We start from the raw sequence: 64,556 nt of genomic DNA, 5'->3' as shown, positions 1-64,556 counted from the left end.
AAATCCCTGAATACAAATGCCATGTCTACGATGTATATAAAGTAGAATTTAAAATGATAAAAGGTCCTTCAAAATTTTTGGGACTTATTTAATCTGTTTATACAAAATAATTTAATCTTTTATAGCTTTCTCTATTTTTAAAAATAATTAGATTATCACCTGCGGTATACCGCAAGACAAATTTATATATATATTTTTTTGTTAATGTACTATTTTAATACTAATTTTGCTAATATACTATTTGTGCTATGTGCACAGTCGTGCGCTCTAACTCTGATGAGAAGAAGAAGAATAAGCAGAATTAGGTTTCGTTGTTTTCATCGTCTTCATCTTCTTCGTTTTGGTGTTGTTGATGTTCGATTTGAGGTTTTAGCCGCTTGACGCTTTTTTCCTTTCTTAAAACTTTGGATAACAAGATTTACACCCACCAACATATATATACGCAGTTTTAACCTAGGATTTGGGCCCATTAACACTTATGAGCCAAGACCTTTTATTTTTATTTATTTTTCATGATAAATAGTTATTTTTTTTTTTCATTTTATCTATGTGAAAAAATTAACAATTGCAATAGTAAAATACATTGTTTATGATAAAATTATACCACTTTTAATAATACTAGATGAATACCCGCGCTATGTGCGGGCTTATGGCTTACCGTTTTTTAAACAATTTTGCTACTAATTTTTTTTGGTAGTGTTTATCTTTGATTTTATTTTTACTTGTGGAAATCTTGAAAAATATAATTTGACTTTGATTGTTTTAATACTTCACATACGTTTTCTCATTTTGCAATTGAACTATTAGATACATGCATGAACAACTTTGTTTTGAGAGATTTAAACATTTTACAATTTTTGTCTAAAACTTCAAAAAAAAATATTTTAAATGAAATCTTGATCTAAGGATGCATATTTTGTAACAAGAAGTTTTTTGGTTAAATAAATTTTACATTCATTCATACTTAAGCTTCTCAATTAAATACTATGAAACACTAACATTTTCTTTTATCAAGAATTACAGTTTGGCTAACTCTTTGATAGATATAATTAAGATAACCATTTGCCTTTCATGTTAGCTCTTCAATTTCTTGAATATAACTCTAGAATTTGGTTTTTCATAAGAATTTCATTCAGTTTTCTTTTTGACAACTTCTAAATGTTAGAATATGAAAACCAACAGTCAGGAATTTATTCAACTATCTCCCTCTTTGTCTCTGTATTTTTCTACACCAACATTCTACAGTTTTATTAACTATCTTTCATTTGATAGTGAACAAAATCCTAATCTTCTTTATATATAAATTTTATTTTTTTAGAGACAAACTTTCATGAATTTCTCTACAATATTAACTAATATCTCTATCATTGCTGCATCTTCAAACTATTGACAAAATTGTAATGCGTAAACCATATGCCCATACATTCATGGTTTACGCCAAGAGGAAGAAGTGACTCTTTGATTCACTCCCAATGCCCTTTTGACTTTTGGCGATGCATCTATTTTCTTTGGAAATGTTATAACCCTCTCTAAATTTCTTATGTACATATTGAAACTGTTTAATGATATAAAAAAGAATTAAAACATGAAAGATGTTTCATATTCCTTTTAAGTTTAGGTCTGTTTGCTTTTAATGAGGATATACATGTCGCACTCTCTCCACTGCTGACGTGTCACTCAAATGGAGAGAGTTGGTCATATTTCATAGTATAGATTTAATATCTTTTATAAAATATTAATTATATATATATATTAGTAATTACATATAACATTCTGCCATCACACAAAATGTATCCAATTGTACAATTTTTTTTTTACAATTTCATTTTACAAATTTTCATTATACTGTAACAAATAAAGCCAAATACGTGTGGAATCGTTAAGCAAATGTCTTTTGCCATAATTGTCTGAGAACTTAGGGCCTGACTGGTTCAAACGCTGCGGTTGCGGTTGCGGTTGCGGGAGATTGCGGAAGCGGGCGATTGCGATTTCAAGCGTTATTAAGCGTTTTGAACGACTGGTTTAGCGGTTTAAAATTGGTGCGTTTGCGGGAGGTTTACGACTGGTTGACCAGCGGGTGCAATAGCTGTTGGAACATAATAAATGTGATATATAATTATATAAATGTTTTAAAATATCAAAAACTTTATTAAACTTGATTTATAATTAAAATTCATTAAAAATACTAAAATAATTATTAAAATAAATAAATAAATTTCATAATGAAATACTTATTACTTTATGCATTTGGCTTTTTACCAAAACTTTAATCAAGTAATTTGATAAATGACTAAACATATGTTTTAGATCGTAGATCTTTTTTCTTAAATCTCACACACTCAATAAGTTCTGTGGGGTAGTATTTGCATCGGTAGTAATGATCAAACGAGAGTTGAGAAGAGTCACTCGTGATTTGTTTTTATTTTTCGCAAATAATCTTATTTTCTTAAAATTCTGATGAAACGTCATATTTATTTAGATTTTTTTGAACTTATGTGTGATGTGCCATTAAATTTACATCAAGTTTTCTGGATTATTGTTAATTGAAATATTATTTTCTTCCAATTGTTTATTTTTTTAATATTTTCAATCGTATCCGTACTTCATTTTCTCTCATCCTTAATGAATAAAATAGTTAGGTAAAAAATATATAAAAAATATATTTCATTATCATTGATCTGTTTCAAGTTTTTTCTCAAAAAAAAAAAAGAAATTTTGAAACGCAAACGCCCGCAACCGCAAACGCTTGCGGGAACCAGCTTTTGGAATTCAGCTGTTGGGAGTGATTAGGAGCGACTGGGAGCGATTGGGAGCGATTTGTGTGATTGGTCCCAAACGCTAGCAACCGCCCACAAACGCAAACGCAGCGTTTGCGGGAGCTAGCGGGAGAACCAGTCAAGCTCTTAATATGAGAGCCATAATTTGCCTTAAACTATTGAATTTTTAATTGATTTAATCTACTAAACTCAAATCGTTTGACCCATTTAATGAATTGATTATAGCTGTTTCATTTGCATCATCATTTGGATCAGAATTTAGTTTTTATTTTTATTAAACCAAAAAAACCGAACCATATCCAAACTAAAATACATGTGGTTTCTATATGGTTTCAGTTTTATAAAACCAAAAAGACAGTAAACCGAAAAAGCCGAACCAAAACTAAACAAAAAAACTGAACATCCATCCTTACTAAAGCTGTTTGGATATGAATATATAATGACATTCAATGCTACTAGTCTCCTAAAAAAATTTAATTGTCAAAACACTCTACAAAAATACTAGTATAGATATACAAAAATTTGGATATATATTTTAATTTAACCGTACTTTTTAGTTTATATACACAACACGAATATATCAGTTTTAGCCATTGAAAGTGCCAAGCTGTTTTACACTATTACCAATTGAGTAATTGACAATGTATAATATATTATGTGAGATATAATGTTCTACAACACTTCAAATTACTTGACTTTCCTTGAATTATTACAACTTCCAAATATAGTATTCCAAAGTATAAGAGTTTTTGGGTAAAAGCATAAAAATTAAGAAACAATAAAGTATTGTATTACTTAACAAAACTCAACCAATAGAGAAAATACAATACAATTTAAATAGTCAAAAATTATTAAATTAATATTAAAAATACATGGAAACTTGAAAAAATCTTATAAAATGGAACAAAAAAAAGCCTAAAATATCATATATATATATATTGGAAGAGAGAGAGCAGTTAATTTGTGTTAGTAACTTAGTATCATCATGTCACTATCTAAACTGAAACTATCAAATGTGCCATGAACAATATTTTTTCTTTCCAAATGTGCCAAAATAGATTCATCCTTTCCAAATGTGTCATACCCATGGCATGAACGCAAATAAGAAAGATGGAATTAGCCCTGTGGGACAATATTTTTGGCCTTCAGTGGACAACTTTAACCTTTCATAGACAATTTTAATCTCTTTGGTGGACAACGTTAACCTTTGTGAACAATTTTAATCTCTTCGGTGGACAACTTTAACTTTCGTGGACAATTTGAACTCCTGGTAGACAATTTCGGCTTTTTTTTTTAATTCTGGTGGACAACAATCTATGCCACAAATGCCAAATATGGCATTTTTGAAAAACCGAAAACAATATAGCACATTTGAAAACATTTTCCAGAAATATAACATATTTGGCAAAAATCCCTTCTAAATTTTACCAAGGCATATTATCAGCCCCGTCTCAAACTTTTCGAATTGTTTACAACAATACACATTGTATACCATATAAAAAGGGTCAATGTTTTATCAATTATGGATCCCTTTAGATGAAAAAATGAAAAATAAAATAATTTTAACCATTAGTGGGTTTTTTATGGACTGTGGAACAAAGAAAAATTTATCTCTTATGGTATTTTTAAAAACATCGATCATAATTCTTAAGAAAAGAAAAAATTTTGAACCCCAAAATTTTGTGGTCCCCTAGTTCTTCGCCCCTCTCGCGATGCCTTTGAGCCGGGGCTCATATGTAACCAAAATTTTTACTACTTTTTCATATGTAAAACACAATATTAGTAACCAAAAACTACAATCAAATTGTTTATTATGCAATGACTTACTACAGACTTAGTATCCCATCTCCAAATTTAACTCGAATTACTAGGGTTTTTTGGTTACCGAAAATTCTTTGTTATCATCGAAACGCTGCGTTTTCGTCTTTTCTGGGAAAATTAGAAACAAACAAATAAAGTGATTAGGTATGCAATATTGGGTAAATTAAAGGGTTCATTTTGTAATTATTCTTACCATTTTTTCCGACTCTCTCCTAAAAGGCTAAAACCCAAACCGCCTTTTTGACTGCAACAAAAACCTTAAAAAGGCGCTTAGCTTAAACCCTTAAACCTGTGACTGCGCCGCGTTCTCTTCGTCCCTCATCCTCCCAATCTCTCTCCACAGCTTCCGTTCTCTCAAAACGTAAGATTTGCTTCTAAAGGTACTTCCTTTCCAGCTCTTGTGTCGATTTCAAGTTCCCATCGTCTTCGGAGGATTTGAGTGTAGGCACGATTAAACCTAAATTTTCCCCTTTGTTTTGTGTTTGTGTCAAAATTAATCCCTGGGTTGCCTAGAAACCCTACTTTTAGTGTCTGTGGTTTCATCTATTAACAGGTATCGATGGCTATTGATGGGAGTTTCAACCTTAAACTTGCCTTGGAGACTTTTTCTGAACGTTGCCCCAAGGTGGCAGCTTTTCCATTTTTCAGTTCGGTTCTCAGCAAGGTAAAGTCTTGTAATTGTTAATCAAACGTTACCCCAAGGTGGGTTTCAGTTTGTTTTGAACAATTTTTTTTTTTTTTTTTGTCTTTATGGGTTTGTTTAGGGAGGAGAAGTGGTGGTTAACAAAGAGGTGATTCATGCTTTGTCGGATGTGTTTCTTCACCCGGAGTGTACAATTCCGTTGGTTCATTGCTTCCTTCCTATTATAAGAAGGGTTGTAGATAAAGTGGTGGCTACTCTTCATCTAGTGGGTGATCTAAAGTCAAGCACTGACTACTCAGACGATGTGTCATCAGTTTTGGATAATGCCATGAAGGAGGGTACTAGTGTGATCGAATTTTATGTTCGGCGTGGACAAAGGTTGGAGCTTCATGAGTGTGCTTGCTTGGCCTTCAGTCGTGCACTTCATTTGAATTCGTCTTTGCTAGGGTAAGATGACTATTTACTTTATCGCCTATGTTTTTGAAGCTAGAAAGAGTATATAAGATGAGATCAGTCATGTGAACCAGCGATAAAGCTGAGAAATGTGAAAAGAAGTTACTTTGGTTTAATAAAAACAGCTCGACACTAGTCTACTAACAGAAGATTTCTTAAATTTGTAGGTCTATTCTAAATTATTTTAAGGAAGCTCCACCACCATACCAGCGAATTCTTGTGAAAGAAACAATTTATCAGTTGCACATGGAGGTATGGTTGTTATATTTTGACGTTTACTGATGTCAGAGCAACATATGTGAAGTATATGACATTGTTGTTATTCTTATCTACTCCTAGTCTTTGGCCCAGTTACATTGATTATTTTTTTCCCTGAATCAGGCTACAGCTGCGTACTTGCTTTGTCTTCGTGTATCATATCGTTTTCTCGTCATTAGACCTGAGATTTTCTCTAAGTTGTGGGATTGGTCTTGTTACCTGGACTCCATGAAACGGCTCTCAGAATGTCCTAGACAAAAAAGGCATTTCTCGGAAAAGCATCGAGACGCTTTGTGGTGTGGGATTCAAATTCTTTCTCTTGTTTTAAGATGCAGTGACAGAGTAGCTGGATGTTTTGGTTTTGAAGTGGAAGAAGCACTTTCGTGCTTGCTACGGTAATCCAGTTTTAGCTATACTCAAGATTTTTAGTTCACTTTTCGTATGAAGTTTTGTTTCTAAGGATTTATTTTCTTTGATACATTCAGCTGGGAGGAATTTTTTCAGGATATAGAAATAGAAAAGGCTGGATTATACATTCAATTGCCTACATACACAGCTGTGAAGTCTTTGCAACAATTTAACACACTTGTACCTGGGATTCACAAACGACAATCAGCAGGTTCAGAAACAAATGAGCCATTGATGAAGATTCGGAGGCTGGACACCTGGTCTGTTCTCTTTATGTTTCTTTCGAAATAAATTTCAACACTTATGCCACTTGTACTTAATGTTAATTTTCTCTTATTCGGGTTGAATTCCACCTTTCTCTTCAATTCAGGGATGTCAAATCTTTCTCTGAACCATTTGAAATCCACTCTAGGGTGGAGAAATCTTTTGAAATGGTCTCATTGGCTGTTAGTCAAAAGCGACCTGTTCTTCTGTATGGTCCCTCGGGATCTGGAAAGTCTGCCCTCATTAGGAAGTTGGCTGATGAAAGTGGTAACCATGGTATGTTATAATTTTAATATCTACGTATATTGGTCTCAAATAATTTTTTAGTTGGCTAGGTTCAAGCAACTTTTTACGTTACTGGAAGGGAAAAATAACTATCTGGAGATGATGCTGTGCATACTATGTTTCCACTGTTAAAATTAAGGCCTTAAACTAAATTATTTCTCACTATATATTGTTTTTTTTGCCTCTTTTAATTTTGATAGTTGTGTTTATCCACATGGATGATCAACTTGATGGGAAAACGTTGGTTGGCACTTATGTGTGTACCGATCAACCTGGCGAATTCAAATGGCAGCCTGGGTCACTTACCCAGGTTTGTGTAATTAAATTCAGATGGCAGCCTATTTTTTTTATCCATCCTCCTACAATTGCGTCAATATTTTTTGTGTTTTCCATCTTGGCAGGCGATTATGAATGGTTTCTGGGTGGTTCTTGAAGACATAGACAAAGCTCCATCAGATGTTCCCCTCGTCTTGTCACCTTTGCTGGGAGGGTCAGGCACATTCTTGACCAGTCAAGGAGAGGTAAACACTCTTTTTGCTGCTCCATTACTTATCCTATATGGGGGAATATTGTAGGACCCACACCTTTTGAATAACTCCTGTTGTAGGTACTTGTATTGTTTCCTTGTGAGATTTATTCAAGTTTCAGAGCTTCTTAACTTTAAATCTGCTTGCAGGAGATACGGATAGCGGAGAGTTTCCAACTGTTTTCAACTATATCAACACCCGAATGTAGTGTGTCACACATCAGGGAAGGTATGTCTTGCAGACACTGATTGGTTTGACAGCCTAACTGTTTCATTTTCGTTGGCTTATTTTCGCAATAGAACGATTCAGCATTTCGAAGGGCATGATAACTATGATCTTGCTACATTTAATGTCATCTAAGGGTGACGTGGTTGCAACATAGGTTGAAGGGTATTTTCGTATGATTAGCTTGAAACCTGAAACTTGTATGGATTTTATTGCTTGAAGCATCAAATCAAATGCCAGTGGGATTAGAGGCTCAATTAACTGCTGTTGTAATGAATATTCATGCTGGCTATTTTTCCTAATTAACAAAGCTGATATAAGGATTGATTAACATGGCCAATTTGCCTAACCAATCTAGCTCAAAGTGCATGATAGATTAAATATCCAATTTTATTGATGTTTGCAACACTAAATCTCTTATGAGGTACTATCTGTATTATTACGTTGCATTAGAGCCTGAGAAAAACCCATCTTTTACTATTTGCAAATTAGATTCAGTTCAAGAAACCTTATTATTTTTATGTCTGATTATCTTGGATGTAGCTGGAAATTCGTTAAGTCCTTTATGGAGGAGAATTGTTGTATATCCACCAGATCGTGAAAGCTTGCAAAGTATCCTGAGTGCTCGGTATCAAAACCTGGTTCCTGTTGCAGAGAAACTTATTGGTAAGTTCCTCTTGCACATACGCCTCTACACATGGAATCTGTACTAACTGTGAAACTATTCCATCTTTGCAGAAACATTTGAAACTGTCAACTCTGCTCTTCGTCCCCAGTATTCTGGTTCAACAACTGAAAACTCAGCTACTTTCAGTTCTCCAAGTAGATTTTCACTGAGGTAGGCATATATCTATGTTTGAGAATTCTTCTTATTAATGATTGGTCATTCTATTCTTTCTAAATGGTCATCGTTTCCAGAGATCTGCTCAAGTGGTGTGAGCGGGTTCATGGCCTGTCCTCCTTCGATGGCCAGGCAATTTTTCAGGAGGTCTGTTTCTTTACAGTTTGCTTGGATTAGTCTCTTATTTTAATATTTCTTTATTAAATTTGCCATTTGTGCTTTTTCCTCAGGCAGCTGATATATTCTCTGCGTCTTATATGTCAAGTAAAAACCGAGTGACAGTAAGTAACATTGTGGCTAACATTTGGAATGTCGCCGTTCCAGAATCTCAGCATAAGCCCCCAATTCAGGTATCTTAGATCCTTGAACCCAATGTCTTAGCTTGATGCTTTGAGATTGTTTTCTAATAATTCAATGAACTGCAGGAATATTCTGGGATTCTAAAAATTGGCAGAGTTTCTCTTCCACTTGGTCAAACTGCGGTTAGTTTATAAGCATCTCCTTCTTCCTGATACAGTTATCTATCTATTACAGCCTCTTGTTGATCTACTTTTGTTTTCCAGTCACATGATCGGTCTAGGTTTGTTGAAACAAGCACATCTACACGGTTACTTGAGAAAATAGCTCGCTCTGTCGAGTACAACGAGCCAGTTCTCTTAGTAGGAGAAACAGGGACTGGGAAAACAACACTAGTTCAAAATCTTGCACACTGGATCGGACAGAAACTCACTGTTTTGGTATGTTTTGACATAGATTTTTGTAGTAGTTATCATAGTGGTTTTCAATAATTTCTAGTTTATTCTTTTAGTTATCGTAGTGTTTTCTATAATTTCTATTTTACTTTTCTGCAGAATTTGAGCCAGCAAAGTGATATAGTTGATCTATTGGGAGGTTTTAAGCCTATTGATGCAAAGATTATGTGCACAATGCTGTACAATGAATTCAATGAATTGGCAAGAGGTTCGAAGATTAAGGTAGCTTTACATTTCAAACTTAGTCACGCATTGATTTCCACCTGCACTCATTCTTAACGAGATATGTTTTGGAAGAAATTTAGCATGTTGCTCGAGTAATTATTCCTCTTCTTTTTTGGTATCCAGGATGATGCAAAGATTATGAAATATGTGCAAAAACCTTTTAGAGCCAAGAAGTGGGATAATTTTTTGGAACGGTTAATGGAAGCTACTGATGGCATTGAAGGTAAATTTAGGGAAGAAATGTCTGGTAGAAAGAGAAAGAAACCCGAAGAGATTGTAAACTGGGCGCAGCATCTGTCGAAGAAAGTGAAGAAGATTCATCACCAGATATCTTCAGGTGGAATGGTTTTTACCTTTGTTGAAGGTGCGTTTGTGACTGCCCTCAGGGAGGGGCATTGGGTCTTACTAGATGAAGTGAACTTAGCCCCACCGGAGATATTGGGCAGGCTAATTGGTGTTCTTGAAGGAGCGAGGGGATCACTTTGTTTAGCTGAGAGAGGGGATGTAATGGGCATTCCCAGACATTTGAATTTCCGTTTGTTTGCCTGTATGAATCCAGCCACAGATGCTGGTAAGCGAGACTTGCCATTCTCCTTCCGAAGCAGATTTACAGAGTATGCTGTGGATGAGAACTTATCTGATGCTGACCTGGAGATATTCGTGAGGCGATTTTTAGGTGGACGTGAATCGGACAGTAAGTTAGTTGGCAGCATCGTTTGCTTTTACAAAGAAGCTAAAAGGTTATCTGAAGAAACCTTACAAGATGGTGCTAATCAGAAGCCACAGTATAGCTTAAGGTCTCTTTACCGTGCGCTAGAATATGCGATAAAAGCAGAAGGTATTGGTGGATTTCAGAAAGCATTATACGATGGATTTTCCATGTTTTTTCTCTCCCTATTGGATGCTTCCAGTGCTAAGATCATGGAACCAATAATAAAACGTATCTCTGGGGGAAATATCCGAAGCCAACCACTTCAAAGATACTTGGGAGAATTAAGAGGCAGTTCTGATAAGTTTGTTGAGAGTTATGTTCAGACGAAGAGTATAATAGAGCATCTCAATCATTTGGCGCATGCCATTTTTATTAAAAGATATCCTGTTCTCTTACAAGGACCAACATCCAGTGGAAAAACAAGCCTTGTCAAATATCTTGCAGCAATAAGTGGAAACAAATTTGTTCGAATCAATAATCATGAGCAGACTGATATCCAAGAGTATTTAGGTTCCTATATGACTGATTCTTCAGGGAAGCTTGTATTTCACGAAGGAGCGTTGGTGAAGGCTGTCAGGGGTGGGCATTGGATTGTATTAGATGAACTTAATTTGGCTCCATCTGATGTCTTAGAGGCACTAAACAGACTGCTTGATGACAATAGGGAGCTTTTTGTGCCTGAGCTGAGTGAAACAATCTCAGCGCATCCTAATTTTATGCTCTTCGCTACGCAGAACCCTCCAACTTTATATGGTGGACGAAAAATACTGTCCCGAGCTTTTCGCAATCGGTTTGTGGAGATTCATGTTGATGAAATTCCAGAAGATGAACTGACTGAAATTCTTTCTAGGAAGTGTATTATTCCAAACAGTCATGCTTCGAAAATGGTTGAAGTGATGAAAGACCTGCAGCGCAGTAGGCAGACTAGCAAAGCTTTTGCTGGAAAACATGGATATATAACTCCAAGAGATTTATTCCGGTGGGCATATCGTTCCAGGACTTATAGAGACGGTATATCTTATGAAGAACTAGCCAGAGAAGGGTATTATATTCTTGCAGAGAGGCTGCGTGATGACACTGAGAAGGTAGTTGTTCAAGAGGTGCTGGAGAGACATTTCCGTGTCAGTCTTACCAAAGATGATTTGTACAAAATGGTAAGTTATGTTGTCTAGTTTGAAAGGTTTATCAAAATTATTTTCAGATAATTGATGTAACAGCATGTCATGCATCTAGCTAAGTTGTCTTTTCTTCTTGGAACTAGTTCATTTTAGGTTTCCTGAAATTTGTTTATATTGTAGGTCTTTTAACTTTATATATCAATTGTGAACTGCCTGTTTCATGAAAATTGCTTGTTCTTGATCTGTTGTTTTACACATATAGAGCCACTTACCTTCATTCTGTAGATTATTTTTGTAGGAAGCTGTTGGTCTTACTGCATTATTATTAAGTTTTACAAAGTTTTGCTCAATCAGTACAAAGTTTTGCTATTTCTTACATTATTCTGATATAAATAATGGTTTCTGTATTTTTTGTTTTTTGCCTTTGTTGTCTTACCCCAGGAGCTTCCAAGTTTGGATTCCATGTAAATTCCTTTCCCCTCCTAATTTTTCTATAATTGAATCATTTTTTTCGAGCTTGTTTGTTTAATCCTTGAACAGTCTGATTTAAATTTTATGGTGCTATTATTTTCAATTTTTATATAGACAAAACAGAAAATTCACATGGACTCAAAGTATGCGGAGACTATTTTTTCTCATCAACCGTTCTTATGAACTGCACGAGCCTGTTCTTCTTGTTGGTGACACTGGAGGAGGCAAAACAACAATCTGCCAAATACTAAGCGACTTAAAGAAGAAAAGATTGCACATCCTTAACTGTCATCAATACACAGAAACATCTGATTTCCTTGGTGTAGGCTTATCTTTTTTTCATCTTATATTTCCGAACTCCAATGCTACACTGTTACTTCTTTCATTTACAATTTCTAATGTCAGCCTCTTTCTTAGGGATTCTTTCCTGTGAGAGACAGATCAAAATTAGTCACTGAATACGAGAATCAAGTCAAACAGTTGGAGCTCTCTCAGGCATTGGCGCCTTCTGGCCAAAATATTGTTAGTATCCTAATACCCACCATTGATGTTGGTATTTCACCCGTCTTTCTTTTAACGTTGATACTATATTTTCTTGAACATGTCATGTACAGGGTATTTGTGCAGATATTAGTGGAGCTGAATTGTTGATCAAATTAATAGAGGCAGCTCTGGAGAAATACAAAAATGATTCAGTCATAGGAGCGGCCGTCACACCACAGAATGTTGATGTTCTTGAGAAGATAAGGAACAATATGGTGATGCTGTATCAAAAGTGGAGTTCAATTTTTGTTTGGCAAGATGGGCCCCTTGTGGAAGCGATGAGAGCTGGAAATATCGTTCTTGTGGATGAGATATCTTTGGCTGATGACAGTGTATTAGAAAGAATGAATAGTGTGTTGGAGACAGACAGGAAATTGGTGAGTATTGGTTCACTGCTTTCATGTCCATCAGCTAGCCACTCCTTATCATTTGCATCAGCTCTACACGCTGGTTTTCTTTCTCTTCGTAGAATTTTTTATGTCTGTCTAATTTTCCTCTCATATCTTATTATTATTTTCACTTTATCTTTGTAGTCCTTAGCTGAGAAAGGTGGTCCCGTCTTGGAGGACGTTGTAGCTCATGAACAATTTTTTGTTCTTGCCACCATGAACCCGGGTGGTGATTATGGAAAGAAGGAATTGTCACCTGCCCTTCGCAATCGGTTTACTGAGATATGGGTCCCTCCTATTACAGATACTGAGGAGCTCAGAAGTATTGCCTTTTCTTGGTATGTGTTCTCCTTGAATTGCTCAAAAGGATACTTGCCAATAGTTATCTTGTTGCTAATTCCTGATATTCTTGTTTCGTAGCCTTTCCGGTTCCAAGGAATCTAATATTGTAGATCCCATTATCAACTTCTGGGAGGTAGTTTCCCTATCCTTTTACTCAATCTTATGTCCTTAAATTCTGTAACCCTAAAAGTAAGAAATGGGTTGAGGTTAACCAACATGAACACGACCACATATTTGTGCTGTTGGAAATCAATTTGATTGCTTTGCTTTTGAGTACTCCATACATCTCTTTCCTCTCACGTCAGGCACAAAATGTTATGCGCTTTGTAATTATCATTTATAATCTTGTCAATGATACGTGATATTATTTAATAATACTGTATTATATTTTTTGTACATAGATTCAGTTTAGTTTTCTTTGCTACAGTGGTTCAACAGGTTGCAGACTGGGAGAACTCTTACTGTCAGAGATCTCCTCTCCTGGGTTGCGTTTGTCAACATGATAAATGAAAGTATAGGACCAGCATATGCTATTCTTCATGGAGCATTTCTAGTGTTACTTGATGGTCTAAGTCTTGGTAGGTCTTTCCCAAATTCTAAATTATATTTGTGAAGATTGATTGCTATACTCACTTATTCAACTCTTATTCTTCCCTTCTGTAGCCAAGTTTTATCTGCTCTGGGGAGCTTTCTGTTTATTTGATTGCATTTTTGTATGAACAAGCTGACTTTTGAATTTGTCAATATGATTAGTCATTGATATCTGTGGCTGGGTGTTTAATTCTAGCTTAGGCTATAGTGAATCCCTCACATCCCTACAGAAAGATGATTATTGCCTGGTGTTCCCTTAAAACATATTCTTTATGTTCTCTAGCCGCTTCTTAGATTGATTGCTCTATCACATGCCTTTGTCATCTACAGTTATCTTTGATGTAATGAATATAAGTACACTGGAATATGTGTAACATCTAAATAAATAAATAGGCCTACCTAGATCGTTTGCGATATAGATCTTTGTAATCTAAACTCATGCCAATGGCGGGAACACTTGTACATACAAACAATGTTATGTACTCGTTTTCATATTCATTAACTGAGTCAGAGTGGTAATGCTTCTATATTTTTTTACCCCGAGTGTATTTGTTCACCTATTTTAATTTTATGTTTTCAGGAACTGGTTTCTCTGGAAGAGATGGTCAGGATCTGAGAGAAAAATGCTTCGCTTTTCTTTTACAACAACTTCAGGTAAATTCCATCTTGATATCACAATGTGTCGCTTCACTTATGTTGTGTTTTGAAAACACAACTCGCCAAGATTTTTCTAGTGGGTTATTTTGAATTCTGTTTTTTTTTTTGGTTAGATTCAACATTTCTAGCCATGTGTTTAAAGTATTACTCTTTTTAACTCTCAGAGGTTTTCATTATTTGGTTTTATTATCTAGCAGTTTTTCCGTATATTTATGAAATGGTGGGAGCTAGGAATTCTCTTTTTCCTCATCAGTGTAAAACAATATTCTAGTAAAGCAGTTCTGTTCTGCTATAGGTCGAAAACGTTTTCTTAGCATCTTTAAATTCTTAAACCGTGTTACTTATACTGTGTTCAGTTCTCCAATTAATAGTGATGCTCGTTCACTTGACTTTTCTGGTTCAGTTTTTTGGTAGCGATACACTCCCTTTGGAGCTTTCACGAATGGAGCTATATGGCTGGGGTGATACCAAAACAATTTGTGAAGAAAGTAATAGTGTTCGACATGAGGACATGTTTGGCATTGATCCTTTTTTTATAAGCAAAGGTTAGCAAAGGTTATGTCTATATTGTCGAAGTATAGCAAACATGATTATAGACATTTATGATATTTTGTTTGGAACCTACAACTTACCTGGTCAGGTGATGAAAATCCTGAGATTGGTGGTTTCGAGTTTTTAGCACCAACCACCCACAGGAATGTCTTGAGAGTATTGCGTGCAATGCAGCTGTCAAAACCAAGTATGTCTCATTAAATTTGGTTATCATGGTAGTTATTGGAGATTGATGTTTGGCTTTAATATTGAAGTATTTTACTGTTGCAGTTTTATTAGAAGGTAGCCCTGGTGTTGGAAAAACAAGTCTGATATTGGCGTTGGGAAAATATTCTGGCCACAAGGTTGTGCGCATAAATCTATCGGAGCAGGTTCGATTTCTTCACCATGCATCAATACTGTGTATGCTACTTCGTCTGTTGGGCGTCTGTTGGGTACTATAACTTCGGTTCTTCTGATGCAGACTGACATGATGGATTTGCTGGGATCAGATTTACCTGTTGAAAGCGATGAGGACATGAAGTTTGCGTGGTCTGATGGAATTCTCTTGCAGGTTAAAGATAATTTGATGTTAAAGTATGTATCAATTAAAAAATTGCAGACCCTTAATTATGTAATTTCGACAGGCTCTAAAAGAAGGCTCTTGGGTTTTGTTAGATGAACTGAACCTTGCGCCACAATCTGTTCTAGAGGTGAGCAACAAGCCACTAAATATATTTCAGTAAAACTTTTCTTGCGGTAGAACATGTTAAATTCTGTTACCTTTCCACATTTTTTATTCTGGCAAGTGTTATTAAGAATATATATCTTTCCAGGGTTTGAATGCGATTCTGGATCATCGTGCTCAAGTCTTCATCCCAGAACTTGGCTGTACCTTTGAATGCCCTCCAACATTTAGAGTTTTTGCATGTCAGAATCCTTCTTCTCAAGGTGGTGGCAGGAAAGGTCTTCCCAAGTCTTTCCTTAACCGATTTACAAAAGTATGTTCCACTGTTCGCTTTATGGTCATGGATGCTCATGATGTCTAATTTTTATTATACTTCCAAATGAAAATTTCATCTAATCCGCCTCAAATGTTTTCAGGTTTATGTGGACGAGTTAGTGGAAGATGACTACCTCTTCATCTGTCGCTCACTTTACCCATCTATTCCTAGTCCATTGCTTTCAAAGTTTATTGCTCTTAACAGACAGTTACATGATGGTACTATGCTACATCGAAAGTTTGGTCAGGATGGCTCACCATGGGAATTCAATCTACGCGATGTGATCAGATCATGCCAGTTTATGCAAGGTAGTAGCTAGATTTATATAAAATTTTCATAATAGCATTTTCCAGGTGACAGTTGCTTAGACTAATTTGAGTTATGTGTCGTTCCAGAGGCAATACATGACTTAGAAGTTGAAAGCTTTCTCAATGTTCTGTATGTTCAAAGAATGCGTACTGCAACTGACCGTAAAGAAGTTCTGAGTATCTACAAGGCTATTTTTGATAAAAACCCTTCTATAAATCCCTATCCTCGGGTTCAGCTAAATCCTGGGTACTTAGTTGTTGGAACTGCTGCCATTAAACGAAATTTGACTCAGTCTAATATTGCCGGTGAGAAGTTGAAGATTCTGCCTGAAATCCGTCAAAATCTGGAAGCTGTTGCACACTGTGTGCAGAATCAATGGCTGTGCATCCTAGTTGGACCATCGTCATCTGGAAAGACTTCGGTAATCAGAATATTGGCTCAGTTAACAGGATTTCCTCTTAATGAAATAAATCTTTCGTCTGCGACTGACAGCTCTGATCTACTCGGATGCTTTGAGCAGTACAATGCCTTCCGTAATTTCAGATTGGTGGTTACTAGAGTTGAACATCTTGTCGATGAGTATAACAGTTTGTTATCACAGTCTTCTCAGGAAGCCCTTTTGAACAATAGGAGTACCTTAGTTTCGAGTTGGCTTTCCTATTTAAACAAGATTGATTCCTCTCTCGTGGAGAACCCTTCATTCTTCTTGAACGATTCTAAAACACTCTCTGAATTAGAAGACATTGTAAAAAATCTGCAACAGGTCTTGGAGGAAGGTGTTTTACCCGTTAGTTGGTCAAAAAAGTATCTGGACCAAATCTTGAAGACGATATTGCAGCTGCAAACTCATGTGAAAAAGCAGTCTACAAAGTTTGAATGGGTGACAGGAATGCTGATAAAAGCAATAGAGAAAGGAGAGTGGGTTGTCCTCAAAAATGCTAATCTCTGCAATCCGACGGTAATATTATAATCTCGCATGGGTTTGCATGCAAAATTTGATACCAGTTGGAAACAATTTCGTTAATTTCCCTTGTAGCTAATATCCGTCATTAACTTAAATTTCAGGTACTCGATAGGATCAACTCTTTGGTGGAACCGTGTGGATCGATCACTATAAATGAATGTGGGATTATTAATGGTGAACCTGTCACTGTTGTTCCACACCCAAACTTTCGTTTGTTCCTGTCTGTAAATCCAAAATTTGGGGAAGTATCAAGAGCAATGAGGAATAGAGGCGTTGAGGTATTTATGATGGGGCCACATTGGCAGCTCAATGAGGAAGGCTCAAACTGTGAAGAGCTTGTATTGAAAGGTGTGGAAAGGTTTCTTGCTCTGTCAGGTATACCAGGTTATAAGCTGGTTTCTTCCATGGCGAAAGCACATGTTCATGCATGGGTAAATGGTCAAATATTTGGTGTACGGATAACATATCTTGAGCTTGAACAGTGGGTTCACCTCTTCCAACTGTTGCTCATGAATGGCAATCAACTTCTGTGGAGCTTACAGCTAAGTTGGGAACACATCTATCTCTCCTCGCTTGGGGTAGGTGATGGAAAAGAAGTTGTTGATTTTGTGCGTGATACATATTTGTCAGATGTTGAACATTCTGAGCTTGATTCATTTATTGGTGGGGGTCTGTGCCTGCCTGGAGGATGGCCAAAGCCTTTCAACTTGAGAGACTTGACATGGTACTCGAGAGAAACAACAGTTAGACAGAATTGCATGTATCTGGAGTTCTTAGGAGCTCACTATGCATCACATCAGTCTAAAGTAAGCTACAATGTCAAATTGAGAGATATGAAGTTGGCTGCTGAGGAACCAAGAATTATTTATACGATTGATTCTTGGAGGTTAAAAAAAGTCTTGTTTCCTAAAGCTTTAATTGGGTCAAGCTGTGCACCGAATGCAGCAAAATTTGAAGATGATTTGCCCACAAAAATGCTATTATTTGCTGCCAACTGGACAATAGAACAGGCAACCGAAGAGGATATTCAACTCTATCTTGCATGGTTTAGTTGGTTTGGTTCTAGACTACAACAATACTGTCCGTTTTTTCTGTGTTTTCTCAGTATGTTGAATGATGAGTTTAAGCATCCAATTTGGAAGCATATATCTAGTTGTCGGAAAAATCTGAAATCCCTCTGCAAATTGGATCCAGATGCTGTTCCAATTCCTATGTTGTCCTCCAAATTGATTGATGTAGCTGCATCAAATGACCACTCAAAACCTTACAGTGAATCCCTTTTTGAGTCTCTTAACTCAATTGGCGTTCTTCGGCTTTCCTATCAGCAGTGGCTTGCAGAGAGCAACAACAACCACACCCATGTAGCCTCCTTTACTCGGTTTTTGGATTCGCTTTGCGCACTGGAGAAAAAAATTCTTCGCGAAATTGTTGGAGCACCTTCGTTCAGTGTGTTGATTCAGTTGTACACCGAAGTTATTGAAAAACATTCATTCTTTTGGTCTTGTTTGGTCTCATCTTCAGATGAGTATCTATTGTTTTCCTTTTGGTCACTGATAAAAGCTATAAAAAAGATGCACAGTTCTTTTCCTGAAGAAGTTCAAGTGGTTCTGGTAAGCCTAACTTTCATTTATTCCATTTTCTTTTTCTAAAATTATCATACTGGTTGCTCAATAATATCATTGCCTTTCTTCTGTAGGAGGAAAGCAAAAATATTAACAATATAGTCTTGCATGGTCACCCGGAAAAGTCTTTGCTATGGGCTTATGGGGGGCATCCTTCCTTGCCTATATCTGCAGAGTTGTTCCATAAGCAGCAGGAATTTCTACGGCTCTGCAGCACAGTTTGGCCACTGAAATCAGAATCGGATGAACAAGGTCTGATATCTGAAACGTTTCGATACTACACGTTTGATTTGTTAAACAACTTCAACTCTTGTCTGATAGTTGTTGCGTGTTGGCAGATAATCATCTTACCAAAGCCATTGCATTTTCTGGCCCTGAATTATGTCGGCTTGCCTTGGAAGGTAATTATCCCTAATGTTTATTTGCTCATCTTTGTTTCTTTTTACGTAGCTTCTTTAATACAGGTACAGTAAAACCTAGATAAATCAATATGTTCTGAACCCTACATATATTGTTGTCTTCAACCAAGGCTTAATTGACTGTTGTGGTTTAATGTAGAACTATATGAAACTGAATTAGAATTCATTGACTGTATAGCATACCGAGACATAGTGATTGTTTGTTATACTTTTGGAATTTGTGAACAACTAGCTTAAGAAAATTATTAAAAGTCTAAGCTGAAAGGAAACCCACTTTTTTCTGATTGTCTGATTGTTATGTGATTCATATTGTTGTATTTCTCTACTTACGTCGTCCAAAATATGCAGGTCTTTGCATTTCATCATACATTGCTGACGAAGATGATGTAGATTATGTAGCTGCTGTTCAGCTTGATGAGATCTACCAGGTTTGTTTTCTTTATTATGCTATGTGTAATGACTAATGAGATATCTCGATTTGTACTCACAATTAATCATCATCTTCAGACGTTTTTGGAGAGGCTTAAACTAGAGAAGAAGAGACTTGAGGATAGAATGGGTTTCAGTGAGAATGAGAATACTGAAAATAAATCTGCCAGCTGCTGCGGTTTTAGCCCTGAAATTGTGGCTACAAAGTCTGGCTTCAGCAGTTGGGTGGAAATATGTTTTATAGCTAGCAGTGAAAGTTGTTCTTTAGATGTAGAGTTACTTGGTGCACTTCAGCACCTCTTGGTGGCTCAACCTACTGAACATCAGGTTAGTGGAAGTTGGAATCTGCTTTTTTTTTTTTTTTAATCTTATGTTATTTAGTGGGTAAAACATGTATGTGAAACTACTCTTTAAGACTTGCTTTTTTGAGTTGAAGGATTTTGTGGACATTCGAAAACTGCTTAAACCGAGTATCGAATATTCTTTATCCTCATCAAGGCCTCCACAGACTCTTGTAGCTCATCAAAAAATCATGTGGGCAATTGATGCACGTGCCTCTCAACTAGGAGGTAAGCAAAGTTGGATATTCCATTATTTTTCTATGTACTTAGGTGAACTGGCTGATTAATTTTGGCTATGTTGCAGTGGACGCTAAAATTACAAGTTTTGTTCTCGAGATGTGGTACTGGTGGCATTCTTTTTTGTGGAAAAATAGTCAAATCGGTCTCATGGTATTAGATACTAAACTATATAACTTCTATTCACAACATTACTTAGATTGCTCAATTTATAACATCTTTCTTTCAATGTTCCTGGGGCCTACAGAATATCTCAGACACTGACAACTGCCGGTTTCTGTCACCTTCTATGCTGATTCAGCCTGTGAAAACAGCTACTGTTGCTCAGATTCTGTAAGAGATCTCTTTATTTTGTTTTGTTACACGTTGAATACTTTTGCTTGCAGTTTGATATTTCTAACATTCATATGCCACATTGATACATTGTACCAAGACTGCAATGCTTGCTCTCCAGGATAATACTAAAAATGTTAGATGATGGAAACTGTGGTTCCATCAACCATATGATAAAGCTCCTTTTTATTAATGTTTTATGCAGGGAAAATGTATTTTCTGTTAAGGATTACTCTGTTCAATCAATGAAACTTTTTTCTGCTTCAAGACATCTATGGAAAAGTTCACAACCCTCTCAGGAGATGCCTGCTTCTTTAATGCCAATAGCACGTTCCCTTTTCCAACAGGTACTGAAATTGTGATAAATTTGATTAGTCTATTTTTTTTTTTTTTGCCTACTGTGCAATCTTTTAATCTTAATTTCAACCTTTGTAGATGATATATGCGCACCAAAAGTCATTTGAGCCAGAAATGTATATGGCAATTAAGTCTGCATTTTTTGCAATTGAGAAGAAGCAGAACATGGTATGATTCTAAAAGTTATATCTTCAATTCTTCTTTTCCTCTTTCCTGTAAAAAAGATTGGAATCTTCTCAACAGTTTAGGTTCTTTTTGATCATATCTACATCAGTTTACGCTTCTCTTTCTTCTATGCAGGTGGATGGCATACGGTCTCTCATCTCACTGATTGGCACATCAAGCCATGAGAAATTAAAATCCGTTACTCACTCATTTGTCGGACCACTAGCTAAATATCTTTATTCTGAGTGCGCATCAAATGGTACTGTTATATATAGTTTTTTTTTCTTTTTTCTTTTTGAATGATCAAAAAAACCTTGGTTACATCAAGTGCATCTCTTCTAAATTAACTGTTATCTATAGTCTATATATAAACTGTAATAGTTTGAGTCCTGACAAGGTAAACCTTCCTCGACTGTTGTAATTATTTTTTACAGCTTTATCCTCAACTTTTGTAGAATTCTACTCCAATCTTGGCTTGGCGTGGCTTTATCTTGGAGGACTACGCTTCCATCTTTTAAATAGCTTAGATGTTATAGATCCCGCAATGAAGATAACTTGCAAGCTGTTAGAACTAGAAGAGAAAATTTCATCGCTTGAGCTAAACATCAAGGTGGTTGCTCTTTCGCATTATGTAGATTCACAATAGCAGTTGCATATTGTCTGTGTTTGTTTTGTTGATTGGCCTATATCAATTTATTACCAGGTCCGGGGAGAATGCGAGTATTTGTCTGGAATACTTTATTCTGAAAACAGTGACGCAAAAAGTGAACGTACATTATATAAGCTCAAAACTGAGCATAAACGATTGCAAAGAAAGGTATATAGCAGCTACTGTACCTTTTTTCCCTCTTGGCTGTGTGATAAGTATGTGACGTATCTAATTTCTCCATGTTCACCTTATTTACCCCTTCTGAAACAGGTTATTTTTCGGTCTGATCCTAAAAAGTACCATGATTTAAGAAGAGCGCTGGATGAGTTTGCTGGCTTTCTCACACGTCCCATAAGTCTCGTCAACGAGATTGAAATGCTTGATTGGAATCAGACTGTTGAGCAGGTTTTCAACTGGCAGGTATGTTTCTCCTCATGACTGTCAATTGTATTCCCTCATGACTATCAATTGTTTTTTAGTGGCTTCATTTATAATCTTTGGATTCTGCAGGAGACAGCAACATCTTTTATTGATCGGCTGTCCAGTGACTATTCCGAATATGTTGATATAACTCAGCCAATCCAAGTTTCAGTATATGAGATGAAATTGGGTTTATCACTCTTTGTATCTGGGGCTCTCTTGGGAAAACTTCTCAACAAATTTGGCATAGACATGGTTGACTCAGTCATGGTACTTTACCTCTTCTTTTTTTTTTCATAAATGTTTGAATTTGTCATTTCGTGTTGTATAATCTAATTCCTTCATCCGCCTGGCAGGAAACTGTTTATGCCTTAATGAAATTTCCGAGGGGGTCCTCCTTAGCTTCAACTACCTACATCGAATGTTTGCCACCTCTGCACCTTTCTCATGGTGCCGATTCTCGTGCCAAGTCCTTAGGTTTGGATGTTGGCTTGCTGCACAAACTTATCTCTGTCTCAAGTGCCGAAGATACAAGAAAAGTAATGTTTCATATAATTTCCAATTTTAGAGTTATGATTCCCGTTCACATAATGGAAAGATTGTCAAAATCTTGAAATCTATTCATCTATTCTTTATGTTTTGGTTGATTATTGTAGGCATCTGAATTGCAACTAAAAGTTGCTCTATATAAAAACCTGCATGCTCGTGTTTTGCAATTTGTTGCAAACGCTGGGCTAATGGATGAAGCTTCTTTTGAGGTAAAAATATTGCTTATTTGTACGCATTTGAATACGTTAATATAAGTTATCTAATGTCACAAGAGTTCGATTCGCAGTTACTGGATAAAATATATTTTGAATTGGCGAGAATTTGGATGGAGATGAAGTTACAATCAAAAACAAAGGCTGATAATCTTTCTGGGCTGTACAAATTCCGTTCCCGAGACTTCAAAATTGAGAATGTCATGGAAGTAGATATATCTGCCCTTGGCAAATATTTCCCAAATGATAGTTTCTCAGAGTGGCAAGAGTATCTGGCTGATGATGATATGAAGGAAATGGTAAACTCTTAAGTCCTATGTTCGACCAAAAATTGTAAATTCTCTTGTTTATCGCTTATGTTTTTGTTTTGCCCTCCACAGACACATATGGACCAGGATGAGGAAAATTTGGAGGATGACTGGAACTTGATACAGGAGCATCTGGATAATATTTATAGCACACATAACGAGTTATTTGGTTTCTGTGATCTTCCTGAAAAGGTACTGGAAGCAATATTCAAATCTGCAATTGTTGCATCAGGTCCCGTTACAATTCCATTATATCTGACACGACAATTTATTCTATTCAGTCTGGAAGATTATGTATTACTGACAGTGGAAGGCTGGATTCATTTACTGATTCCTATGAACTTGGAGTCCACATGATCAAAGGTGGCCAATTGACACTATTTGTCTTTATTGTTTAACGTTGTTAACATCTTTTGTTAATTTTGTTACTGGATTATATCTTGATTCCAGGGCTAAGGGGTTTATTTACATCGAGTTTGGATGCAAAACTTGTTCCAGAACACCTTCTTCGTCTTTGCTTGGAGAACAAAAAAACCTTCACTTCAAACTATCAGTCTGCCAGTAAATATAACTTTTATAAGGTCTGCAAAGCTTTTACTTCCTGAAGTATTTCATCTGCTCTTAATTTTACGTCCGGCTTTGTTCTGACTGTGTCTTTTACAGGACTTCGATGGTCCTGAGCTGGGGAAAATGGTCAAGTTTCTCACTGCTTTTCAACTGAGAATTAATTCGCTCTTGCAAGAACGGGAGGACCATTCTGGTCTTCAGAAGCTTTCTGATGTACTTCGGATGCTCTTGGATATTCCGTCAAGTACTCCTCTGGCAAAGGTAATACTATTTATTTATATACTCAATTCAGTAACAAAAGATGCTGATCAGTTCGTAACTAAGCAACTCTGTGGTAACAATGTTATGGAAAGTATTAATGCAATGGCAACTTTATACCCACGGAAATGGCTGGGCATTGCCGTCACTGTTTGATCTTATATTTTGTTGGTTCATCATAAGCATTAATTTACTGAACCATTATGCTCTTGTTTGCCATTGTTTGTGAAGGCTCTTTCAGGATTGCAATTTCTGCTCTGCAAGGTTCACAAGTTGCAGGAAGAGGGATGTAAATTGCCCATCTCTGGTATGGATTTTAATCTTTGTACACTTGGGTGATTATGGCCTCTCTCAGTAATACCAATATTAGGTGTTACATTGTGTTCTTCTTTTGTGTATCCTACAGATCTTTTGGAGCCAATTATTTCCCTCGCAAGCTCTTGGCAGAAGGTGGAATTTGAGCGTTGGCCTACACTGCTTGATGAAGTTCAGGATCAGTATGAACTAAACGCTAGGAAGGTCGGTATAGTTAGAAAAAATTGTTGTTATGAACAAAAGGACTGTTAATGGTAACACTTATTTTTCGTTGCAGTTGTGGCTTCCTTTGTATTCAGTTCTGTTTCAGAAAGATGGTGTTGAAATTTCAGCACATGAAAACGAGTCCATTTCTGAAAGGTGGGCACCACAACATTACATTCATTCTTGCAAGTATTTGGTCATCTAAAAGATATCTTTGCTGCAGTTTGGTGGAGTTCATTGAAACGTCAAATGTTGGTGAATTTAAGAGACGTCTTCAGCTTCTCTTTTGCTTCCTTCTTCAATTAAGTCTGGGTAGCTCGTTGGGAATGTATTCAAGGTTAGCTTTGTATGAATAATCGCCTGATTCCTCTTCGGTTTTATTCTTGAAGGATTTAAAGGGGCTTCAGTATTATTTACTTCATTATCACAGTTGGTTGCCCCTCCAGTTGAATTCTAACTCAACTGTGTTTGTCTTTTGCTTTAACTCGCGCTTTTTTTAACAGTGATTCACACAAGAGGAAGTTGGAAATTTGCTACAATATTTTTGGATTCTATATTCAGTTCCTGCCTGTGTAAGCTCTTTTCCAGTTCTGTCTGGAGTTTATCATTTCAAGATTGGTTTGTCACAGTAGTGTTCTCAATTTAAATTTCTCTTACCAGTGTAATGGAGCAGTTAGAGTTGAATAGAAAAAATGTTGAAGCTGAGTTAAAGGAGGTTCTAAAACTTTGTCGGTGGGAGAGGCCAGATAATTATTTGTCCAATGAGACCACTAAGAGAACCAGGCAGAAGGTCAAGAAACTCATTGGGAAATTTACTGTAAGTTATAATCTGTTGCCTTAAGTTGAAATGACAGAACCTGATTTCAGAGTTTTCTAAATGGCATCTTTTTTCTTGAGCAGGACATGCTGCGGGTCCCTGTAATGCTTGGTAGGCCAGACCTAGCGAAGGAGCGAGCTCAATTTCTCCCTCTACTATGTCCGGATCTTTTGAATGGAGCATCTGACATGAGGATCGATGTTCTAGTTAGTGCTTTAGGTGCAGAACAATTGAATGACAGGTATACATTTGCATCCTGTACCTGTCTGCATGCATTGTTAGAAGTATATGGAAGCTGAAGTCTCCATCATTTATGCTACTTTTCTTGTTAGGTCTTCTTGGTATGCTCTCTGGTGGGATAAATTAAAGGAATCGGTAGGAAGGTTCCACCAAGAAATGCACTTTAAAACATTGCTGACGGGTGAAGGTTCGTTTGTACACTAGCTCCATTTACTCTTGGTTCTATTTCATCGTTTTGCTTTATCTTTGGGGAGTCCACATATTCTTAAGCGTGCATAATATCTTTGCAGAGCATCAGTTTTCTTCCCCTGTCTATCAGGGTGATTGGAAAACTCTGTGGAGTACAGTTTCTGAGATTGGTGAAACCGTAGCTGGCTGTTCACATCTATGGAGAAACAGTGACAGAGATGGTGCAAAGAAGAGGGCCCTGATTGAACTTCTCAAGTTATTAGAAAAAAGTGGTTTGCAGAAACACAAGTTTGAAAATGTAGAGGTATATTATTGCTTGTCGATATTTCTGTTTATATTTCTATTTATACTTTAATTATTGATCAAATGTATATTCTCTGATGATCTTCTTTTATAGATGTCAAATCACTTTAAAGGGTTGCTATATCAGCCAGCATATGATCCAAAGCATCTGTTGCTGTTAACACATACCAAAAGTAGCATGCATTCTTCCAAGGCAGTAGAAGAGGAAAACAAGGAGAATTCATTAGTTGAGTGGAGGGTGGCGAATGAGTTTTATTTTAAGAGCTTGGCTTCAGTGCAACTAATGCTGAATATTGACCGAAAACACTCGGATGTTACATCTGAGCAGGTAGACTTTGGAGCTTGTAATCTGGGCTTTTCTGAGTCTCATTTTTAAACCAGTTGTTTTAAATTTTTAGAGTCCTCGCACTAAATATCCTATGTGAACAGGTTAAGCGGTCAGTCTCATTTCTCAACCATCTTGTGGAAATACAACGGCAGCAAAGAAAATCTGCTTATGGCTTTGCTGGACTTCTAAACCGCTTTCGCCAGTATGTTTTGTCTTTAGCAAAATTACTGGGGGATTCAATTGGTGTGGATGAGAAGGATAATTCTGTGTTCAGTTTTCCCACAAATCAGCATGCCATCTTTAATTGTTTGTGGCTACAGAAGGTACTGAAGCTTTCTAACTTGAATGATGCGCATTTAAACGTCTGCTGCATTAACACTCGGTTAAGCTGTTACTTTTTTTTTTTGTGATATGACAGCAACTCTTTGATAACATTACTGCGATGCTTCTTGAGGAGTCGGCCTTACTGAGAACAGTTGCAAGTACACACCTGGACTCCTGTCAAGCTGTCAAAACCTCATCACAGTGTTTGCTCAACTTTATAGAAAAGCTAATTCCCATCGCTCAAACTTCGAAGGTGCAAATCTTTCTTGTCTGTTTTTTTTTTCGATTTTCTTTTGCAGGAGTCTTAATATGTCTTTGTCATCAGGCTTCACTGGATAGGCTTCTACTTGATTGCAACGGTTATATCGTCACACCAAGTAGCTGTCTTAATCAGTTTGTCACACAGCATATGGTGCAGCTGCTACGCCAGAACTTTGATCAACTTACAGACCTTGAGAATCAAATTTCGACTTTCTGTGAAGAAAATGAAAAAAGTTATGCTAGAGAAGTACTTCTCAGACAATTTTCCTCTGTGTTTAAAGAGGTATTCCTGTCTTTATCCAAGCTTTGTGGATTCTGTTTACCTTTTTTCAGATGCTAGCCTAGTAAATAGATTGTGTTTAGGGTCCTTAGAGTCTGATTGAAGAAATGTACTTAATGCAGGGGAAATTGCTGGCTGGAAATCTGAACTGTTTGCTTAACGTGGGAGACCTACCAACTGGAATGGAACCGAAGGAACAATTTTTCCTTGAAGAAAATCTTTCAAGTATATTTGCAAATGTCAAGGATGTGATTGGAAAGCTTTGCACGTATAAAGACGGAAGTGTTTCACAGGAAGCGGAAGGGAATATTACTACATGGGATGATCTGGTTAAGAAGGCAGAAAATGACCTGAACCTTGATAACCTATGTAAACTGCTGTCAGAAACATTTGGTTCCATCGTAAGTTGGATTGTCTTTTGAATTTTGGGGATGCTATTTCCTTTTATTTTCAAGCGTGAGTTGATCTGAGGCTGTTTCTTCACAGGGACAACTGTTGAACTCGTCAGGTGTCCTTTCAGCTTGTGTTGGAGACCAGCTGAAGCAACTTCAAGCATTTTTGGATCTTTTATTGAGTTTCGGGGATTGTTACCTCAAAGAGTTTTTGGCGATAAGTAAAACGGTATGTTTTTATCTTATGTTGTTCTTTGAGAGGCATTCAGGACAATATACTCGCCTGGGCTCTACACTGATCCTGTTAATTGGATATATTATGTTTCAACGACCTCTTTAATGTCAAGCATCTTAATTAGTGTGACGAGATCTCGGCATTTGCTCACCTGCTGTCGAGACAATAGTACCAACATCATGACTTCGTTTACTGGATATTTTACAATTATTTGGTACTTTTTTCTTTGGTCTGTAGGTGTCATTGATAACCCATGTTCTTGCAAGTGTTCTTGCCGATCTATTTACAAACGGATATGGCATCTCTAAAAATGATGAAGATGATGGTTCTAAAGCTGACAAATCAGAAGCTGCAGAAGGTACTGGTATGGGAGATGGCGTGGGGGCGAAAGATGTAAGTGACCAAATAGAAGATGAAGATCAACTGCGTGGCACAGACAAAAAGGTTTATATCGTCGTTTTCCTTATCCCACTCATCTTGAATTTTTGCATGGGATTTTTACCAATATAGTTTTCTTTCGTTGTCTCTGCAGGAAGAGGAAGAGAAAGAGCAAGATACTCCAGATGATGTGCTGGGAAAAAACAAAGGCATTGAGATGAGTGATGATTTTGATGGCAAAGAATACAGCGTCAGCGAGGATGAAGAAGAAGACAAGGAGAACGAGGAAAGTGAGGATGAGCAGTTGGACTCTGCAATAGGAGATGCGGGATCTGATGCTGAAAAGGCTGATGAAAAGCCATGGAACAAGGAGGAAGAGGATGAAGAAGAAAACTTGAATGAGAAGAATGAATCTGGACCGTCGATAGTCGACAAGGACACGAGATCAAGGGAGCTAAGAGCTAAGGATGATGGTGTTGATACTGCCGATGAGCCTGAGGAGTCCGACAACCCGGGAGAAGGAAAAGATGAGGATGTGGATCAGGATAGTGTTAGTGATACAGAATGTTTAGAAGATAAAATCCAGACCAAGGAAGAAGCACTTGCAGATCCGCCGGGACTAACTCCTGATGTGGGCAATGAACAGGTCGACGATGACATGGAGATTGATGAAACAGAGGAGGTCGAAAAGGAAGATGGAGATCAGCAGGACGAACCTTGTCCAGAAGATCAAAATCTTCCTGAAGAAGGTGAAAATGATCAAGAAATTCAAGTGCCAGCTGAGGAAAAAATGGAGGATGGGGCTGAAGATGTGTGTGGATCACCTCAAAAAGAAGAACCTGACAATGATCTTGAACAGAAACCAGAAACAGAACCAATAGAAGGAAAAGAAGTTATGTCAGAAGACATGAAAAAACCGAACTTCCGTAATGATAATAATTCTGGCGTAGAGTCTGGTTCACAAAATCCCCATGGATCTAATGTGTTGGGTGCAGGAAGTACAGCACCACAAGAAAATTTGTCTGCTACAGATGTTACAGATGAACTCACGGATTCAATGGATGTGCCTTCAGGGAGTAACACTGAGATGAACCTCATGATGTCTAGCTTGGCTAGTGGTGAGACATTGACGGACAACATACCAAAGATGGAATTTCCTCAAAACCGGTCATCTACTGCTCAACAAACCAAGGTGAATCCTTATAGGAATGTTGGTGATGCATTGAAGGAGTGGAAAGAAAGAGTTAGAGTCTCCTCAGACCTTGGAGAAAATCAAGAGGCTGAAAATGAGATGGAAGACCCTAATGCTGGTGAATATGGATTTGCGTCTCAGTTTGATCCAGGAACTTCCCAAGCTCTAGGACCTGCGTTGCCTGAGCAAGTGAACACAGATATGAGAGAAGGGGAATCCGAAGAAGAAAAACTCGCAGGTAATCAGGATGAAGTCTCTCCAATGGATATTGATGACTTGAACCCCGAAAACAAACCTGCTAGCCGATCGAAACCATTGATCAGTAATAGCATCACTGAACAGGTCCAAAAACCAGAGACAGACAGGACCCACCAAGAGAACTCGCCTTTTCATAATTCTGGTGATGGTTACAGCAGAATGGATTCTGTGGTCTCTGTTGACAACACTTTCTTGGGGGATGATGCATATAATCTGGACCGGATGCAATTGACTGATAATGATTCGGAAAGCAATCAGGATAATCAGGAAAATCCAGATGCCAAAAATAATGCTGTTATTCTTTGGAGGAAATGTGAATTGCTTACTGCAAAACCATCTCAGGAACTGGCTGAGCAACTACGCCTTGTCTTAGAACCCACGCTTGCTAGCAAGCTCAGTGGTGACTACAGAACGGGTAAAAGGATAAACATGAAAAAGGTTATTCCGTACATAGCAAGTCACTATCGGAAAGATAAAATCTGGTTGAGGAGGACGAAACCAAACAAGCGTGATTACCAAGTTGTTATTGCTGTGGATGATTCGCGTAGCATGTCAGAAAGTGGATGTGGTGATTTTGCAATTAGAGCTTTGGCAACTGTGTGCCGAGCTATGTCACAGCTTGAGATGGGAAGTGTGGCTGTTGCAAGTTTCGGGAAGCAAGGGAGCATAAAGATGTTACATGATTTTGGTCAGTCTTTCACCACAGAATCCGGCATTAAGGTTAGTGACCTCAAATCTTTTATTTCCCATGTGTTGCACTGTGAATTGTCTTCTGATTACTTACAAAACACCTCTTTTCTCGTTTTTGTGATGCCAGATGATCTCAGGTTTAACATTTAACCAAGAAAATCTCATTGAAGATCAACCAGTTGTCAATCTGCTGAGAAACATGAATGATATGCTCGAGAATTTGGCCAGCACAAGACGACAGTCTTACGGTAGCAACCCGCTTCAACAGCTTGTACTAATCATCGGCGATGGGAAATTCCATGAGCGGGAGAGATTGAAACGATCCGTCAGAGGCTTTCTACAGAAGAAACGTATGGTGGTATATCTGCTTCTCGATGACGCTGAGCAATCTGTTATGGATTTAAAGGTATGTCCCATTCCATTGCTTGCTATATTCTTACTCATCTGTAAGATTGAAATTAGAAGTTGTCAAGATGCTAAAAACTGCCATTTGTTTTCTTTCTGTTTTTTTCTCTGATCAGGACTATGGATTTGATAGTGAAATGAGACCTTATAAGAAGTGTTACTTAGATTCCTTCCCCTTCCCATACTACATTGTGCTAAAAGACATTGAAGCACTACCCAGAACACTTGGTGATGTGTTGAGACAGGTAACTTTTCACCATCCCATTCTCTGTTTTGTTTTTTCAGGGAGAAAGGGAAAACAATGTCAAATACATTACTTAAAATCTGACAACTTCTGTTGTTGTTTTTGCAGTGGTTCGAGCTGATGCAAAACTCGCGGGACTGAATAACATTTGGTGGAAGAGAAAAAGGGTTGAGGACCTATAAAAACGTAGCTTAACTTAGTTTGTGAAGTACTCTACACTTGTGTAAACATTATATAACCTTAGTTAATCACACATCAGACCACAAAATGCTGGCTTTTATTGCTAAAATATCGTTATATATATGAAAAAGACCCCATTCTCTTCTCTTTCAAATTCTCGCAACTGTTCTTATATTAGATTCACCTGCAATTAGGTATTCGTTTCTTAAACCTGCTTTAACTACACAATTTTTTTCTTGTACATGATCGTAATTGGTTCAAATGTATAACTCGCTATAAGTAAAGATTGAATCGTAATGATAGGGAGGGAAATCTCACACACAAAAAGTCCAATATTTACTTCAGTTTTTTTTTTCAACAATCATATTCTGTATCTCTTATTCACATAGCTTTATTTTTCTTTTGACCAGAGAAGAAGCAACTTCACTAATATAAATATATATATAAAATACTTAGTCACATGGATCACTTTTGTGGGTTAATCATCAACACACTGTATACTGTATGACTCTTCTTGATACATTCAAGAGGTTTTTCCTGAGTTAAAAGTTTTTAAAAATACGATTAAATGCAATATATGTAGTAGCCTAGTATTTGTGTCATTATCCGTATATTACATGATAACAAAAATATATAACGCAAAAAATGCCTTCCAAGAATATGAGCAAGGTATTTAGCAAAGCAATAAAATAAAAGTTTGTAGTTCTTAAATCTCTTGGATCGGGCAAAACCTAAACAAGTAAAGGTCTGAGAAAACAGTCGGCAAATTATGTAGTAGTGGAAGGATTAGGATTTTAAGTTTTAAAATTTTATTGATTGATTAGTATGGTTGTTGGTACACTAATTGGGGGACTAAAGTAATTACCGACTAATTTTTATCATGGCAAAGAAAGAGAACTAATAATGATCATTTGATTTGACCCAAATAAAATGGGTTTATGTATTGATATCAAAGAAGATTATGAGGTATCTTTTGAAACTTGGCATGCGATGAGATTGTGTTGCACGTTGTGGGAAAGGAATGTTCAGTCTCACTTCGAATTTGAAATAAGGTTATTTTTTTTGTGATCGTCTTTGTTGATTCTGCAATCTTTGACTAAATATAACACTAATTATATATTAATTACACTGTGATCTTTTTTTTCTTCTTAATGGAATCTTGATGTATCTAATCTAAAGATATAATCTATTTGGATGTCACTACGAGAATGATCCGCTAGATCTCTATTCGATAAATTATATGACATTGATTTACCTTTGTGATATATCATAGTATCATAGTATATTATTCTTTTTGATAAATCCAAGAAGTTATTGAACACGAGGAAAACAATAAAAATTCTGTTTAGGTTATGATAGAGATGATGTAGAATAACGTAGGAATCTTTTAAGTAAATTATGTACTCAATTTTTAACATCAATTAAGAGAAAAAAAAACATCACCATAATCACTATACGGCTTACTAAATTACTAGAATTTAGGCAACTTCTACACAAACTCTAGACAAACGATTTTTTACAATATTGGTTAGTATACAGCACGAATTAAGCTCGATATGTGTATCTTTGATTTAAGGGTTGTGTCAAACATGTTCTTCCGAAAAGAAAGTGACGTGAAAAAGTTAACTAAAACAGTGTAAGATAATATTGGAAAGAATATTCAGATATGTTTTATCTTTTTTTTTTTCTGTGGATTGTATAAATCTGGTTAGCTAGTTTTCTCGAGATTTATTATGATGTATACAAGTTATTATTTGCTTTTCATATTAATTTCCCAAGATACGCAATCTTTACCCATCACTGCTTTTGCTTTTCTCATTTGACGGAAAATCTTCTTTCTAATCATAAAAGTATGTAAATCGACATACCTGTAAAACCAGCAATTCTTTTAGACCAAATTTAAAAGAAAATTTTAGGATTATAATATATTCAGAAATCTTAAGTGTTTTACAATTATCTACTTGACACTTGATAACCAGCAATAAAGTTTATAAGTTAGAACATCAATAATACATATATACAAAGCAGGACTGATACAAAGTAATGAGTATAACTGTATAAGTTACAAATACAATTAGTGGCAAAATCTATATAACTGTTTTATTTTTATGTATTTCATGTTCAAAATTTTGTGAAAAATTTATGTATTTGGTAAAATAGGATTTTTTAAAAAAATATTCATGTTATACCCCAATTTAATTATACGTATATAATATTTTTTAAATCGAAGCTATGTTTAGTTGTTTCACTAGCACATTTTGACGACATTATGATCATCAAAAATGACCCGTCATCATTCTGGAACCGGGAAAATTCATTCCAAATAATTCACTAGCACATTTTGACTAACAAAAGAGCCATACCCAACGTTTCTAGACACAATAGCGGCATCACCTTATCACCTTGAAATGTATTTCTTTTTTGCTTAGACACAATAGGCAAAAAATATTATGATGTTTGTGATGCTATTGAACATCGATCAGTAAAAAGGACAATCTCTCGACTCAGTTCTTAACATTGTTCTCATATTCGTAACTTTTTGGGGAAAATATCTATTCATCTTCACTTAATGAAGATTTTTAAGCTTTATTCTAAATCAATTTGTAATTCAATTATGTTTCTTTCATCTTTGATTTTCTTTTTGTCTACGGTTGAGTAGTCTTTTAATAGGTTTTAGTCATTTCTAAGGAGATTTCATAATTAACTGATGGTTAGGAACTTAGGATTAGTGTTTTGTATCAGAGTGACCCCACTTTGTGAACCAAAAACATTTTCCCCAACGTTTTTAATGGATAAATTTATTATGTCCATCTTTACATACTTATGTTGCAAAGTTTTTCTAAAATTATATATATATATATATATTAAAAATAAAAAAATATATCTATGAAAAAAATATATTAAAAAAATAAAAAATTTCTTCTCCTTACGTGTTTATATCTATGAAAAAATGAAGTCGAGAACAAAAAAACTAATAAATAAGTAGTTTTTTAACAAGTACTAAACATTTTTGAAAAAGTAAAAGATTAGAGTATAAAACAATAATAAGATATTATATTATCATCGTTTTTGTTTTTTGCTCCACTGCTCTCTGCAGCACCTATAAAAGAGATGCTTTGGTACTCAGCAATGCTGTTCCGTATCTCTCACCAAACCATCTCTTCAATTCTCTCTCTCTCTCAAAAATCTTGTTTATTTTTTTTAATAAAACAAAGAATATAAAGATGATGGTTATCTTAATACTAAAGTATGTCCTCGTGATAGTCATGACTTTGATATTGAGAGTCCTATACGATTCCATTTGTTGCTACTTCCTCACACCAAGACGCATCAAAAAGTTTATGGAACGTCAAGGCGTCACCGGCCCTAAACCACGCCTCCTTACCGGAAACATCATCGATGTCTCCAAAATGCTCTCTCACTCCGCTTCTAAAGATTGTTCCTCCATCCACCACAACATCGTTCCGCGTCTTCTTCCTCACTACGTCACTTGGTCCAAACAATACGGTATGTACAGTGAAGACCCATCCAACGTTTTTAGATGTCCAGCGTTAAGATTAACATTTTGTGTCATTTTAATATATGTTTTCTTTGTTACCGTAAAATAAAAACTGAAAGCATGAAATTACGGTTTGGACGAGACATGCATACAATACATTTGCCAGTATATATTACACACTTTACACTTAGGCCATGTAATGACTGAAATGTCATTTTACAGGGAAGAGATTTATCGTATGGAACGGGACAGAACCGAGGCTATGCTTGACAGAGACAGATATGATTAAAGAATTGCTAACGAAGCACAATCCCGTCACCGGGAAATCATGGTTGCAACAGCAAGGGACTAAAGGGTTTATCGGACGTGGGCTACTCATGGCCAACGGCGAGGCTTGGCACCACCAGCGCCACATGACGGCGCCAGCGTTCACACGTGATAGACTCAAAGGATACGCGAAGCATATGGTGGAGTGCACGAGTTTGATGGCGGAGAGGCTGAGAAAGGAAGGTGAGGAAGAGGTGGAGATCGGAGAGGGGATGAGGCGGCTCACAGCGGATATAATCTCAAGGACGGAGTTTGGAAGCAGTTGTGACAAAGGAAAGGAGCTTTTTAGTTTACTCACTGTCCTCCAACGTCTTTGTGCACAAGCCACTCGCCACCTCTGTTTTCCCGGCAGCCGGTAAGCTTTATTTTATTTCATAAAACTTTATTTGATTTTTTTTTTTGTGTGTTAAGAATTGCAATTTATATCAAATATTTTGTTAAAGAATAATATAGTACGTTTGACAAAAAAATAATAATAATAATAATATAGTACTATGTAAATATATTTTGTTTGGTTCTCACGATTTTTTAGTGTTACTTAATTTGATGACACGTTAATTTAACCATATCCACTAACATATTAAATTTGACAAAAATAACAATATTTTTCATGAATGACGACTTTTACATGGTCACTATTTCTGCCAACATAAAAACGTTGCATGCATCTAACTGATGACTTAACGTGTAGTAATTTTTTTGTATTTCAAAGGTTTCTACCGAGCAAATACAACAGAGAAATAAAGTCTCTAAAAACGGAAGTGGAACGTCTTTTGATGGAGATCATAGAGAGTCGAAGAGACAGCGTAGAGATTGGTCGGAGTAGCTCCTACGGCGACGACCTCTTAGGGCTTCTCTTGAACCAGATGGATAGCAACAAAAACAACCTTAATGTTCAGATGATAATGGATGAGTGCAAGACTTTCTTCTTCACAGGCCATGAGACGACCTCTCTTCTCCTCACGTGGACTCTCATGCTCCTTGCTCATAATCCAACGTGGCAGGACAAGGTCCGCGATGAGGTTCGGCAAGTTTGTGGCCAAGATGGTGTCCCCTCCGTTGAACAGCTCTCAAGTTTTACCTCGGTATGTTCTTTTCACTCAGTCTCACAGTTTACATTATTTCGTTGTATTTTAAGTGGAACAATGGTTTCTCATCACTGTTCTCTATAGTGGCCACTTAGACACCTAGACGTTTAGTCTCGGACGTTCTGATTGTGACCAACTCGTTGACAAGAATTCAACGATTCTTTGTTTTAATAATAGGCATCCGATTAATCAAATTCATGGACGGGTTCATATATTTTTATTTTTAATAATAAAATACTAAGAATGAAAAAAATATCGAAAAAGGTATATTTAATATCATATTATAATTTTTCTATTCACAAAATATTAAATAAATTCAATAATACAAAAATGAAAAAATACTAGTTAATCCTCGACTAACCCGGTCATTGATTGATTAGGCGTTACGCCCTCCTCGAATGCTCGAGTAGTGCAAAATGAATTATGAATATCGGTTTTCAATAGTGTTTTAAATAACTGTTTTTTTGTTTAATGATGAGCTAGGTAGGTAATTTTCATCCTCGCAAAGCTAGAATTCGTTATATGTTTTCTTTTTTATTAAAAAATAAATATATATATATATATATAAGTAAAGGTGATCTAGTTAACCAAAGAAAAATCAGAATTCTTTTGAATATACTAAAAGGAAAATGAAAGAGAAAGATCTTACAAGTTTCACGTTTCCATTATAATTACAAGAAAAATAAAAATTTAAAATAAAATGTATGAGATATAAAGAAGTAAGAACAATAGTATAGTGTAACAAACTCAAAACAAAACAAAAGTCTCTTAAAAAATTTAAACGTATGTGTTAATGTTTTATGCGTTGTTATGCATATACACATATCTACTAAGTTTTGACTTTGGTCGAGAATTTGGATAGAATCACAATTATATCTTTCATTTTATAAAAATTATTTGCTCGTAACGCCAGTTTTTATGGGTGCGGGTGGGGTAGTACCTTCATTCAACACACTACAGGCAATGCCACTAAGTCGTAGTGCTTCTTCCGTAACTAAATCTCAATTACTACATATCTGGTCAACTTTTAATATGATATAAATAGATATTTCATTAATATTGCCATAAATTATTATTATATAGTTTTGAAGTCAGATACTCAGATGATTCATTTCATGTAATGACATAGAACATAATTTATGTATTTATTAGACTAATATGAAATTAACATTAGCATTGTTCAACATTTGATTAGATAGATCGAGACACTCGTGATGAGGCTTTCCACATCTAAAAATCGAAATAAGGCAGATTTAATAATGAGATAAATAAAATATTCCACTTGTTGAAAAGATTAGCACTACAACATGCTTTGCATAAAATACTAAAAGATATCCTTCATTAAACGATTTTGACAGCTTGAAAGGCAATTCTTAAAACCATGTAAAGATCTGTGAGAAAGAGTCATAAGGCACTTCACAAGATTGTTAGATATGATATCTTAAAAGGATTTGCTATAATTTAATTCAACTAACTTATCTTTCTTTCTTTCTTTATGTTTTCTTCTTTCAACAGTTAAACAAAGTGATAAACGAGTCACTACGACTTTACCCTCCTGCTACTCTTTTACCAAGAATGGCCTTTGAAGACATAAAATTAGGTGACCTTATCATCCCTAAAGGTTTATCTATATGGATCCCTGTCCTTGCAATCCATCATAGTAAAGAATTATGGGGTGAAGATGCGAATGAGTTCAACCCTGAGCGATTTGCAACTAGAAGTTTTGCATCTAATCGGCATTTCATGCCTTTTGCGGCTGGACCAAGGAACTGCATTGGCCAAACTTTTGCAATGATGGAGGCAAAAATAATATTAGCAATGCTTGTTTCCAAATTCAGTTTCGCAGTATCGGATACATATAGACATGCGCCTATTGTTGTGCTTACTATAAAACCCAAGTATGGAGTTCAATTAATTTTGAAGCCACTTGATTCGTGAAAGGAGACTTATCTAGTAAAGCTCCTTGAGAGAGTTCTGATTTTTGAGTGACATGAGGGATTTGTAATTGAAACGATTTTGAAATGAGTATAATGAAGAGTCTTTTGTTTATTTATTTGATAATTAATTTCATTTTTTATTTATTTATGGAATCCAACGTAATATTAATTCAACCAAACAAAAAACGTTTTTACAAAATATGTACACATAAGCTGATAGAATAAACGCTGATAATTCAAAATAAAATTGGTCGCAAATTATCTCAAAAATTGGTGACAAATTTTTGAGTTGCATTCGTCTTTAATTATATAACAACATATCCAAATATGTAATTTACAACATGTATGCATGATAACTCCTCTATACAACATATCCAAATATGTATTGCTCATGATACGGTGGTTCCAATCTCGCCGCCATGATCCCAAATGATCCTCTTTCTCTGACTCGTCTATAAAAACGAACTTTTGATTTAAATGAACTTTTCACACTTCTAGAGATTGTCTTACTTTCTATTGAATCTGATCCTTGTGGTTTGAGAGTATTTATTGAATTTAATGTGATAACTATTATATAATTTTTGGTCTTAATTACTCCATTGGTGATTAATCTGTAACTGTGAGAGGTAACTTATAATTACTCCCATTTGAGGAATAAACTTTTTATTGGTGCTAATAACAATTGACAGAGAAAAGTAAGAATAAAAAGGGAATCAAACTAATTTCCAAACTCTAAACTCTACAACATGAAAATCATCAAAAGTCAACTTCTATAAAAACAATGGAAAGAAATACAAAGTCAAAATAAGTGGAAATGCACTGCATCAAACAACTTTTAACCTTAGAACAAGTAATTTATTCATTTATTTTTGTTAAAAAGAACAAGTAATTTATTAAAAATAAAATAAATGATTTACCAAAGCTAATGATTTTTTCGCGAATCTAAAAGAAATCTACATAGCAAGTCATGGGATAGAGGGTGAAAAGTGGGTTGATGGCTACCAGTTTTAAACCAATAATATTAATTTACTTTCATTTGTCGACAGAATTATTTATATAATTTTTGTCGACATGATTATAATCATAATTTGACTGTATATCCCACGTTTGGAAATTTAATATACTCAATGATACTCAGTTACTCACATTTTGTTAACAGAATCAATCATGAATTGATACTTGATAGAACTTTTCGTTTTCCGAACTCTAATTGTGTGCTAAAATGTTTTGATGAGTATTGTTTACCATTTTTCTTAAATTATTGGAAATTTTTCAAAATAAAAACCTATATTTCCACCGTTTCTTCTTTCTCTCGTGAGCGATATCAACGAGGCAAAGCAACCGTTCATTTATCTTCCCTATTTCTGGCCGGCGTTGGCTTCTCCGGCTTCGGCCATCATCATTTCCTTTTCTGTTGATTTAAATCTTTGTATTTACTTCTTAATCTTAGGTTTTAAGTTCATAGAAATGGCAAATCTATGGCTATCAAACCCACACTCTTTGTCTTCATACGATGATGTTGTGTAAGAAGTTGAATCTGTCGTTTCCATATAAGAATTCTATCCTTGTATGGGATCCACCTATGGTCTGGCTTATGAATCAATTCTACCATAGGTTTTCACTAGATATGATAGAATCATCTTTTCTAGAATGTCGCTCCTCCCCTCTAATGTTGATTTGATGGAATCGTGATGTCCTTCCATGTAGAAGGTTTGTTTCCGGCACTTTCTATTGTTGCCGGTGTATTTTCCGGTTATTAACCGGTGATTGTCCTCTTACCCGAGGGTATGGAGATTACACTTGGGTTTTTGATCCTGGAATCAATAGAGGAATCAAACCAGTGGACAGATTTAACAGCAGAGATCGAACATGGTATGTTTCTCGAATTGATTTGGGATTAAGTTCTATCCTTGGATTTCTGGTTATCTGTGTACAATTTTGGGTTGAGTACTCTTCGGAACATATCAACGGACTTCTCGTGACGTTAACATTTTCCAATGGAGATGTTTTCCCATTACCATGTTTGGAGTATTCCATCTTTTCGATTGATTTTATGGGTTGTGGAGTATGTGGTTTTAAAGTTAAGGTGAAGAACTTTTCTGATGATGATGGTGACAAATTTCCTTGGTCGGAAGCCTTCTTTTTACCGGAACGAGATCATCGTTATATTCATGGGATTAGCCTTTGGTATAATCTAACACAAGTCATGGTCGTGATAGGAAGGACAACGGCGGCTAGTAAATCTGATGGTGTTGTTCTCTCTTTTCTTTGGTTGAGATATTCTGCTTCTATGAAAAAGGAAATTATGGCCACTAACCGACATCAATGCGTTCGGCGTTTCGAACATGTTATATTGAGTTTCCAAACACAAGAATTAAAATCACTTCAAGCAACATTTCAGTTTTTTCATTTAACAAAAGTAATGTGAAAAGCATTTTGGAGTTTCATCTATAAGATGATAGCTAATTACGAATATGTGAAGAGGGGACGTAACAGATTTTATCTGTTAGCTTGTAAGGCTTTCAATTGTAATGCAGGGTCATTTCCACTTCTTCATCGAAATTGTGTTCAATTTCCTTTATTTATATCATTGGTTGTGTATGAGTGGTTCATGTATAATGTAAAACTCTTTATGATATAATACATTTGATTTGCCGAAAAAAAAAAATCTATATTTCAAAATGTTTTGAAATTTTTTAAAAATTAACATTTTTTGTTTGCAATATATATGTTTTGTCACTAAAACATACACAATATTAAAATTTTTACGTTAGTTGGTTTAACAAAGTGACAAATAATCTATTTCTAACTACCTACTACGCGGAATAACATGATTTATCACTACAAGAAAACAGGCAGTTAGCGACTACAGTATTAGTCGCTTTGTAGTCGTATAAACTGCGTTTACGACCAAATAGCGACTAAATCAAGCAGTCGGAGATCGATAGTCGCTAATTTATGTAGTCGTATTTATAGTCGCCTTTTAGCGACTACTGTACGACCAAAAAATATAGTCATTATATAGTCATTAAGTAGTCGTCTCATAGTTGTTAAAATACGACTATATTACGACTATAGTGTGATTAATTAGTAACTAAGTGTTATAGTCGCTATATAGTCACTTACCGTAGTGACTATATAGAAACTACAGTACGACTATTTGGCCACTGATGTTGATTTCAGAATCTGTATGTTACGACTATTTAGCCACTGATGTTGATTTCAAAATTTGAAGGTTTCATATACTAATTTCCCATTATCCTCTTATTTTCATTCCCATTATCCTCTTCTTTTCATTCTTGTATACCAATTTTAATTGAAAGATTCGAATTTGGAAAGACATAATATCGAAATATTGAAATACAATACATGTTCAAGTTACAGAAATCAAAAGAGCGAGAGATAGAGTTCATACAAAAGTGGCAATGAGTTCATACAAAAGAGCAAGAGATAGAGTTCATCCGAGTAGAGTGAGATAGAGTTCATCTAAAAAGAGTGAAGACATATAAGAAACCTATTAAGCAGCGGTTGATGGAGTTGGAGTTGGATCATCTTGGGGAAGAGGTTCTGTGGTTGTCTGTTTGCTTGCAACGAAATTCTCAAACCGCGGATCATTTTCCATCATAAACTCCTCGACGATTGATAAATGGTCAATCTTGTCCTTCTGGGCAACAATAACTTTGGATTGCTCAGCTTCACGCACAGCTGTTTCTGCATCACGCCTCCGCAGTTGAGCAGCCTATTCTTCTATCATTCGTTGAGCTTCCTTCAACTGTTCCTCAAGGACTGCCTTGCTCGGGATGCGGGTTGATGGCTCCAGTTGTTGTATTTTTGTTTCCTGATGTATTTTCGTTGAGTTTGTATCGATTATGACATTTTGAGATTAATAAGATGAGTATTTTTCTTTATGTTTGACTGTTGTTGTCATGGGAAAAGAGAAATAGCTCGGGTTTCTATTTTTGGAAAGTTTCCATAAATAGAAAGTTTCCACAAAAGGAAGGTTTCCATAAATAGGAAGTTTCTAAAATGGGAATGTTTTGTGGAAAAGTGAGGTAGATCTAGCCGGGAGATACTCGTTGGCATCAGTGTTTGTTTTTGCTCTAGGCCGTGTGGGCCCAACTCACGTGATACCGATAGCTCGATGGACTTTGTGGCCAGAGAGTGGGAGTGGTATGTTGCTTCGGATGACGATCCGAGAGCGCGCTTGAGGGTGACGACCCAAGAGCGGGATATGTGAGGCTCCCTGGATACCGTAGCTGTGAGCCGAGGCTCGGCAGTGAGCCGGTATGTCTCGAGGGTTGCGACCCGAGAGCGGGGGGAGTGTGTGTGGGTGACTTCCTGGATGCCGTAGCTTAAGGCGGTTGGCCTGATAGCGAGCCGGCATGATTCGTTGGTTGCGACCACGGACGGGGGAAGCACTGAGTTGTGAGCAGATAGTGTTATGATGCGAGTATATTGGCTAGAGGGAGACCTCGAGGGTCAGTCGGAGGTGTGCGGGCTGTTGCGACAGTGGCACGGGAAACCTTGGCTGACGGTGTTTAGTCCGGTCTGGGGACGTGCGGGCCGTGCAGACGGTGGCACGGAGGTCCTTGGCAGATGGACGGTAATGCGGGATTCGGGGACGAATCCGTATAGGTGGGGGAGAATTGTAACATCCGCGAACCAGAATTTGGGATTTTGGAAGGAGTGTCGATCGACACCCTAGTGGCATCGATCGACACCACTAATTTCTGGGTTCGACCGGTTTGATTTAATTGCCGAATTGGTTCGGTTTGGTTTGATTTAAATCCCTAAATCGCATTTAGGGTGTTAAGGGACGAATTAAGGGTTTTGGGGAGTCTCATTGTTGTCGCCGTTTTGTGTTTTTGGAGAGAAAGAAAGAGAGAAAAGAGAGAAAACGTTTTTGTGACTTTCTGGGCTTGTTCTTGGAGATTTTGGAGAGATCTGAAGCTATAGGAGGGTTAGCTGTTGCTGGAAACGAAGGAGGAGCCTTTGGAGGTGTTGTTTTCCACGTTTCTCAGTCCTTTCTTCCTGTTCTTGAGGTGAGTGCTTGACCATGGTTGATCTAAGCATGAGATCCCTCTTGTTTTGTGTGATTCCTTGTTGTTTGTGTTGTTCTGTTGTTTGGGTTCGTTGTTTGTGTGATTTCTAGTGGATTCCGAGTTGTTTGGACATGATTGGAGTCGATTTTGGGTTGATTGGAGTCGGAGTTCGTCGCTGAGTTTCGCGCAGATCGTGGTTGCAGAGGAGGCATCGATCGACACTCACGAGCATCGGTCGACACCATTCTGAGGGGCATCGGTCGACACAAAGGTAGAAGAGCCACATGCTTGCTTATGCTTTCCATTGACAAGGCAGTCCTTGAGGCTTCCAACTCCATAAGGTTTTCCTCTTGTATCTTTCTCAGTGGACTTGAAAAGAAGAGAAAAGTTAAGATTAGTGGATGACAAGTTAAACTATAAGACTATAAATGTGTATTGGTTTTTTTAAAAAGTTACCTCAAGGAAAATTTGTGTATATTCTTCTGTTGTGAGGTCCCGTGGCCGTGATTCTCCATCTGACACAGCAAAAGACTCTGCCTCCAACTGAGACAACCTCTCTTGAACAGTCTTCTCATAAGTTCCTGCAATCTTCTCTGCCTTCCGATCAACATATGTACTATCAGGCTTTGTATGTGCCTTGATAAACACCTCACCAAGTCGGACTTCTCTTCCCAATTCCTCAACCTGCAATGTTAGCCAAGAAACAAAGATTAACTAAAAAAATAACAGCTAGGTAAGAATTGAAAGTGGCAAAAATAACAGCTACTTAACCATTTCGTCTTGAAGCTGTCGATACGACTTTGGCCCTGAGAGGTGGACGTGAGGACCTAGGCCGTTACGGTCAGACATACGGGCATCAGAGTAGGTTTTACTCCTTTGTTGTGCTACTTCAGTGTCCCAGTAATCCTCCATCGTAATCCAGAGAGTGTCGCCAATCCAGTTTGGTTGAACTCGACTAGTCCTCACACTGCTAACCATGTCTTTGATCCGGTTTTGACAGATTCCCTCAAAGTAAGCTTGAACAGTCCCGGTTATCAAAGGATCCCAAGTGTGGGTTTTCTAGAAAAAAATGAGCTATTGTGAATGAAAAGAAGACATGTAAAGCTATGTATGAAGGCTATGTATGAAAGCTATGTAAAAAGGATGCATCCTTACCGCGAACTCAAGGAAGTATCTCTCTTGTTTGTCCCGCGGCACACATGTCCAGCTGTAGAAGGGACCTTCGAATTTGTTTTGAAGAATTTTAGTAATCTTCCGAACAAGTTTCGATCCTTTGTCACGAGTAAACCTCCATACACATGAACCAATAAAATAAGTAAGATCAACAGAAATGAGATCAATACAAGACAAGACCACAGTCATTGCTATTCGCACAAGAAAAACCAACAGAAATGAGATCAATACAAGACAAGACCACAGTCACTGCTATTCGCACAAGACAAGACCACAACCATTTCTATTCGCACAAGACAAGACCACAACCATTTCTATTCGCACAAGACAAGACCAACTTAGAAGCTATTCGCACAAGACAAACCAACAGAAATGAGATCAATACACTACATGGACACAGTCATTGCTATTCGCACAAGACAAGACCACAACCAATTCTATTCGCACAAGACAAGACCACAACCAATTCTATTCGCACAAGACAAGACCACAACCATTTCTATTCGCACAAGACAAGACCAACTTAGAAGCTATTCGCACAAGACAAACCAACAGAAATGAGATCAATACACTACATGGACACAGTCATTGCTATTCGCACAAGACAAGACCACAACCAATTCTATTCGCACAAGACAAGACCACAACCAATTCTATTCGCACAAGACAAGACCACAACCATTTCTATTCGCACAAGACAAACCACAATCATTGTTATTCGCATGTGAAGAGGAAAATCATACCATTGGGTGTTCGGTACGGGTGTGGGAGAGAGGACAGTGGTGAACTTATCCCTGTCTGGAACCACAAGTAATGCATTTAGAGCACGCAACACATCCGACTGTAGTTCGGGCAACACCGGAGAAGATTCTTCTTCAAAGTTGTTCCCTTGAGACGATGGATGTGATGGATGCGACTGACTTCTCGCCTGAGTTTGAGAGGGTCAAACAGGAGAAGGCGGAGAGACTTCCCGACTTCTAGCCTGACTTCTCGCCTGACTTCCCGCCTGACTTCTTGCCTGAGTTTGAGAGGGTCGAACTGGAGAAGGCGGAGAGACATCCCGACTTCTGGCCTGAGTCTGTGGATTGAAGTGGACTTCTTCTGAAGGAGTCCGGTGTAGCTCGGGTGGAGTTGGATGTGTGGACGAGTTCTGAAAAAGTTGTTGCGGCGGAGGATAGTTCCGGATCTGGGCTGGAGACTGTCGTTGCAAACCGCCGACTTGTGCTTCAGGCATCTACAGAGGAGAGTATTAGGCTGTCCCGCCGGCGTGAAGTTGTACCGACTGGGCAGAGTATTAGGCTGTCGATTTGGTGGTGCCCCCGTCGCTCTCTGAGTAACGTTAGGACCAACCTTCCTCTTCTTCCCTCGATTTGGCATCTTGTTGGTGATTGAAACTGATAGATTCGAAGAGATTAGGATTGTGTTGTGAGATTAGGGTTTGCGAGAGAAGCGATAGAGTTGAGTTTTGAGAGAGTTGTGTTGTGTGTGAGATTTAGGGTTTTCACGATTTTAGTTAGTGGGTTAATGGGTTTATTAATTAGTGGGTTAATGGGTTTAGGTTAATTAATGGGCCTTAAACATTATAATTAAGATATATATTATAATTAAGATAGAAATTATAATAATAAAATTAATTTATAATTATAATTATAATTTCTATAATAAAATTAAGATAGAAAAGATTCTATATGTAATTTCTATCTTAATTATAATAATAATTAAAAGAATTTGTAATTATAATTTCTATCTTAATTATAATAATAATTAAAAGAATTTGTAATTATAATTTTTAGAAAAACAATAAATTAATTTTATTATTATAATTTCTATCTTAATTATAATAATAAATCTAGACATAAATTATTTTAGTACTTATTAATCCTTAATGAATATTGAAACAAAAAAAGAAATAAGGAAAAGATTCTATATATAACCTATATAGATGCTTTAAATAGAGCATATTCATAAGAAATCCTATGCAAATATTGTTTGTGAATAAAAGTAAGAAAATGATAGGCTTCTTAAAACATATGTTTGTTTTCTTCTTCTACTTTCCCTTCTATTGCCAACAGGTTCTTTCGTATGACAGTTACTTCACGATCATTTAAATGCATCGAACGGATGCATCATAACTCTTCTACCCGAGAAACATCTATTGTTCTTGCAAACACTACATGGACAGAAAAACTTATCGCCATTATTCTGAACTGTAACTTGGCTACTTCCAAACGAGAATTGGTCCAACCCCACTAATTCGATTCTAATGAAAAATTTCCCGCCATTATATATATATTGTGTTTTTTTAAGAACTATATGTATATTTTTTTGGAGAAAATAAAAGTTTTTATAAAGTCAAATTTTTTTTTTAATCTACATTTTTTTTGGGGAAGGAAAGACAATTGTGTTGGAATGAAGGTGACAAATGGGTGCAATTTGTTTTTAAAGACTACACCTATGCCACTAATAGGCGACTACTCAATATCAGTTGGCCTCCACAGAAAAACACGTTTTTTTAACTGTCTTTTATGACTATTTGGCGACTACGGGGTGACTATTTAGTGACTCGCCAAATGAGTCGTAGAATAGTCGCTAAATTGATGACTATAGTACGACTATCTACTGTGGTCGGTAAAGTAATGACTGATTGGCGAGTAAATTACTGTAGTCACAACTTAGTCGTAAAGTGGTCACTATCTAGTCGTTATTTTTGGCGACTACAAATGTAGTCGCTACTTGTAGTCACTAATCGACTGTATTTTTGGCGACTACAAATGTAGTCGCTACTTGTAGTCACTAATCGACTGTTTTCTTGTAGTGTATTAGAATTCAATTATGTTAATTCAAAAGACCGTAAACATAAAATGTTAACTACTTCTACTTGGTTAGGTTCAAGACACTTTTTTCTCCTAAAATATAACAATGTGTGTAATATTTTAATGATTTTAGAAGCATATTCGGAAAAATAACTCGCTGTTGGAAACATTGACATTTTTAAAAAAAATTACAAGGTTTTTTTAAAGAATACTGCTCATCGTTTTTAACTTCAAGGTGTTTTTGGAAACTTTCATAAGTTTTCTCTGTAAAAACACTGTCAATTGCCAATTGGACAGTGTAGTCGTAAGATTCTGGCTTGGAAACTAAGTTGGGAGAGATAAAACACACATATATGAAGATACTTTCTTTTTAGTAAATCAAGAGTTGGTTTCTTAAACCAATAATGAAAGGGTGCCATTAAAATATGAAAAGTTAGTCGCCCTAATTTCTCTTACATTTGTTTAAGATATGTAGAAAAGATCTTTTAATAGAATTCATTTAAAAAATACATGAAGAGTTTTGACGGTTGTCTCTGCTGTAAGGCCACATTGTTTTTTCTTTGGCTTTGAGGTCACATTATGTTCTCTGGCCTATCTTCACCTTATTTTTTGGACTGTATATGGTAAAAAGATGAATTCATAGAAACTCATAATTGTATAGTAAAATGGGTTCAATCAAGAACAAGCCGTTAAATAATTAAGAAACATGAAAAATAATAGGAATTATAAGTGATGGGGTAACGAGTTGATATTTGTTAATTAAGTTTATCTTGTTCTTGTTTTTAGGTCAGCACTTATAATGTCTTCTTTTTTTTTTTTTTACAAAGATTTGCTTTCATTAACCAACCGAAAATGAGTTCATACAAACCATAGAAACAAAGAGAATGTAGCTTAACACAAAGTAAAAGGAACAGCAAAGGGAAAGCAAATACTACACGAAGGTAGCTAAGGTAGCTCGACGAAGGATCCATGAAGACTTAGGAACCAAAGCTAGATAGCCAGATGATGCAAAGGATAACACGGTTTGTCGAGAATTTATCCAAGGACAAAGTAATGGTCACGGTCAACAGAATAAGTCTATAAACTTGATTTTTGCATTTTATTTTCCATTATTTTAAGTGAGTGAATTGATAAAGCACCCTATTTCATAACTGAGGATATGTCAAATTGTATTATATAAATTTTAACTTTTAAAACTATTTTATATGTCTATTACTCATTTATTATATAAATTCCAGCTTTTAAAACTATTGAATTTTTGTTTGTATTTTGCACCAAACCTATTTATGAAAAGTAATATGACTATCACGAACAAGAAATTCTAAGCGAATCAAATTTTAGAAATAGTGTTTACAATTTTTTGGGGGATACAAGTATTAGAACATCTCCAACTTACCTCTATTTTTTACCTCTAAACTCTATTATAGAGTAACTTTTGCTCCAATCCATCTATATTTTCATCTCTATAATAGAGATTGCTATTTTTTCTCTATATATAGAGAAACTTTATTTTTTCCTCTGTAAATAGTGGTGAACTATTATATTTGCAAAATAGTTCTTTTAATCTTTAACTTCTTTTATTTATGACCAAAATAAATAAAATAAGTATTTTTAAGAACTAATAATATAAACTTTAGAAGTTTTCGTATAAATATTTATTCTAAATATTGAGACTACCATTTGCAAAAGATAATATATATATAAATAATAAATTTTATTTTTCATTCATTCCATAATAATTATTTTAGTACAACAAAAACTAATAACTAAATAATTTGGTAAATTATTTTGGGATCCACCAATATCGCTAAAATATTGTCCAAACAAACCAAACGAAGTAGGTGGAGGAGGAGCTTGTTGGTTTTGTTGTTGATCATTCCGTTTTTATATAATATGTGCTTGTTCAGCCTCAAAATATCCATGAACATTTGGATGTAGAGTATTTAAGTCACAAAATAAAATTCTGTTTTTTTTTTTTTTTGCCAGCAGAATACAAGATTAGCTCAAACGAGCCAATTAGAAGGAAAATTGTTTACAAAGGTAATTGGATGCGACTCCACTCTAGCTCGACGCGCCAGTTTGTCCGCTCTACCATTTAGTGATCTGGGGATCTGAACGACAGAGAATGAGAGGAACCCAACCTTATCTTCTTCAATAACGTCCAGATATGTCTTGAAAGCAGGCCACTCAGAAGGCGAAGGCACCATCTTCACCAAGTCAGAACAGTCTGTCAGAAACACAATTTTCTCATTATCTGCACCAATCATACAACGCATTGCCCATATGAGGGCTTCCACCTCTGCATGGAGGGGTGACAAGCTACGGCGAGAGTTAGATGCACCCATAGTGGGCGATTCTCCCTCAGGAGAAATGCAATACCATCCTCTACCCATAAGCTGGTCAGTCGCCTTCCAAGATCCATCTACAAAGCATCGGTAACTAGATCCATGACCGTGAACCATGTCACAGGTCTGAGCCGTAGACATAGATAGAGGTCTAGGGCCACCCTGAGGGAAGGATCCTATGGGATCTTCTTAGGCTAAAGACCAAAGCTTTGATTCCTCTTCCGCTATCCGTGAAATTGCTACCGGATTGGTATTGATCAAGGTTGTGTCCGAGGCTCGACCGTACGGACGTCCGTACAAGTTCACAATAAGGCCGAGTTCTCTATCTAAGACATAAGAGCAAGGGAGTAGAGGAAGCTCGGTCCATCAAGCCCATTAAGTGTTCTAGAACACTCTAATCTAGCCGTTGGAGATCGGTGAGAAGAAGGAAGAGTCACGGCTGCACAAGTTGACTTAGGAGACGTCACTATCGCTTGGGAAACGCTCCTTCCTCTCTCTCTTAATGTCGACATCTTATGTTTCTATTCTTGTAAAGGGGTTGCCCTAATTTAGTCCTCTATTTAAGGTTGTAGACATGTGTTGTAAGATAATATTCTAGTGGAATCTTATCTTCTTCTCATTCTCTTTGTTCTAAACAAAACTCTCTCTCGATTCTACTCTCTATTCTCATTCACTTCCGCTAATTCTAACATGGTATCAGAGCCAGGTTGTTGTTCTTGACAATCTAACTCCTCTATTCTACAAATCTTCAAATCTTCTCACTCGATTCTCCATTCTTGCTCCTCTTGTTTCTTTTATTCTCCGGGTAAACGTTTTATCCAACGGTCTATAGCATTCAAACCATGGAAAACGCTAAGCCGATTATTACACCGATTGTTCTCAAGGGAACAAACTACTTGATGTGGATGAGAACTACAAGAACCGCCCTTGGAGGTCGAGGCCTTTGGAGTCATGTCAAAACCGACTATGTTCCGAAACAAAACCTCAAAGGAGAAGATGAAAGCGCTTCCGAGGTGGAAGTAGACGAAGAGAGCGAGAGGAAGGGCAAGTGGTTTCAAGAAGACCAAGTTGTCCTATCTGTTCTCCAGAACTCTCTCGACACGCCAATCCTTGAAGCCTACTCTTATTGCGAGACGGCCAAGGAACTTTGGGAAACGCTCAAAAGCGTTTATGGTAATGTCTCGAACTTGACCCGAGTCTTTGAAGTCAAGAGAGCCATCAACAGCCTGAGCCAAGATGACATGGAGTTTACTAAGCATCTTGGTAAGTTCAGGGCTCTTTGGTCGGAACTCGAGGCCTTACGGCCAAGTTCCCTAGATCCGACGGTTCTTAATGAGAGGAAAGAGCAAGATAAGATCTTTGGTCTCCTACTTACGCTTAACCCAGCCTTTAACGATCTCATGAAGCATATCTTAAGAGGAGACAAGCTTCCCAACTTTGAAGAAGTGTGTTCCCAAGTTCAAAAGGAACAAGGCTCACTCGATCTATTTAGCGGTAAGGGGGAGCTGGTCACGGCCAACAAGGGTGTGTACAAGCAGGAAGATAGGAAGGTCTGGGTGTGTGACCACTGTAAGAAGAGGGGTCACATGAAGGACAAATGTTGGATCCTTCACCCTCATCTCAAGCCAGCAAAGTTCAAAGCAAATCTCTCCAAGGAAGCAGTAAGTGAGAAAGGGGCCGGGTCATCGAGGCAAGGAGAAGAGGTGGCCATGACTGCGTCCTATGGGGAGGTGGTGAGAAAGTCTGACATAGAGGCTCTAATTCGTTTCATCGCCTCGCTCAAAGAATCTGGTTCCTGAAAGAGAGGCCTCCGAACCCGCTTCAATGGTGGAACCCCAAAAGTCGAAGACTAGACCACCCCTTGCTCAACTTGATCCGGAATTTGTCCCTGTTCCAACTCCTCAACCGGAGCTACACCCGAGGAAAGTGCAGCGGCCACAGTTGTTCAGGCCTTTTGTCGATGATCGTTAAACTGCACATAATTGTTGGACCAACGGGGTTTAGATGAAGGCTCACCCGCTTCCCGTGAAGACCGATTCTTTGCCCATGAATCCTGCTTCCCTTTAGGTGGTCGCTGACTGGACTGAGATGACCCTCGACTCTCCACCTCCTTACCTTTTCCCTTGTTCCTGTCATTCATGACAGCCCCTTTGTAACTCTGCACCGGATGAACTATATCATCTTCCAATGGAACATGTAGAGCCGGAGTAATCTTGTTAGAATGCCACAGTGGGCAATGATCCACATCGTGACATAGGTTGGAGCACTTCTTACAGCAACCATGAAGGCACTCATAACGAAGGTTGACAATGGTCTCCTCCCCGTTGTAAAACTCGATCACCGTGTCAAAGCACAAGGGCTTAAAACCATGACTGTCACTTTCACTCTCCCACCATCAATATCCACCGTCTCCACCCGACCAAGCTCTAGACCAATGCTGCGGAAGGTTGGTACCCCAGAATTGAAAGGGAACAACATCCAACACCCTAACCCAAAAGGTTAAATCCGAAGGATAGGCGGGATCAACTGTTGGACTCCAACGCACCAATGACACAATCCAGCCATCGAAATGAAATGGACCCATCTGAAGCACCTCCATGATGTCTTCTTCATTGTCAAAATCAAATTGAAACTTCCCAAGCCCTAAGTCAGCTCCCACAACTCTTCCTTCCACATGCCAAAACTTGGGGAGCATGATCAGAAGAGATTTCACATCCTGCATCCTAGGATTCATACAGCAACCCACCATCGTTTTTGAGTACCCCGCTATCAAAGCTGTGTTATCAAAATAAGGGATTTTGATTCGGCGCTTAGGAGCTAAGCCGTCATCACTCTTACTCGCCCCACTCTTCCCCATCAAAGCACTCTAAGACATGATAAAGAAACACACCCAAACCCAAACCCAAACACACCACCAAGACAATAAAAGAAAACACCCGAGAACTGAAGAAATGAAAGTGAAGATTTTGTGATGAGGAATGAGAACTGGAGTCCAGTCCTTTATATACATCTTGATAACAACCGTAAACAACCGATACCCAGATCAGAAATGCCTCTCTCATTGTCGGGTCAAAACCCTAGAGTCGCCATCGCTCGCTCTCGTCTTCTCTTTAGTTGTTTTCTTCTCTTTTAATGTTGATAAATTCTGTTTTCTTTTTAGCTCTTTCAAAGCATAATTTTTTTTGAATCTCCAACCAATGCTGATGGTTACAAATTTAGTGTATTTTCTAATTTTTGTATGATGTGATGCTCTTTATAATAATAAATGCTTCATTTAAATAAAAAATATAATTTTATGGAAGTGTTACAAAATTTAAAGTAAATGGGTTAGTTTGTAATTTTTATAAATAAAAGTGTTAATTGTAAAACAAAAATTTTATCTATTTGGAAAACTCTTTTTTAGAGAAAAAAATAGAGAAATCCATTAGAGCAAAATTCACCTCTGTTATAGAGAAAAAAAATAGGTATCATTGTTAAACTGTATTATTAATAATTTAATATAATTAGAGTGATGATAATTTTAAAACCAAATAACATATTTATAAATACTGTAAATTAGAGGTGGAAACATATAACATATTGTGAAACCTTTATGATCCTGAATATCTCTAATGTTCAACGTTTCTCCTCTCTTAATTTAAGGCAGTGAATGGAAGCATTCAAAAGGCGGTTTTAAATAGTCAAAACCACACTAAGGTAGTGATTGGAAGCTTATAAACAGCGGTTTTCATTCAGTTTTTGTCAAAACCGAACTTCAACACCCAATCACAACTTTTTTACTAATTTGCGTTTTTCAAAAAATAAAAACAAAAATGAGATTGCAAATTTATCTGATGGATAATAGGGTGAACCGCTTTTCAACAACCAGAAGTCTTTACCCAGCGGTATTTTGAAAAACACATAGGGTAATATAATTTATTTTTTCATTTCTTTTTTCATTTCTACTTTTTAATTACTAAAAGTAGTAATTTATTCTAAAAAGAAAAAAGAACTTTCCTATCTTTTATGTAGCTCTCGTATCTCACTTAAATAACTTTTTGTAATATTTATATGTATGTAATCTTTAAAAAAACTATTAGATAACATTTGATGTATAATTTATTGTTAGTGATTTAATACAAAATACATTTTTAAATCATTATAGATTCAATTTATATGTTAACAAGTATATAAATTATTATAACAATATGTAAATCATTACAGATTCAAATTCAATATGTAACATGTATGATTGAAATTTAAATTTATATAAATTTTGATATTTAAAATTCATAAATGATATATTAAAAATATATGTTTGTTAACATTAAACTAAAACCTTTAATCTATAATTACTATTAATATATTAAAATACATATTACACACTATATACTGTTTTTTCACCTATCAAACATTATTTCATACCGCTTATTATGTAGTAACCACACTTGTTCTGCAAATATATTTTTCCCGCACGTATCGTAGTTGAACTGTACCGCACTCTAAAACTGCTTTCTCTGCACATTTAATTACGTTGTTACCATTCAGACCCTAAAGTTACCAATCACACAGAAGTTGTTCATTTACATTTTTTAAACTAATAATAATAATAATGTTTTGCGGTTTTGTCCAAGAGTTTATGCCTTGGACCGCTTTTGCATCTAACTATGCTTATTATCCATCGGTTTTCATGTAAAAAGTAGGGAGACTTTCAAAAATATTCATTTTCCTATATCACTTTTCAAAAATACTCTTTCATGGTATCTATTTTCAAAAATACCCATTTTTAATATATAAAATAACAAAATTCTAAACCCTAAACCCTACTTTCTAAAAATTATACCCAAAATGTAAAATAGAGTGTAAATTTATTAAATTTAACATATTGTTATGGTGTAAAAAATGTAATAAAATGAAAATATTCAAAAAAAAAATGTATTTTTAAAAAGGGTATCTCAAAAAGGTATTTCTAACAAATACTCTAAAAAGTACTACAGTATCTTTTAAATATTTTTTAATACAGACATGCAAAAGCAAAAACATGCATTACCGTAAATACCTTTGTCTTCTCTCTGATAAGTTATGTATAACAAATTAAATAATAATTAATTCACATATGTAGGAAATAACTACAAAAATTTAATAATTTACAAATAATAGTTTTAGTTGTGCATAAAATAATTACATAAGAAGTTAAACTTTTTTGTTTAAATAATTTGGATATTTAAGTTTCAAAATATTTTTTATTAACACAAAGCAGATAATAATTTACAATTCTATTAATTATCTATATTTTTACTAATTTATTCATACAATTATTTTTACTAATTTATTCATACTTATGTTAAATAATTTTTCTACAAAAAAATGTATTTACAAAATCTATGATAATATATGACAATTATAGTTTATGTTAAATATATACAAAAATATTTTATTTATTAATACAAAACAAATTAAAACATATAAGTATATTAGTTATTAAAAAAATAATATGAAATCTGCAGTGCAAATAGTTTTTCACCAATCAAACATTATTTTGTACCGCTTATTTTGCATTAACCGCACTTGTCCCACAAATACATTTGATCTGCATGTACCGCAGTTCAACTGTACCGAACTATCAAATCATTTGTCCTGCACAACCAAATCCGCTGTTATCATTCGGACTTTATATCATGTTTACTTGCTTTAATATTCTTTTTTGTCATTATAAAAACTATCCTTCAATTTATTTTCGTTCTAGCTATATTTTGTTTTCTAAATTCACTTCTTTTTTGCTCAGTATATAAATCCTATATATGATTAATTGTGCACTTGCAAATTTTTATGTGGTTTCTAAGGTAGTGAGAAAACTAAACACGTCAATGGCGACGATATCTCTACAATACCACGTAATAATAATTTTTGTAGCTTATTTTTCTTCCAAATTCACAATCTTCACACTTTCCTCTTTCTCTCTCTTCTATATACCTTTAGCTCATCATATTCGTCTCTCTTTAGCTTGTGATCGGTTAGTTGCAGCTCGCATAGCACAGAGTTTGACTTGGCTATGGCTGTGTTTTCCAACTTTTTTTTTGTTAAAATCGGTTTATGTTGTCTTTTTTGCTTTTTCTATTAGAAGAGAATCGATGGAAACAGCTTCGTGGGTTTTATGTCCCCCCCCCCCCCCCCCCCCCAATTGTCTCTTTAAAGAGAGAGCAAGAACCAACTCTTCAGCTCACATGACGCGTCAAACGAAAAAATACATGTGTTGACTACACATCCTTTGCCGCATAATACTCAATTTCCGATGAATTTTAGATCCTCGCCGGAAAAATTTAATTCCAAGCTATCGAATCTTTTGTTGATCACCGATGATGACAATCGCAGATCATCAAACTGAACTATCCACTATCGATTACTTGCACAATTGAATCTCTGATTCCTTAACCACAACAACGAAATGGTAATCGAAACAAGCAAAAGAAATTAGCTTTTAATCAGGAACCTGACACTATCAAAACCAGAACTGTCTTAAACCTAGAAGATCAGCGTAGAGATATGACAATAGAACTTTCTTCACCACCGGAAAAATCCGGTCATTATTAAAAGGAAAACAAAAACACAGCTTGCTAAAACAAGAACTGGCCAACGTCCATTGAGATAACCAGACACTGCCAGAGAAAAACTGGCCACCACCACTGAAAAAGCTAGCGATGCTAGACGAGAGAACCGATAACGGTGCTAAATAAGCCACCGAACACCGGTCACGGCTAGGAAGTACATTAAAACCAGCCACTACCACTGAAAAAGCTAATGATACCGGACAAGAGAACCGGTAACGGTGCTAAATAAGCCACCGGACACCGGTCACGGCTGGGCTTTACATCAAAAACTGATAACAGGTTAGAGAATCCAACAGATACCGATCACGGCAGACACACCGGCGTTCAAAAAGATATTTGGTTTCTCTCTCTAAAAGATTTTGGGAGAGAGAAGAGAGAGAAAACATTTTTTTCAATGAAAGATTACTACTATTAAGTAGCTTGTCATTCAATCATTTTTCCATATTATTTTAAGGGAAATTTACTCAAATGTTATACATTTTAGGTAATATTACCAAAATCTACAAAAAAAGATTTTATTACTAGAATATTTCGGTTATTTTCAAAATATCCAGCGTGTCCCTGTTTTATGTTACCGGAAAAAACGTAATTACAAAAATATCATTACCACTTCAGATGCCACGTCAGAAATCGCTGACGTGTAACCATAACTCAGCCGTAACGCGTTACAGAGGTATGTTGCGGCTGAGTTATAGGTATATTGCGGCTGAGTTATGGAAAAAACATTTGAGTAAGAGCGGACAGCTGACTTAGAGCATTACTCAGCCAAGCGTTACGGCTCACTTATTAAAATCTGGCTGAGTTATGCTCTAACTCAGCCGTCTTTACGACTGAGTTTTCACCCGATGGTTGAGTTGTCAAAATTTTGGCTGAGTTATCACTACGTCACGGCTGAATTACCATTTTCCGACTGGCTGAGTTATGAAAAACGGCTGACTTATGAGATGTTGTTACGGCTGAGTTATGGTTAAAAACTATAACTCAGCCGTGATAGGTTGACTTATCGTACAGCTCAGCCATTTCACGGCTAACTTAGTAGCAAAAGATTAATTACTAGAACGTTATTCAGTTACGGCTGACTTATTAAATGATACGGCTGAGTTACATATTTTCAGTTGATGAAGCGGCTGAATTTGGCAGCAATTTTTTTGCTTTTTAATTACTGTAATGTTATTCATGTTGTGACTGAGTTATAATTTGTTTGATGGCTTAGTTTTATTTAGGCTGGGTTATTATTTGTTTGATGGCTGACTTGCCACGTCGGACGCAACATCCATGTCAGCATTCCATGTCATCATCTTTTTTCTCCGGAAATTCGAAAACGTCGTTCGACTCTTGTTCTTCAACTGGTTAATAAGTGAACTGTTTACGTTCTTATTCTACTTGTTCTTCTACTTCTTCTTCACTTTCTTCTTCACCTTGTTCTTCTACTTCTTCCTCACCTTGTTCTTCATTTTCTTCATGGATCCAGTTCCGGTACTAGTTGTTTCCGGTAATTGGGTAAAGACACAGAGATATATATTTAACACCAACGATAAAGGGTGTATAGTTGTGCAGATAGATGGAGGCACAACACACGACAAGCTTGTGGAACTTGTTCTTGAAGACTATGGATTAGACGCGTTTAGCCATGAGCTAAACGCATGCTCTCGATGTAAACAAATTGAGCACAATGCAAAAACTTGTCTGATGCAGTATTATTGTAATACATTTGTTTTATTTCGTGCAATAACTCAGGCGTCAAGCATTATAACTCAGCAGTCATATTAATCCACGAGACCTTTCGTTTTCCGCTTTCAGATTATTTCTTGTGTAATACCTCAGCCACAAAGCATTATAACTCAGCCGTCATATGAATCGACGAGACCTTTCGTTTTCCCGTAAATACTATAACTCAGCCGTCAAGTAATATAAATCAATTGTTTGCTTTCAGATTATTTCTTGTGATAACTCAGCCACAAAACATTATAACTCAACCGTCATATGAATCGACGAGACCTTTTGTCTTCCCGTAAATATTATAACTTAGCCGTTAAATTTTGTTTTTTTTCAGGTTGTGATGTGGAAAATCGAAAATGATATGTATTTTAATTTGTTGATATGTATTTCTTATTTATTTTTTTACTCAAAATCAAAAAACTAAACCCAAAGGATAAATTATAATTACATCCAGAATACTAAACATTTGAGTAATTTTCAAAAGATTGTTAGATACAAAGAATAAACCAACTTTTGGATAACATTTGAGTAATTCTTTCTTATTTTAAAACAAAGATTTTTAAATTTTTAATCACCTTCATGTTGAAAGCATGTAAATACTATTTGTCCAATGAATAAACCAAAAGATATGCGTTGATGCTCACTAGTATATTATAATTTATCAATATGCGTGAACATTTACAGATACATGTAAAATATATATATATATATTTTTGTGTATGTACATTTTGTATTAAATATTAATATATGTCTACTAATTCTACCATTGGTTTCTTCATCATCTAGATTTTTGAAATAAACAGAAAGGTATATAGATTATTTTACCAAAAATTAGTTTCGCGAAAGTTTGAAGGAACTTCTAGAGTGTCGATCATCCTACTGAATATTGTAATTAAACTCACAATATCTAACAATAAAAAAAAATATGTTACGTATATCATTGATTATTTCGGTCTGTAATATATGGACATATTAATAACAGGATTCAAGTCCAAAGAGTTGGGCCATGTTATTTTCTTCTCTTCTCTAACAAAGTTACTAGATATATCTTTAGAGAACGAATCTAACAAACATGTAACATGTTAGCTAGTGAGTCATTCGGTAACGGTTCATGTACAAAACAGCTATTTTGAGACTTTTAAGTAAAGTACAGAATTATCTATAATGAATGGCTAATCATCATACCGAGATTTTGCAATCAAGCAACCTCTACTATCTAAATATATTTTTGTATTTTAATCCCAGAGATTTCTGAAAGTAGCAGATTTGTTAAGTTGAAACCTCTTTATCATTCCTACACATTTATGAAGAAAACAAAACATGCAAAACAACACAAAACAAAAGTAAAAGGAGAAAAGAGAGAGATTCGTTAATCTCTATTTGTACATCTAAAACTCAACAACAAAACTTGTAATTAAGACCAGCTAAAACAAAAAGGACCATTCACTCACTACACACGAGTCCGAGCTCAATCTTACACGTGTCCTCATCCTCAGACGTGCCACACCTCTCCAACTTTCTTTTTTTCATCGGCACCACCACGTGACTCCCACGTGCCAAAGGCTCCAACCCCAAAGTCAGCTCAAGCCCGATCCAACTCTTTGGTTCCTCCGTCGTCGTCCCTTCCGACGACACTGGCGACTCGTGACTAAGCGATGACTCGTGACTCTGTGACCTCACGTTTCTCTCTCCCTTGCATGCACCACGGCTCCGTCTCTTCACATTCTCATCCTTGCTTGACACGTGTCTTATGTCAGAAAGCTTGTTGTTGTTAAAAGGAGGAGCCTGACTCGTAACCGCCGCGTCACAAGCGATCGGAGTCACCGGAGAGCCTCTCATCACTGCCTCTACCGCCGCTTGACAAAGATGCCAATTTCCAGACCACAATAACCCAACTGATCCATATATCGGATTCACAATCCTCCCGCATGCTTCGTACAACAATGACCTAAATATTCCTGCCAAAGAAAATATAAATCATTAGTTGCATGCTAGGGAAATAAACAAAATTTTGCGATTTTTATGACTCTTCTAGTCCCGGCATAAAAAGATGTATGAGCTTCAGTCGAGAACTCATCAATGAACTATAACGAACTATATCAAGTAAAACATAACGAGAGATGTTTTAATTAGTACCAGGACGGAGATGGTCAGGACCGGTACTGAGAAGATTCATGAGGCCGGCACGGCCATAGAATTTGGCTAGGAAGACGGTGGCGTTGGCTTGAGATTCAGCGGATTTGATCCATTGAAGACAAGGCCTTATGCTACAGTTTTCACTACAGCCTTTTCGAAGAACTCGACATCCGTTACAGCTCATACGCATTTTAAAGAGAGGAAACAACAAGAAGAAGGTTTTTTTTTTTGTGTGTTTGGGTTTGAGGGAAAGTACAGTACGGGTCAGATCTTAAGAAGAAGGAAAGAGGTATTTAAGAAGGGAGAATCTGATGGGTTTGGTCGGAGAGATCATAACAATTAACAAGGGACGGAACTTTGTCGTCTTGTTTGTGTGTAGATTTTAAAGAGAAACTTATACTATAAAATCCGTAGATTTTGTTATTTAGTTTATGAATTTATGAAGTAAATGACAAGAATAAGAAATGTAAGTGAAAATTTATTAAAATGGTATCAGCAAACGACAAAAAAGTAGTAAAAAAATTTGAACATAAATCTTTTTGCTTTATTTTATTTAATAGTACGTCAAAAATAAACCATTTTATTTATAAAGTGCATTTATATGTAATACTGTAAATCAAAATTCATAGTCATGAAATAATCATCGTAACCTTTGTACCAAAAAAAGAAATTTAGATAATTAATTATATGTATAGTAACTTGTTAAAACAATTATTAACGCTTTCTACAATATTATATTTACTTCTTCTTTTCTTATATGATATTACATGAATTTTGCTGTCACTTACTAGAAGAAGTAGCGCGTGCTAACTCTCATTCGTAGCGCGTGCTCTCGATCGTAGCGCGTGCTCTCGATCATCAACCAAAACCAGTCAATGGTTTACATGCTTGTTTACATCTGCCCGGCGTTTGTTTTGTTTTTGTTTTTAATCAAGACCGCAGTTTAATGGTAGGCAATTTAATAATGATTTGCCAAAATATTTGGAGACGGTGAGAATCTGAAAACGAAGTTACTTGAGGATAAAATGGTAAATAGAGAAAGAGGTTCGAACTTCAAAATTGGCATGCAAGCGAGAAAAAAGTGTGATGGCGGCGTGGCGGAGACATTGTGGTAACAGAGTTTGGTCGAATCGCCGCATTGTTCATTATGTAGCTCCATACATAATTGTGATTATTATTAGTCAAGGAATCACTTTGACTAAAATCATTAGTTGCATGCTAGTAGTATATTTTGCTTTTTTACTAAATTAATTATGTCAACGTTTATTGGTTAGATTCGGTAGTTTGATCTTTTCATTAAAACAACCGGCATTGAATGGCGATGTCTAACCTAACTTCTGATACTTCTTTTATTAAAAAAACAAATACACACAATTCAGTATACATAACTAAGATTCCGAATTATAACGGAAAAGTAAAACTGAGGTAGTATATAGTCACGGTTCAAATCCTAATAGATATAGCAACCTTTGTTAAAGTTTTAATTATATTTTCAACGTATGTGAAAGAAAAATTTCTGAAAATTACACATTCAGCAACAAGTACAACATTCAGTTTATAATGATCTAGGAACTAAACCGGGTTCGCCTATATATCTCTATGGGCATTACCACATATATTTTTCGAATTATTTTTGGTCAACGTGGTTGTGATCTAATTATAATCTAAACTGTTGTTCAACAAAAAACTAACCCAATATTTAAGTTGAGTCGGCGTTGCAAATTTAAATTGGGCAGTGGCAGAATTGTGCTAATTAACCATTGGCCTGAACACTTTCTATGTTAATTAGTCGACCGACCTTTCACATGGTTGACCTCGTCTTATAATATAATCATGCGAACAATCAACTAGCAGACGACTCTATTAGACTATATAAACTCTAAAGAAATTCATATTATAGCATTTGATATCCTCGTATGCGATAAATCACCCTCCTATGAAATTTAGAAGTTCTATATAAATTTATAATATCAAAACTAACTTAACTTCTTGATTTTTTAAAAGAAACAATAACTTAACTTGTTGTAAGATATAAGCAAGAACCTATAATCAAATGGTATATCTGTGCACTATTTACATGCTTAAATAGACCGTATGGATGACGACAAAAGAAAATAGACCGTATAGATAAACAAAACTGAGGAGCCGATATATCATATTGCCATGAAAGTGATTGACTGGCAATAATTCATTAAAATAAAAATGTCTAGGTAATTTTGTCGTGTTTGCAATAAACAAATGAATATTACTCGATATATATGAACAGGGAAATTAAGTTTCGAGCTAGATTAATGCAATGATATAATTCTTTATAAAGCTCATATGAAACAGAATCCAACGTTAACTCTTCCTTTTGTTTATCAATAAATCTTTTCTCCCGAATTCTATCAAAAGTGAAGCTAGAAAAGTCCAAAATAGGACTAAAAACAAGCCATGCATGAATGTGTAAAACAAGAACAAGGGTAGTTGTAACTCTTGCTGATGATACATTGAACTGAAAAAAAGATAGACAAATGGAGGAGAGATAGGTGACGATGCCATGCAAAAATGTCCAAAAACATTATATTAGAAAAAGAGGAAAGTGCCAAAAGAAATGTAGGGTTTGGGCGTTTGGCATTCATATGGCCGCGCGTGTGTGTATAATGTCATCATATAATATGATGCATATTTGTTCGTCGTCGGTTTTAAATTGTTGGACAAAACCCTCTTCTATCTTCCAATCACTTCCACAATTTTAGGAGAAAAAAAAACAAAACATGGGCTTATTAATAGTAACAAATGAATTATAATCCAAACCCAGGGGCTCGCCTATTCCATGGTTTTCGGAATTTTGTGGGCTAAACCGTAGGATGAGCTTCAGTCTTTTTTTGATTACAATATCAGAAAATTCCCATTAAAAGAACCATTAATTAAGATTTTTCAAAGACTACATATAATTAACAATTTTATTTTTAAAACTTATAAAAGTTTGTTTATTGTTCGCCGGGCATGAAAATTACATGAACAAATTAATTCCACGAACACAATTCATTTTTTTCTATAAATAATATTCTTATTTTATTTTTATTTTAAATAATTTTTCTTCTTTTTATAGTAGTTTGATAAACAATGTATAAAAAAATTCAAGTTGATGTAAAAAAGTGGATCAAAGCACTTCAATCTAATCGAGAAATCAAGAAGACGTCACAGTACTTTTATATTCTGATCTAGACGTATTGGCTTTTCATCTCTCTTTCTAAAACGTAATTATGATGCGATTTCGATCCGATGTCACTGAAACCATTAGTGTTGGAGATCTTCATTCCTTAACACATCAAATTCCTCACTAGATGGAGAAGTCAAAGCCCTTGTTATCATCTTTGCAACAAATCCAGATGGGCTCTCTAATAGAAACCACTCGGAGAGTCTTGAACGAAATCTATATTTATCTATATGATATTGAGTCCAACTAAATTTTGACAAAGAGCCCAGTTAAGTTTGTAAAGGCTTTTTTGGGTCAGCATACTATATCATTGCACTGATCATTGTCGTTGTTCATAAAGGCATTGGTCAACATACAATAACATCACTGCACTAATTTCAACTATCATGTTTTTTTGTGTTTGCGAAAACCACTAATTTTTAACGAAAGAATGACTATACTAGTACATAAATCGATGTTTATTACTAGAGTAGATTCATTTATTTTTAACTTATTAAACTAGTACTAATCTATATTATGAAAGTTGGCCAATTCTCTCCATTTTTTTGCCACATCAGCAATGGAGAGAGTGCCACATGTTCATCCTTCTTTATGTTGCTTGACTGATACTCTTTGTCTTACTTTGCTTGATTTTCATAGTAACTGATATTTCGACCATTTTCGCTTTCCCTTGCTTTAGTAACTGCTCCTTTATAATATCTCTCACATCCTCCTTTTTTTGTAGTGAATGAAGATGTGAAAGATGAAGGTCAACCACAGAGAAAGGAGAACTTGAAGATCAAGCACATTCAGAAAATACTCTTTTACATGGCAGGAGTCATGAATATATAGAGAAAGATGTTTAATTAGTTCTTCTAATTATAGTTTGTAAGTGATTATATACATACATTCTCATTCGATAACAAACAAGAAAATACAAAATTCTCTTTTTAAGTTTATATTGTTGTGTTGTTTTCCTTCTCCACAAACCTTTTTTTATAACTCTATCTGCTCAACTATACACAGAATTGCAAGTTCATTTTCACTATGGTGAACCTTAAGATTTTGTATTTGAGTGGTATTGTTTCTAAATTTTTATTTTATGTATCTAGGGCCGGTATGTGTGTTGTTAAATGTAATCTTACTATATAGAATAAGAAGAAACTAGTCATTTTGTGTTTGATTCTTAAGAGGTAGAATAGATTATGAAACTTGGGAAATTGGCCAAATTTACTATAGTTTTTTTTCTTACTGCTACCGTCCCAGAGAAAAGAAAAAAAATTCAATCATGTGTGATGGCTACTCCAAATTTTTAGTCAGATGATATGATATTGATCACATGGGTTGTGCTTTCGTTTTTTATTACTTAACGCACGATATGATATTGACAGTAAAAATGTAATTGTTCATATCGCGAAAAATAACCCACGCAGTGCGCGGGTACTCATCTAGTTAGTTGTTAAAAGACGTTTAACCCTTTGTTATTTGTTTAATTTCG

At 36.0% G+C, this 64,556-nt stretch overlaps 5 protein-coding genes, 1 long non-coding RNA gene and 1 pseudogene across 6 annotated transcripts; 4 read left to right on the top strand and 3 right to left on the bottom strand.

Annotated features, from left to right (window-relative positions):
- The first annotated feature begins 4,763 nt into the window (after positions 1-4,763).
- On the top strand, positions 4,764-31,358 carry LOC104787716 (midasin). Its single transcript, XM_087451046.1, has 75 exons — positions 4,764-5,262; positions 5,363-5,688; positions 5,862-5,946; positions 6,076-6,347; positions 6,438-6,620; positions 6,731-6,900; positions 7,110-7,219; positions 7,311-7,430; positions 7,586-7,664; positions 8,205-8,327; positions 8,400-8,499; positions 8,580-8,649; positions 8,733-8,852; positions 8,928-8,984; positions 9,066-9,239; positions 9,354-9,476; positions 9,603-11,345; positions 11,751-11,773; positions 11,895-12,102; positions 12,198-12,302; positions 12,395-12,700; positions 12,857-13,050; positions 13,133-13,187; positions 13,482-13,632; positions 14,226-14,299; positions 14,706-14,847; positions 14,943-15,041; positions 15,125-15,225; positions 15,318-15,407; positions 15,481-15,546; positions 15,670-15,834; positions 15,938-16,145; positions 16,233-17,104; positions 17,212-18,720; positions 18,807-18,984; positions 19,071-19,133; positions 19,500-19,579; positions 19,659-19,907; positions 20,017-20,149; positions 20,226-20,311; positions 20,406-20,491; positions 20,697-20,838; positions 20,927-21,016; positions 21,149-21,272; positions 21,469-21,623; positions 21,717-21,830; positions 21,933-22,082; positions 22,173-22,352; positions 22,439-22,621; positions 22,739-22,840; positions 22,918-23,142; positions 23,224-23,343; positions 23,433-23,514; positions 23,602-23,732; positions 23,815-23,979; positions 24,208-24,283; positions 24,383-24,495; positions 24,569-24,651; positions 24,719-24,832; positions 24,999-25,067; positions 25,156-25,312; positions 25,396-25,553; positions 25,645-25,739; positions 25,843-26,045; positions 26,139-26,372; positions 26,474-26,695; positions 26,791-26,949; positions 27,022-27,240; positions 27,360-27,638; positions 27,724-27,858; positions 28,102-28,308; positions 28,397-30,412; positions 30,510-30,788; positions 30,904-31,032; positions 31,140-31,358. Exons 1-75 carry the CDS (start codon positions 5,158-5,160, stop codon positions 31,170-31,172), a joined length of 16,146 nt encoding a protein of 5,381 aa, XP_087307172.1. The 5' UTR covers positions 4,764-5,157; the 3' UTR covers positions 31,173-31,358.
- A 3,011-nt stretch (positions 31,359-34,369) lies between these two features.
- On the top strand, positions 34,370-38,178 carry LOC104787715 (cytokinin hydroxylase). The gene is made up of 4 exons (XM_010513325.3): positions 34,370-34,718; positions 34,933-35,392; positions 35,750-36,122; positions 37,641-38,178. Exons 1-4 carry the CDS (start codon positions 34,436-34,438, stop codon positions 38,061-38,063), a joined length of 1,539 nt encoding a protein of 512 aa, XP_010511627.2. The 5' UTR covers positions 34,370-34,435; the 3' UTR covers positions 38,064-38,178.
- Positions 38,179-39,240: 1,062 nt separating this feature from the next.
- Positions 39,241-40,712, top strand: LOC104789655 (uncharacterized; annotated as a pseudogene).
- Positions 40,713-43,736: 3,024 nt separating this feature from the next.
- On the bottom strand, positions 43,737-44,410 carry LOC147944727 (uncharacterized). The gene is made up of 3 exons (XR_015557045.1): positions 44,260-44,410; positions 43,876-44,163; positions 43,737-43,788 (listed from the first exon to the last, which is right to left on the bottom strand). It is a non-coding gene; the product is annotated as an uncharacterized LOC147944727 (long non-coding RNA).
- Positions 44,411-49,093: 4,683 nt separating this feature from the next.
- LOC147944726 (uncharacterized) lies at positions 49,094-49,552 on the bottom strand. The gene has a single exon (XM_087512700.1). The coding sequence runs from the start codon at positions 49,550-49,552 to the stop codon at positions 49,094-49,096; it is 459 nt and encodes a 152-aa protein (XP_087368826.1).
- Positions 49,553-50,277: 725 nt separating this feature from the next.
- LOC147944725 (uncharacterized) lies at positions 50,278-51,234 on the top strand. Its single transcript, XM_087512699.1, has one exon. The coding sequence runs from the start codon at positions 50,278-50,280 to the stop codon at positions 51,232-51,234; it is 957 nt and encodes a 318-aa protein (XP_087368825.1).
- Positions 51,235-59,006: 7,772 nt separating this feature from the next.
- LOC104787714 (LOB domain-containing protein 40) lies at positions 59,007-60,330 on the bottom strand. The gene is made up of 2 exons (XM_010513324.3): positions 59,878-60,330; positions 59,007-59,699 (listed from the first exon to the last, which is right to left on the bottom strand). Exons 1-2 carry the CDS (start codon positions 60,065-60,067, stop codon positions 59,185-59,187), a joined length of 705 nt encoding a protein of 234 aa, XP_010511626.2. The 5' UTR covers positions 60,068-60,330; the 3' UTR covers positions 59,007-59,184.
- Between the last annotated feature and the right edge of the window lie 4,226 nt (positions 60,331-64,556).

Source organism: Camelina sativa, chromosome 5, assembly GCF_030686135.1.
Source record: "Camelina sativa cultivar CO46 ecotype springtype chromosome 5, ASM3068613v1".
Lineage (NCBI taxonomy): Eukaryota > Viridiplantae > Streptophyta > Magnoliopsida > Brassicales > Brassicaceae > Camelina > Camelina sativa.
Note: the sequence above shows the minus strand (reverse complement) of the source record. Positions and strands in the feature narration are given on the sequence as shown.

Coding starts and splice junctions, on each gene's coding strand:
- LOC147944726 (XM_087512700.1), bottom strand. CDS start 49,552: ATGGTTCACGGTCATGGATCTAGTTACCGATGCTTTGTAGATGGATCT.
- LOC104787715 (XM_010513325.3), top strand. CDS start 34,436: ATGATGGTTATCTTAATACTAAAGTATGTCCTCGTGATAGTCATGACT. Junction 34,719..34,932: donor CACTTGGTCCAAACAATACG/GTATGTACAGTG, acceptor GTCATTTTACAG/GGAAGAGATTTATCGTATGG. Junction 36,123..37,640: donor AGCTCTCAAGTTTTACCTCG/GTATGTTCTTTT, acceptor TTCTTTCAACAG/TTAAACAAAGTGATAAACGA.
- LOC147944725 (XM_087512699.1), top strand. CDS start 50,278: ATGGAAAACGCTAAGCCGATTATTACACCGATTGTTCTCAAGGGAACA.
- LOC104787716 (XM_087451046.1), top strand. CDS start 5,158: ATGGCTATTGATGGGAGTTTCAACCTTAAACTTGCCTTGGAGACTTTT. Junction 6,348..6,437: donor GCACTTTCGTGCTTGCTACG/GTAATCCAGTTT, acceptor TGATACATTCAG/CTGGGAGGAATTTTTTCAGG. Junction 15,042..15,124: donor AATGCAGCTGTCAAAACCAA/GTATGTCTCATT, acceptor TTACTGTTGCAG/TTTTATTAGAAGGTAGCCCT.
- LOC104787714 (XM_010513324.3), bottom strand. CDS start 60,067: ATGCGTATGAGCTGTAACGGATGTCGAGTTCTTCGAAAAGGCTGTAGT. Junction 59,700..59,877: donor TCCTGACCATCTCCGTCCTG/GTACTAATTAAA, acceptor TTTCTTTGGCAG/GAATATTTAGGTCATTGTTG.